This window comes from Bacillus rossius, chromosome 1 (assembly GCF_032445375.1).
Source record: "Bacillus rossius redtenbacheri isolate Brsri chromosome 1, Brsri_v3, whole genome shotgun sequence".
Lineage (NCBI taxonomy): Eukaryota > Metazoa > Arthropoda > Insecta > Phasmatodea > Bacillidae > Bacillus > Bacillus rossius.
This window is the reverse complement of record NC_086330.1, coordinates 214,037,491-214,109,579: the sequence shown is the minus strand read 5'-3', so window position 1 is coordinate 214,109,579 and position 72,089 is coordinate 214,037,491. Positions and strand designations below refer to the sequence as shown.

The window sequence follows — 72,089 nt, the reverse complement described above, 5'->3', positions numbered from 1 at the left end:
CAACGAAAAGGCAGCACATTTGGAAGCACCGACAACGAAAAGGCAGCACCATCATCGAAAATGCAGCACATTTGTCATGGCTCCAATATTCATTGGCTCCAATATTCATTGGCTTCAATATTCATTGGCTCCAATATTCATTGGTTCCATCGGTCTTTTGATTCCATCAGTCTAGTGACTCCATCAGTCATTGGCTCCTACAGTCATTGGCTCCAACTGTCTTTTGTCTCATCAACCCCAAATATATTTGGCTAGAATTATTCGAGTCTAAGAGACTATGAGGCCCCAAGACTACGAGTCTTAAAGGATCGAGATGGTTACGAGTTAGACACGGCTACGAGACTGCATGGCTAAAAGACCGCGTGGCTACGAAACTACATGTCTTTGAAGCTACAAGAATACAAGTTTACTCGGCTCCAACTACTCCAGCAGCATTATGTTATTATATTGCATGACTACTTGTTTATGTAGGTACAAGTCTACGAGGCTACTTGGCTAGATAGCTACAATTCTACAAGGTCCCAAGACATCATGACTACGCGACTACGAGCCATGAGGTTACGAGACTACACGACTACGAAACTTCAAGTTTACGAGACTGCAAGGTTACACTGCTACGAAGCTTCTAGAACACAAGTTTACGTGACTGCGAGGATACTGGACTTCAAGTCTGCATGAGTTCTTGACTACGAAGCTACTCGTCTACCAGGCTCCATTTACCGTATCTTTCTTCGACGGAATTTTCTCTTTTACTCCAACTGCACAATCAGCTTTATGTTATAAGATTACAAGGCTACTTGCTTACGTAGCTTCAAGTCTACGAGGCCCCAATGCATCATGACTACGAGACTACGAGACTATGCGATTGCAAATCTTCAAGGTTACGTGATCGCGAGGCTATAGGACTATGAAGCTTACAGAACGCATGGTTACGAGACTGCTTGAATAATTGGCCGCGTGGCTACGAAACTTCTAGTCTCTAACTGATTAAAATAGCACCATTCAGTGGTGGGAGTTAATTTATCTCATGAAAAGGTACTTGTTGCAAGTAGTTCCGCTTTTCAACAACAAATGGCGCCACGTGTTTCTTGCAGGAAAATAATGTTTATTTATTTTATGCCGGATGCGGGATGCTCACTATCGATCGCAAAAGAAGGATGGCTTCGCTAGTCTACAAGGAGAAGGTAGTTCGTCCTTCCTGTTAGTGCTTCTCAGATTTCTCATGGTCCGCCATCTTGGATTGTGACGTCACGGCGGCCATATTGGATGGGTTGACCTTGAACTTTGACCGAAACCACAGGAATGATCGCAAGCACACGGAAAAAACCATCAAAATATTCATAAGAATAATCAGGAGCACTCGGAGAAAACCATCAAAATATTAACAAGAATAATCGGGAGCACACGGAGAAAACCACCATAATATTGACCAGGTTAATCAGAAGCACTCGGAGAAAACCGCCACACTTTTTCTTGAGTAATACAATATTGAAACACGTATTATTTTCAGATTAAGTCATTGAAAACAAACTTTACCTATTAACTTAATGGTATTCTAAAATTAATCAATGAAAAGAAAAACATTTAAATAAAAATCCTTAAATTTTAAGTAAATTACAATTAATTAATTAATTGTATCCAAACCTGGTTACTGGTAGATACTTAAATAATATGAAAATCCACAAGAAAATAACTTATATTTGCAAAACAGTTATTCGCCTCAATAAAAAAATTATTTTACCTTTATCAAACTAGCTCCTTTTAAATAGAACAAAGAATCTCTTAAAATTTCTCAAGACTAATGAGGGAAAATTCTAAGCTTATCTGGAATAGTCAAGAAGTATATGAAATTAATCAAAGTTAACTTTTATTATTAATTACCCAAACTTTAACAGAAATAAATGAAAATAAGTAAAATTTTGGATACAACAAAATATTTCACAATATGACTCTATTACAAACTAAAACATGCATATACCTGTAGCAACACTATATCATTACCAACATACATTTGAAGAAATATCTCGTCAATACAATATTTCAAAAAATAATATATGTAGTCTTTCAGAGTAGTTAAACGAAACTGGTGTAGTAGAAGAATGATGATACTGCTACTGAAAAAATCTATCTCAGTCCAGATAGTACGCAGCGAAGTATCAGATGCAGTCTCGTAGTAGTATGTGTTAGAATTAGTTTAAAATCAGCGACTCTTCATTTAACTAATATCTTATTAATGTCTTTATTTGTGTCAACTTCACATTCACTAATCTTGCTGGAACACAAGTATTTACACTCAAAGAAAGTTGTTTCAAATTTCAGTAGTATATTATGAATTTATGAGGTATTATTAAAATCATTTTAGTTCATGGAGATACCTCTAAATTGTTATAATTTAAATAGTTCATACGAAGATTCAACAGAGAAACAACATACATCAGTCCATTATCACTGAAAGTGATCAATAATCTTGATGTTACAATATTAAAAAAAACCTGAATATTTTTAAAAATAAGACTTTTCCTTCATAGAAAGTCTTTAAAACTTCAGGATAGGACTAAAATTAATAAATATATTACATACAAATACATTACATACAAATTGACAGTCTTTTACAGTCTTGTTAATCCAAAGTTTTCCAAAGCTAATATTCTTAATAAAACCTTCACTTTTTTGTTCCCCTGCTCTTGTTTTAAAATTAAAAAAATTGATTACAATGAGTATTTAGTCTATAGAACAAAACAAAAGTTTCCACAGAGATTTTATGAAAAGGCATAGAGTAATGCTGTAATTGGATATAACTCGTGTTAAAAAAAAATACACTTATTAAATTGTTTATTAACACAATTTAGTACAATTTAGTTACAGCTTAAATGTGCCAATGCTCCAAGAGCTCTAATGCTTTAAAGCTCCAAGTGATCCAATGCTCCAAAGCTCCATTCTCATACATACAAATTACAAGATGGCAGGTTTCAAGTACCTAATAATGATTGAATACTACATTCTATCAGATGAAATTTAAACTCAAATGGTGCCAGTGCACTTCGGCAAACGAAAATAAGTTGGAGGCCTCTAGCAAACGTAAACAAGGTTGTGGACAAGATGTAATACTAACTGGTGATATATATACCTTATCATTAGTAGTGGAAGATCTGTTTGCCAGCGGCTTCTGTGGAGAAAGAATTGGTCACATTTTTTTAATATTTTGCTCTTACCGGGTTCGAACCAAAGACTCCATGTCGTAAGTGCGTGTTTTAAATAATATTTTATTAAAATTATATCAATTGATTTTATTATTATTTTATTCCAAATTTTTCTTATAATAATTACCTACTGATTTTCAAGACGGCGACCGTAACAAAAATTGCAACATTAGGGAGTGGGCCATTCAATTCCAAGATGGCGAAACGTTCGCGAAAACAAATTGGTGGTTCAAAAATGGCCCCCGGGCTTAATGTCAATGTCAAGGTCATCTAGGGTGACCACCGTGACGTCACAATCCAAGATGACGGACTCCGGTATCGGCACCTCAAGCCGAAGCCAGGCACCGGAAATACTATTCTACACTACTAGTGTGCCTACTCTGAAACTACCCGCACACATTTAGACTCCTGGGTTTAAGCTGGAGTCTAGTTGCGTACAGGCACACAATCAGATGTCCAGAAGCGGATCGTGATGATGTCTGGACATGAGTCAAAACCTAACACAGTGTTCGGTCTATTACAGGTAAATAATAATAATTTTAAATATTTATTTCGTGGGATTTTGAAAGAATTCTATTATCATAAAACATTCAGTGAGTAAAAACACATTTGTACTTATCTAGACGATATCAAGCTAAACATAACATATCAGCTCACTCATGAAGTAGCAACACAAGGAATTTTAAAATATAATTTGTGCTTGTACTGTGTATATGGTAAACCACATCCGTTCGAGGACTAAGTGAAGAAGTACGTATATTAAGTCAGGGAATACTCCCACCTACAATCCCAACCATGTGAAGCAGTCCGTAAAACACAGTATCGAGAAATTCTGTTGGGAAGAGGAAGTCCATGTCAGCAAAGAATCTGGCTGGTCTCTTGACTTCAGTAAGCAGTTTGAGGCTGAGAATAAGTCAGCTCAAGCCAAAGAAGATCTAAATTTTATTAAAATGTTTATTTATGAAAGTGTTCCTGCAATAGAATAGAATCTACGTAATGAAATTGTATCTGTAATAATATTGTAATGTCATTTCTTGAACCTGACATTTTATGTTCAATAGATATGATATATAATTATATTAATAGTTTTTGTACGGACGAAGGGTTTAACCAAGGACAGTAATCGATCAATCAATTATTATTTTAAAAAATGATTTTGTAGATGATTGTTGTGATTCTTTTCCGAATTTAGAGCTTATTATAAAGAGTTTTTCAAGATTGAGGCCATGATGGCCAACAAGATGGCGAATGCTATGGTGATAAATACTACTGCACTCTAGCGGGTAAAAATTAACCTTTTATGGTGGCTAGTCCAACTATTAGACTAAAAAAAGAATGCAGATCCATGATGGCTGCTACGGCTTCATACTGGTTTACATAATATCTGCCATGACATTAGTGGTGGGAGTTCAGTTGCATGGTTAGGCCTGCCTTCGTGGAAGTAAAAGCTTTTGCCATTTATTTTTTGCTTTCGCCATATTTGAAGCGATAATTCAATTATGTAATTTCGTTTATTAAAACTTGAACAAAATTGTAAATCATTAAATTTTTATAATATTTAAATATTTTCTATTTTTTACATTAGTATTTACGGATTTTAAGTTCGTGGACGTTATATCATCAAAAATGGCGGCCTAGTTCTAGTTCAAGTTCTAAGCTTTTCAGATGCTTATTGGAAGCTTCTAATGGGAAATTTAAGCATTTTTGGGATCATTCCTAGCATCTGAATTTTGTTTGGGAGTATAGCAGGAAATTTTTCAAGTTTTGGAAAATATTGAAGTTCAAGGTCAACAGTCAAGGTCAACAACTCTTCTCGCAAACGGCCGCCAATCACAATGAGGAAACCGCTGGTGCGGGTGTAACTTGTTGCATTCTAATACATGTTCAGATTTTTTTTTCTGAACAATGCCTGCACCTACTAACTAATCATCTTTTAGATTTAGGATGTATTACCAAATATATTTATTAACTGTTCAAAATCTTCTTAATTTGTAATATTTTTTTTTTCTTTTTCATTCATCCCCAGGCTTAGTTTAAATATTCAAAAGGATAATAAATGACAACTTGTCTATGTACTATCATATATGTTTGGTAATGATTGGTGGACATATTAGTTCACAACCTCTACAAGCACAATTTTCTGTACAATTGCATCTGATCCTTCAGTGTGTGCAGTTCCCAGTGACTGGAACCGCACTTACAGTCTCCACTCAGCTTGAATAGTAATGAGATGAGCCGGGGGACAATACTGCCAGACAGACAATGGAAGCAGACTTAAGGAGGTGCAGTTAGAGCAGAGGAGTCAAGCGGATGTGAGGATGAACTCGGAGAGACGCCCGTAGCACCATTTCACCCGACGGACGCCCCCCGTAACAGACATCATGGCAATCGGACAAAAAAACACTCAACAACAACACGTTTCACTCACAGCCGCAACCGAAAATCTTTCACGTTTCAAGAGGGACAAGTCATTTCCTTCCCTGAAGTGCATGTGTTGGATACATCTTTCCCTGCCCATACACCACAACGGTATAAAGCAGCGATTGGAGTTTTCCCAGCCAGGACTTGCTTTGAAGGTGCGAGGGCTTTGCCTCGGACCGCACGACACGAAGCGGTCTGGCGCTGACAGCAGTCTCCTCCATACACGCGAGGAGAGCTTTGTGCGTGTCCGCCTGGCAGCGCCGCTGTCGGACCTCCCCCAGCCTCTCAGCCCGTGTTAGCGCTCGATTGTCGGCGGGGGGCGGCGCGACCTCTTCACACGAGCTGCTGCTGTTGTGTCCGGACCCCATATTTACTCTGCTGTCGGGGATGATGAAGGGAACGCGCGAAAAATTTTCTTCTTTAAAAGAACACTTGATAATCCATAAAGTGCATACGGATATAGTAAAGCATACATTTCCCCTTCAGATTCTTATTTACAGCAGGCATTTGCTGGCTAAAATGTTCAAATACATGTTTGGAATATTGATATGTATCGAAAAAATATATCTTACTTCAATACACAAAGATAAGTTCTTAAAAGTATATTTCGCTGCGATTCATGTATTCATCTTGCGCAAAATATATTTATATTTATTTTTTATTACCTATCATACATATTTTGGTGTACTACATTAAAATGTGTCCTATATATTATAAGTCGTTTGGAGATTTTGAAGTTTTTAAGTATGAGATAATTTAAAAAAAGTATTTAAACATATATATTCTCTGCGCATGATTCAAACACACGTAACATAATAAAGAACAACCAATGGCAAAAAGCGTGTTTGGTGGAGCTAGTTTGCGTATGTTAATGTAGTAATGTTTTTAATTTGTGATATTCTGCGTCATTATGCGGAACTGTGTGACACTCTGCGATATTTTGCAACATTCTGCGTGAAAGTGTGGCGTTCAGAAGCATTCTGTGCAATTCGGCGATGTTATGCAGGATCATGCGTCACTGTCATCTGGCAATCTCCGACAGTCTGCGATATTTTGCGAGCTTCTGCTAAATTCCGTGAATTTCTGCAAAATCCTGCAACAAACTAAGAGATAATGAAAAAAATCTGAGAAGTAGTATATAAATGGCAGGCTTTAGCACTCTGTGCCGACCCACCATCTTGGGTTCTGACGTCACAGTAGCAATCTTGTTGTCAAAAATTCCTCAAAAATAACTGAAAAAATCTCAAAATGACCAAAAATGTTTATTTATTTCAAGAGACATATTCACATTTTAAGTTAAAATATCCCCATGTTTTCCTAAATAAAAAAAAAAAAAAAAAAAACGGAGGCTAAATTTTCTTCAGAGAGGCTTAATTTTTGTCATTCAGAATTAAATTCCTTAAAATGACATAAAATCTGGCCTCTGGGTCATTATATAAAATTATATATAACATATTATATAAAATATTTAACTTTGTACAAAAATATTCCAAAAAAATTCTAAAATTGAAAAACAAATATGTATTTATTTCCAGTATTCAATTAGTTAATTGATAGTTCGATCAGCGGTTTGACAGGTCTTTCCTCATTGATGTCACCAAACAGACCTCCCGCCACTACTACCAAGGCAGGTATTACACCAACCAGTATAAAATCATGGCGACCATCTTGAATAGATTATGTGGTTTCGTCTGTCTGTGTGCGCTGCTGCCATATTGGTTAAATTTTTGCTGTGATAGAGTGCAGTAGTATTAATAACCCTTGATATCCGTTGCCATCTTGTCGAATATCTCACAAACATCTGGTAAATTCGTAATTATTAACCAGGAAATTCAGAAAAATTCATAAAATTAAAAAAAATAGCCTATGTTCCATTGCACGAATTTGGTAGTGCGTATACTCACTTTATCTATTTTATAGTTATTGATATTACTTTATTTTGTACAGCAATCTGGGAGCCATAATTTCTTTATTATTCTTGAATTTTTATATTATTTTGTATCCAACATGTTCAGCATTATATATATATATATATATATATATATATATATATATATATAAACGGACAAGTTTGTGTGTTAAAATTCCTATATTAGTTTTACAGCAAAATGATTTTACTTATGTCCATAATGAATGTTGATTTGAGAAACTGCACTATAGTGTAACTCTATTTGTTTTACATGTGCAGTCTTTCATGTCTCTACTCTATGGTATTCTTCAGTTGCACCAAATAATCATGTCGGCCATGATGAAACTGTTCCTAGCTTCGGCCGTTTCTTAATCTGTTTACATCAATGACTTAATAACTTCTACGTACACCGCAAGTGGAGAGTAAAATTGCATATTCCTTCGAGAATATGTGGAAATTATATTTTGTTCAGTTATCTTATTTTGTAAAATATTTATGTACAGTGTGTGTGCGGAAGACGTGGGTGGCCATGGGCGCGATTACTTCGTGACACACAACTCCTTCGTCACCTGAGTCAGGGTGCTCCTCAGTGCCTTATGCAGCTCGTCTAATTAGGAATGATTTTCTTATTTGTTACTTTCTGCATGCAGAAGAGCAACCATGAGCCACCACATATCTAAAGAGAAAATTTTAACCTAGCATTTTCGGCATTGTTTTGGATTAATTAATTCAATTTTTTACTCAACCTATGTAATTCATAACATCAAAATCAATGTGTTTAACTTAAGTATCTAAAGGGGCCCCTTACCTTAACATTTATATTTACTATCAGTATGACTGTATACTCATAATTTGATATTAACCTTGTTATTGTTATTATTTAAATTAAAAGAAAATATAAGGAACAGAGAAACGATATCGTTGTATTTATTTAACTAAAACCACTGTCTATTAATTTCATGACTAGGTAATATTTAACTATTTTATCCTGTGTAATATGGCCTCCCCAGTCTGCTTAAGGTTCTCACGATTTTACTACATGTCTAACAAGGCACCATTGAGCCCGTTCCCATGCTTTCACTGTTGACCTCTGTGCCTCCTTGGTGTCTTGGCCAGGTTGAAGTAACAGAGGGCGGCAGACTTTTTAATTAAATTGTGGAACTCAGACTTATTTAATCTATAGGAATTCAATTTCATTAACACTGTGTTACCATGTATCAAACCACGGACATGAATATGAAGTGAAATCAACATCGTCAGTTTTGAACTTGCCGGACTTTGGGACTTTTCTCTTCCTCTGCCTTCACCACCTTACCCATTTTGTTTGTGGTGTATTTTCTGTTACCTCCCCTCATGGGCAATCCGCCTGCACATGAGGAGAGACGAAATGTATACAAGGTCTTAAGCCCCTCTATAATAGTTGTATTAATTTGTAATATGATTTTTAACATGACAGAGATCGGGTATCTTGTAAAAATTGCGATGTAGACGGACGAAATAGTATGACCTTGTAAGTAATTTGAGCTTTGTTGTCTGGCAATTGGTGGTTTTGCTCTTTCTTTGTGATTTAAATCTTACCTATTAGGATATTTTGTATATTTTTTAAATACTTATTTTGAAGAATCACCACAGTAAAACTGCTCTCGCTTTCTTGTTTAAATATTCGGATGGATAATGGAGGTATCTTTAAGTTATTTGGTAAAAAAAAAATGCTACTAATTGTATGACGCGTGGCCGGGGTTAAATATTGCTAGGACATCTGTTTTTGTAAATATAATTTTATTGTAATTGTAATTCCAGTATCAAGAAATGTGTTTTTGATAAATGGTGGTACATGCTCTTAATTTTGTCGCGGAGCTGTATAGGCCTACTTAGATTGCGTATGTATGAAGAACGCCTATTTTTTCAGGATTGATATCATTGGGTTCCTCTTTTTTGCTGGTCGAGAGTAAAATTGTCAATTCAACTTCGTGTTAATCATGTTTGTGGGAATATTGTTACTCGCATTTGGATATCATTGTTAAGTTTATACATAGTGTTTAGAGGTTGAGTTGTATTCGTTTGATTATACGTGTAACTTTGTTCATACTTTAATGAGACTATAGAAAACGTGTTACGTTTATTCATTTCACTGCTCTTTCCTAACATATTAATGAAATTGTGTGTATTTATATAGAGAGAAATTATTACCTAGCAGTATTAATACTGTGCTAAAAAAAACTAGTCAAACTTCATTTGAATGAGTAGGGAAGCTTGGTATATTACTTGAAATTTATTATTGTAGCATGGATTCACAGCTTAATTCAAAGTAAATAGGACACTTGCATTGAATATCATGTTTAAATTATGTCATAGCTGCGCTCTCCATGATATGAGCTAGTTCATGTATATTAAATACCTATATATATATATATATATATATATATATATATATATAATGACATAATATTTCAGGAATAGATCTCCTGAGAGCCACACACTGGGTTGAGTGTGTAGTGTCGGTGATGGCAGTTCTATCTTGAGTTTCTTCTCGTACTACTACCAACGTGTCGTCTATACGGCATAAGAGAGTTCGTCAAAAAGCTTAACGACCGCCACTCTTTAGAGTCGCTCCATTGGATGGCCTCGTCTCTTCGTAATATCCTCCTGCCTGCCGTACCTCGCCCAGCAGGTTTACATCTGATTAAGGTCGGGAAACCTCCGGCAGCAACCGCGGAAGCCCTGGCTAGACATGATTCTTAGGTCATGTGTGGGCTGGAGGGTCTCGGGGTTGCTTCGGTGTTTACTTTTATACAATTTCACCATTACAATGCAAGTCGTCAAATAAGAAGTGTGTTTGCCCATACGCATTACGCAATATATTACGAAGCCAGTGCATGCGAATCGCGGCATGGTTCGTTATTGCTGGAAGCATGGCCCCCACAAGGGTGGGGTTGGGTGGACCCCTGTTTCCAGGGCCCAGCCCTGTTTATTTTTTAATGGTTAAATATTATAATTGTATACAAACTAGAAAAACGTATTAGTAGTAGGCTATATAAATGTTCCTCCTGGAACAGGCTTCAGGGTGAGGAGCAGAGAAGTCAAACACCATCTTGGATGGTGATGTAACGGCAGGCATCTTGGATAACCTTTGACCTTGACCTTGACCTCGACCTCCAAAATTTGCAAAGATTTGCCCAAAATTTGCCAAAATATTTCCATTTGTTGGGGGGGGGGGGGGGAGGGAATTCCGCCGAACTATTTTAAATATTTGAAAAATAATTCTCGATGACGCGTGAAAAAATTCCCGTTTTTTAAGAAAATTCCCGTTTTAGTCCTTAAAAATTCCAATGGCTTCAAAATGCCTAAAAACTGCTTAAATTCCATATCTACTGCCTCCGATAAGCTATCTATAGGAATTAGGATACCATGACCGCCATCTTGGATTATGATGTCAATGTTGCATTGTCTGTTACGCCCGCCATCTTGAAAATCTTTATTTATTATCCGATTATAATAAAAAAATTGTAATAAATATAAAAAAATCAATAATAAAAATTTAACTAAATATAATTTAAACATGAAAATATGCCATGGAGCTCGGAGTCCTCGGTTCAAACCCCATGAGAGCAAAAAAAAAAATGACGGCAGGTCCTTCCTCCACAGAAACCGCCGTCAGACTGACCTCCCACCACTAATTCCAAGGTATATACATACATAACCAGCTAACATGATTTAATGTCCACCATCTGGTTTTATTCTGATAGAGTGCGCTACCATCATGTTAGGTTTTTTTGTCCAATAGAGTGTAGTATTTATTTATTATTACTGAGGCACCTGCCATCTTGAAATTTGGGCACCATATTGGAATTGTGTAATTATTGACCTAGAAATTCGAGAAAATTCCCAAAAATAATTAAATAAATCACTCGTTAATTAACTGATTTGATTCGATTGATTCCTTTCCTTGGTTAGATTCCTAAGTGATTCAAACAATTATTTTTATGTAAAAAATAACAATAACCATAAATCATGTTTACAGTCCTAAAAGTAGCCTATGTTTCACAAAAACCAGCCCTTAGCAAATCCTTTTGTTTGCCATCCTGGAAATCTATAGTTATGTAGTTAGAAATTTGGGAAAAATTTCAAAATTCATTAAAAACTTCAGTTCTTAATATCATGATTGAACCGATCGATTCCTGTTCTAGGTTCGATCCTTGGTCATTGCAAAAAAGGTAAGTTTATGTAAAAATACCACAAAAGTGACAAGATCGATAAATTAAACACCATAAGTTATTTTATAAACATAAAATTGATTACATAAATTCTACAAATACAAATAAGTACATTACTAGCGTTTCTCGATTTCTACAGTCTTCTTAGAAGGAGAAGCGAGTCATTTGCATGCTTTACATATGTTTTCTAGTCAGTTATGTATAACAGTTGATTAGCCAGTCATGTCTATTCAGTAGCCAGGCACGCAATCGACAACCATGTGCATTCAGTTTGTGACTGTCATGAGCAGTTATCAGCTAGACACACCCAGTTGATGGTTAGGCACATGCATTCCATGGTCAGGCACGTATTTTACGTTCAGGCACGTCCATTATATGTCAATTTGCGTCCAGTCTGTAGCCAGGAATGTCTATTCAGGTTCAGGTACCAACAACCATTAGGTGGCAAGTCATATCTATTTCGTAGCCAAACGAATCCAGTAGGTGGTCAAACACACATCCAAACAGCAGCCAAGAGGTTTTTTTTTGCCGATACTCGCCGAACATTTTTAACAATTCATGTACAAAATCATACACATAGGCCAAGTGTCTGAACCAAGAGGTTTTATTCACCGATATACGATCAACATTTTAAACAGGTCATGTTCAATGTCACGTTAATATATTAGTCGTCTCCGAACCATGAAGCCAATCATGTCCAGAGTTCAGAACTAACGATCTACAATAAAAAAGGAAGCATAATTGGAAGTATAATCAAAGAAAAGGTAGCTTAATCGGAAGCACCTTTGGAAGCACAATCAACGAAAAGAAGGAACAATTGGAAGCACAATCAAACAAAAAAAAATTACATTTGGAAGCACAATCAAAGAAAATAAAGCACATTTAGAAGCACAGTAATCGAAAAGGAAGCATAATCGGAAACACAATAAACACAAAGGAAGCACATTTAGTAGTACAATCAACGAAAAGGAAGCACAATCGGAAGAACATTTGACAAATAGGAAGCACAATCGGAAGCTCAATCAACAAAAAGGAAGCACATTTGCACGCAAATTTTACAAATGAAATGCTCACACAATACACACTTACTGGACACGCAGTACACACACAGTACGCACAGTAAACACAGTACACACAGTCAACACACTAGACTCACAGTCCACACACTAGACATACAGTACACACACTAGACACATAGTACACACATAGTGCACACACTGAACACACAGTATACACAATAGTACACACAGTACACACAGTACACACACAGTGCACACACTAAATACACAGTACACCCTGGACTCACAGTGCACATAACGGAAAATTTTCCCACGAAAATAGGAAATTTTTAGGAATTTTGAGTTCCTTTGAATCATTTTTTAGGAATATTGAAGCATTTTACATCTAAATGGCCACCGTGACGTCACAATCTAAGATGGCGGTCTGCACCTCAGGCACCTCAGCCAGAAGCAAGGCTCAGTAGCCACATTTATATACTACTTGTGAATGTTTATTGCTCATGCTACATATTATAGTCAAGTTACATGTGCATATTAAGCATTATTGAAAGTTAATTTTCGTGACCCCGATTATTTTAAGGCTAAACATGAACACATACATAAAACATGCCAGTTATGTTCTATGTTCATTTAGAATTATTTTCTAACCACTTACAAGTAATTTTTTATTAAGTAGTCGATTCGATCATTTTGCTCCTGGACCTATGTACCTGATTATTCACACAGTATTTAAATTGTCACATATTGTTACGCATTTAATGTGACAAATTATATTTGGTCCTCATGCGACTATTGTGTGAAGTAATACATAATATTCCTTTCGAAAGATCTTGGTGTACATTTTTTAAGGAAATAAATTGTGAAAGTATCAGATTCACATATTTACATAGACTTGAACATCATTCAAGCAAGGTATTTTAAATCTACCTACACACTTAACATAACATATATACATATACATAACAGATTTGATTTTATACTTAATTGCCAGTGTTAAGTTGTGTTTCTGCTTCTAGCAGACTTGAAGGTTTTTCGGATTCTCGATTCCAACAGATAACTTTTTTTTTTAAGAAATCATTGTCAGAATGTGTTAATTGTGTATTGGATGAAATTATTAGAAAACAAATTGTCTACAAAATTTTTGATTGTATAATACAATGTGCGATCCCATACTCATAATTCTGATATAAAACTGTTTTAATTACTTGAATAAAATATCGTGGTTTATTAGTTTCTTACACTTGTATTTGTTTTTTTTTATGTTTCAAGGAAGCTTAATGCCATGAAATACCAGGATTATGAATGGCATCGAACCATTTGGACACATTTTCAGTTCTCACGAACCTGAGACATGCCGGATTGTTGTGATCGTACCCACACCGTCTCCTCATGAGTGGAACGTTGATGATTTCGGCTCTTAAATAAATTCTTTCTTAATTTGCAAGGTTCAATTTCGATGACTCTCATTTGGCAACGCTGCACTGGAGCCACAACGCTGGGAAGACACGCGGCCTATACACCGCGAGTGAATCAGGCGGAAAGACACTTACACACATCCTGTATTTGCCCACGAGAGGTTGCCGCCCCGCTGACAAACACGTCTCTATCGTCAACAACACTTTTATGGCTCATGCGGCAAGTGATGCGAGACAGTCGCTCAATGATAGCTGTGCTGGAGTGATGTCACAAGTCTTCTCAGGTATGTGCTTTTGCAATCGGCTATGGACTTGGATTAAAGATTATTCATAAAAATTGGCTTTATATGTGCTTTACTATGCAGTTTATTAAATATTAATATTTAATTGTTGAATTGCTGTCATTTTAAAAGTTTTTTTTAATCGACTACTTATAACGCATATTGGAGAGTACATTAAAAAATATAAAATTAACTTGGGGAAACAGTGAAAGTACTATATATAAAAAAACACAATATAATGTAACGTTTTAAAAATAATACTACCGAATTTAATAGTTTTTTTTGCAGAAATGGTTCAACCAACTAAAAATATTATTTTATTTTGATATTTAAATATAATTTATGATTGTAGAGTTAATAAATTGAATGTACAAATTAAGTTTCAATCAAAATTATTTCACATGAAAGATATTTCTAAAACATTATTTGAGTAGTAAATTAAGAACAAAGTAGGGTGCGTGTGTCTTCAATTAAATATTTATCGAAACAAACTAATTTTAATATTTGACAACAAAATTATTTATTCATTGTTAGGGAAACAATTAGAAAAAAACTTTAGTTTTAAAAAACCGCTAGAAATTGCTATTATAAAGCTATAAAATTCTTCGTATAAGGAAACAAAAAAAAAAACGAATTTTAATATTTTTCATTCTATGAACAACAATTTAGTTACTAGGTAATCATCCTAGACTTCGCCATTTCAGGATACTGCTTATTTTGCAACATTGTAGTATATGCGTGTGAGTAATTCCAAAAGATTTTACTAAGCAAGGAAAAAAGTGAAAGCAATACGAGTTTAATAAAGTATTTATATTTTTTTAAAAATCATTTTCAGGTAATATAAATAAGGTTTGCCGATTTTATAACTACTTGTGTAATAATTTCGAAGAAATTTTACATTGAAACAAATCATATTCAGACTTATCACCTAATCATTCATAAGGAATCCTCTTTAAAATATTTTTAATATTTCATTTAAAAATTTTAATCATGCCATCTTTTATAATGTTGATTTTTATTAATTTTGGTTATATGCACAGATTAAAAAAAACTAACTCCCTTCCTGTTTCATTTTATTACAGATACATAATTTTAAAATTGTTTACTCTCGCATCTTAATTTGAAATGTAGAATTTAGGAATAAAATATATTGTGTAACGTATTAGAGGGTATTGTCATGCTGAGTAATAATACAAAAGATTTACAATGTGGTAATCCCCACCTTATCCAGCTTAGATAAAAGAAAAAACTGTATATGTTAGTTTCGAATATAATTCATAACTATAGATATAGTTGATACGGTGATACATTTGCAGCCTCTTCTGCTACACGTTTGCACACGCTCTTTTTCGGCGCTTGGAAACCTGGCAGCCTGGTCCACTGTGGTGACAACTTATTGTCATTACTCCAAAACACCCACGCACTCACTGTCGTAATGACAAACCTCACAAGTGGCAATGCTTCTCGTGGCCTGAGAGTCCACGATCGTGCCTGTCTGTCTGTATAAGAAACACCATTGGGGGGAGTTGGTATTTGCAACTGGGAAATAATATTCGCTAGAAAAATGCCCACAAATAATATCATCGTTTGTAGGGAAGGCAAAAAAAAATCAATAATTATGCAATGATTTCAAAATACGATAATAAATTAATTTTTATATTAATATTCTTTCCTACAAAGACATTTGCAAAAAAAAATTATTTATAGGTTTCTACCCTACTACAACAAAATTAATTTACCAAAAAAAAAAAAAAAACTCTTAAAATTAGTTACGAACGCTAGAGACCAGAGAGCGATGCCAGGTTCGGAGCTGGTAGGCGGCCCCGCACGGTCACTGACGTCATGTGCCATCCATTGACGAAAGCCATGCCGCGCGTGCCTGCAGGTCGAGCATGGTTCTTTTCCTCGCCACCGTCATAGCGACGACGCGTCACCGGTATGACGGCGGAGTTATGACGGCCGCGTGAAAATGCGAGCACGGATCCCATCGTCATATCTCTCCCGTCATCGCTAAGGCGCCTTACCTACGACGGCTTGGCAATCGATAATATGCAGAGGTTAGCAGTAAATTTACAGAAAGGATGTGTTTTATTTGGCAGTTGGTGTAGCTGCTAGCAATTTACAGCCAATAGAAAACTACCTACACGAAAACAAGATTGTGGACATTCGTAAAACTTAGGCATGATGTGACTATCGAATTATATATTTTCTACAACTATATTCAATATTTATATCATTTTTCACTGTACGCCTGTTGGCGTTCCGTAAATATAAGTTTCACAGACTATTTTTTGCTCAGTAAAACACCCGTCACGTCTCAGTCTTAAAATATAATAAAATCATTTTACATAGCAAAGTCGGTTATAATTATTAAATAGTATATAAGAAGGTCAAGGAGTGCATAAGAAACTGTGAAAGTTTGTAGTTTTAATATGAAAATATTATTTAGCGATCTTGTGAAATGTGTTGCCCGTTATTATTAATTTTGTTTTCAATGGTCAGTTATTATTACTTTAAATCATATGATGAAAAAAGAATTTTAAAACACTTTTGTGATTCGACGTGAAACATTACAATACTAGACCTGATTTAATCATTATTTGGTAATTTTCGTCACCGTTAAAGTTAATTTGCCGATTTGAAGGTACCGAAACAACTCGGTGTGCTATACGTCCCACTGTTCAAAAAATACTACTGTTATATTTAATTACATTATCCTTAGACTTGTTTATAGCATATTTTCTAGTGCACTACAAGTTTTATTCACACTTTTTTGTACCGTAGCATATGTATTGGGTGAATACGCTGATAATATTTATTTAGCATCTTGCAAGCTTGAAACAATATAACACGAAGTCGGTGTTGTTAATTAAATGCCTGAATATAATTTATTACGTAAACTGTAGTTGACAATATTGTGTCTGCATTTTATAACTACCAGAAGAGTATAGGAACTAAAAATACCCTTTAACGGAATTAATTACTTTATTTTCACATAAGCCGCTCCTCTCACAAATTACAATTTTCGTATGAACTATAAACACGAAACCTCTCAACTCTACGTGAAACACTATTATTCCTACATTGTTACCATTTTATCATACTGAAAGTATTTGAGCGAATCTTAGGTGAATAAAATACGTTTCAATATGCGATACAGCAGGAGCAAATGTAGCCACCAACGAGGGTGGGGAGTAAGCCTAACCTAAAAGTCACTAAATGTTTGGAGGAAATGCTTTGTGTTTAAAATGCGATAAAACGAAGGTTTAAAATAACCATCAGACTACTATGTATTTATCAGCGGCATTCTTGTGTATTCTCAACCTTATCAATGCATGTATTTTATTTTTACAAGTGATTTTTTTTTATTACACGTTTGGAAGCTGAAGGGTGACGTCGTCCGACCGACGACCATCCCTAAGCCCGACCTGCAACCGCCAGTATACTCTCCCGCTAACGGAACGCACCCCTGGCCGTGGCCCACCCGAGTCGAGCGAGCCACCGAGCCGAACGGCCAAACCAGACATTATTATTATAAAGCACACTAAATCCGAGTGGACTAGAGACGAACCACACCCATTCCCCCTCAAACAATTAATTACGAATTTTGCGACCTTAAAGTCTCTTCCAGACGCAGTCATTTAGTTTTTAACGTAATGAGGTCAAGCTTGGCGCGGCAGGGGCCGACGCGCCACCGGACGCCATGCCAGTTCCGCAGTTCTACTCGACTCGCGGACCGGGACGGACCTACGTCCCACGGAGAGACCACAACCATTGTCTTCATCGCAAGTAACGTCCGGTAAATATAGTCATTTAGCATAAACCAAACCTTTTTCTATTCACCTCTCCGTGCGTGCCCGGTCCGTTTTTTACGGTTCAGGACCTAATCCGACCGCGTAAACGTAAAGACGTCCCGCACCACACCTGGTGCGCAGGGTCGCTCTTCAGCATACGGCACGGGCCGTCTCCCGCAAACCACAGAACTTTTCTTAAGGCCACGCGCCTTCGCGCTGACCACAAACCCGCAAGGAAAACTTCGCCAAGTTTAGTGGCGGTGCGTGTACCACCCCAGTGGGCACGGCACCAGCGTAGAAACAATCGCTTACGGGACTGGCCGACTCCAGTCACCCACAAACTCTGTGTGCCACGTCAATTGTGCGCGCCTAATTTTCATTAAGTGTACTTTGTCAACGTAACTTTGCGCCACGTCATCTGTGCGCGCCTGATTTTCATTAAGTGTACTTTGTCAACGTAACTTTGCGCCACGTCATCTGTGCGCGCCTAACTTTCATTAAGTGTACTTTGTCAACGTAACTTTGCGCCACGTCATCTGTGCGCGCCTAATTTTCATTAAGTGTACTTTGTTAATGTAACTTTGCGCCACGTCATCTGTGCGCGCCTCTCTTGCATCAAGTGTACTTGGCCTGCATACTGTTACCCGAGAAACCAGTGCCACGAAACATTGAACATGTACCGGCCTGCACCCCGCAACGGACAAGTAGCCCTCAGGGGCATGTCTGTGCTCAGTAATTGTATGGTGTGACGTCAATCCCTTGAATAAAGGCACGTCGCTACTACGGCAATCCCACGCATTCTTCTTTAACGTAAATTCCCAGGCAAGACCGCCGACGGTTCTAGCGGACCACGCTGGGGCAACGAACCACGAACCCTCATTGGTTAGACACCGAGCTAGCCTGGCGCCCTCCCGGAACATAAAACGTTAGTCAGACCAGCCACCCCGCTAGAACTCGCGCCCGGACTCGAACACGAGACCGCGGACGACGGCAAGGGGAAATGAGTTGTTTTTAGAAGTTTAATAAGCCACACGCGTATAGGTGTTTTACACTTAACTTTTATACAGAATAATTAACTAATGTGATGTTATCTTCTATCTAGTTGAAATATTACGTTATTTTGTCCTGACCTTTATTTTTTTATTAAGTGATATGACAAAAGTAGGCAGATTGGCAGTTTTCTTAGTATGATATATTTTGGTTAACTAAGTATTGTGCAGTTAAAAATAACGAGAAAAAAGAATCAATGTGTCTTATTCACACGAAACATAGAAACTAAGTATTTATTTATGCGGCGTGATTATTATCGGAAACAAGTTGTTTCGAAGTTTGTTCAGACAGAGAAAAACATACCTAACCCTTGTTTAGATACATCGTTTAACTCACATACGTAATTTCTGAGTAAATATAATTAAGGCAAAACCTTAAATTTCACGAAAATATAATTATTATTTAACTCATTTGAAAGAATTATTTCCCAGTATTAAATGAAAGTTACACACGTAGTCGGCTGTATGACGGGGTTATGACTGACAAGCCATTGCGCCTTACGTATGACGGGCATGTCGTAGCTAAGGCGTCTTCCAGAAGGCGAAAAATGATCCATGCTCGCTTTTAGAAGCGAAGCGTCATACCGATGACGCGTCATCCCTATGACGGGCGAAAAAGAGAACCATGCTCGCCCAGCTGGCCGGATTACAAGGGTCGTCGCTACACCCCTCCCCCACTCCACCTTACACATCGTACTGCCTCGGCGTCGTTATCTTTCTCTGAGCGGCCTTGGGAATTCTGCTGGCTGTAGCGTGAGCAGCGACTCTATTCTCGACACTTCGAGCGTCAGGTCGGCTTGGAATTACGCGAACGGCTCCAGCTGCACTCATCAGTTCTAGAAGGGTGGCAGAGACTACATAAGCTGGGACGCCAGCCTCCGCAGGAGTTCTTGGGGCAGCGAGATTCCCGCGACAGTTTTGGGGGCGAGAGTGACGCGGGTACGGCGAGAGTTCGGCGACGGAGTTCGGCGAGAGTTCGGCGACGGAGTTCGGCGAGAAGTGCGGTGAGAGTTCCGCGGTGAGTTCGGCGACAGAGTTCCGCGGGGTTTGCGGCGAGAGTTCCACGAGAAGTGCGGACTGTGTAACTTGATATACACTGAGTGACTTGGGGTGCGAGTAATTGGTGATTAGACACATTTAATTAAGTTATATTATTTCTAAGTGATGTAAATATTGGTAATTTATAAAAATGTAAGAAACATAATTGGGCTATCCGTTACGAACCCAGTCTTCCCCACCACGTTATATATATATATATATATATATATATATATATATATATATATATATATATAGTAACAATATGTATGTTAACTAAAGATAACCCAAATTACAGTGAATGTAATCGACCAGTAATAGTATAAATTGTATTTCATTTAAAATTAACATCTACTTTCAAACATAGAGAGATAACCACTGATAATTTTCACTAAAAATCCTGTATTTCGAGTCCTTTAAAAATATAATAAACCAATTTTCTTCTGCGCATGAGTCTATGCTAAGTGGGACTCGTCCCAGTACCGTTTATTTTTCACAATTTTTTACCACATTATACCAGCTGTACTCTTCTGTAAAAGGTAAAACAACTGAGTTCTCTACCGTCGAACAAAAAGGCTCTAATATTTTGGCAATTGCAGTAAAAGGTCCGTTCCTTTTTCGTTTATGTTCAATAAATAAAAACTTTATAAATAATGAAGGTACTTTTTGTAGTAAATTTGCGGCAGTAAAATGAACAACATTAACATCTCTCTCCTGCAAGCAATGTTCAGGTTCGACAGGAAAAAACAGGTGGGCCAATCAGCGCCCACTTCACACCACCCCGCCGCGCCAGGTGGTCTTAAACAATCAGCGCACTCGCGGAAGGTGTGGTAACCTCGGCACTTACAGCTTGGCATAGAACCGACTATGTATTCGCCTAGTACGACCCGCACACAAAACCACTGAGTGGTTTATAGTCCTCACTTACCCTTCACCTACTTACATTCCGATTGCTCTATGGCATTAGTTGATGTCATTATTTATACAATTATAGTTTATTTTAGACCAAAAATATTGCATTTATTTAAATTATTTCGTATAGGGAAAAGTAAATATGTTTAATGCCCATCACATAACTGTGCGTAAGCCATGGTGTGGCCATGTCGACATATCTACATTATCACGGGGTTGATGTCGTTTTCTCTACTCCGTCGAGTGGACTGGGGGACAATGGTCTAAAAAATATTGACTGTGGATCTCTGCAAATGTTTCCTACAGTGATGCATACATAAATCTGGATCATTTGCCAATATGATCTCATTGATGATGATTCCTTGATACTTGTGACCGAACACAATTACCCCAGGTTAGAGTCTATATCGCGGTCAGAAGTCGCGGTGTACCATGGATTTTCAAGAAGGTGGAACGTGACATTGTTTACCATTTCTTTCCGTGAAAATAACTCGCAACACCCAATATTAGACCCAGAAGGGATATTTCTCTAAAGTCAAATATGCCCGACTTGAATGAGAATCAAAATTGTTCTTTTAAATCTCCGACTAGGAGCTCGACATAGAGTAAGATGGGGCAAAGCTCCGCACTTAAGGTTTAAATTGATATTCTGACTGTCCAAATAGCAGGAGGATGTTTTTCTCTTCATTTCCGGAATACACACACATTAATGTTATTCAGTTATATTCACAACTGTAGGAAAACAAGTGCATTATTTCATAAGTTACAAGTATCGATAGATGTGCAAATCCGGATCTTTGCCCCACTAGTGGGGCAAAGATCCGAATTGAGTGGGGCAAATACCCGCACCTTTCAACATCTTAACCCACAGCGATCAACACTTATTATCTACAGGAAAACATTACATTTATTATAATATGCTTATTGTAAATTATCACCACATTGGAAGTTGTAAACAGGAAATTACAAAATCACACAAAGAGTCCAAAAATCTAAATAGACAAAATAATTCATAAATTTGAAAATATTGCTTAAATATATATAAACCAATGTCAAATTTAAAAATTAAATTCTAACTTTCTTAAAATATATATTTAATAGAAAATTAAAAATATTCTAGCTCTACAAATTTGAAATTAAAAAAAAAACCAATGAAAAGTTAAAGAAACCCAAAGGCAATAGACTAACGATAGTAGACATAGTAGAAATTAGATAACTTAAACTTACACAATGTATGCAAAATATCATTTTTTTCCCATTTATGTCTTGGCATAAAATAAAATAAAAAATTGAACAGATGCAGTTACAGCATTGGCATAGTGAAGGGACACATACAACATTTATCTAGTAGTTTACAGACAGATTCAATTCTGGAGCTTCATTGACACAAATCACACACCAAGTTTAGTGTGTCCTCATATGCACTACAGTTTTCGTGCCACCATGCCTCACATGAAGTACACTGGATCCAGTCCTCGTTAGGTGGGTCTTCATACAATGCCTCACAGCCTGGGCACTGTATTTTGTCTGACTGAATGGCTGATTTTACTTGTTTAACACCTCCTTTCTTCACTCCAAAACGTTTTTTTTCCTTCGCTCGTCTTTACCAGCCATTTTTTTCTCATTTTCTTTCAGATGTTCAAGCATATTATTCTTGTATGGTGAACTGGATATTATTTCAGAATGTTTGCTTCTTTTATTCCGTTTTGTTTGCTCAGACCTCTTTGGCATTGGAAGGATTTCTTTTGGTGAAACTGGAGTTCTAGCTTTAGTGCCTGAGCAACCTGGCTTGTTTATGTCTAAGACTATTGATGGTTCACACGTGTAGGGAGGAGTCACAGGACTAGGATCGTCCACATTAGGAACTGACCTACGAATACCTTGAGTTTGACACGTTGACTGTTCTGAGTCAACTTCTTTGTCCACTTGAGAAGATTCTGCTCTGTTATCTCCACGTTCTTCACTACAACGTTCACTATTTTGTGCAAAATCAGTGACACTAGAAGGAAGAAAGTCTTTGTCCGTGAATACATCAGAATTGATAGGCCAGATCCCACATGCTCTAAAAGCATTTCCTGCTTTCTCTAATGTTGCACACATTTCATAAGCTTTACCGAACAATTCAAAAAACTGGTATGGAGTTATGTTTCTTCCAGGATGTGTCACTAACCATTTGTTGCATTCATCAGCATAGAAAGCTTTCAGTGGTCCGAAAAAGCTTCTGTAAATTGGTTGCATTTTTTGGCTACTGTGGGGTGGAAGTGTCAGCAAATGTATGCTATGGTCACGGCAGTAGTTAATTGCTTCTAGCGACGTCACGAATGATTATCCAGCAGAAGCAATACAGAATGATCAATGTCAGATCGCACCTTTTCCTGAAAGTGACGAAGCCATTGCATAAAAAGGCTACAATTTACATAACCCGAGTCAGAACGCATTGCAATAGTTAGTAAAGTTAAATATGTGGATATTGCAATGAAAAAGAAAGGAATGCAATGCCAATTTACATTGCCAAAACATTTTCATCTAAGAGCCTAAACCCACAGCAAAATATTGAGCATTAGAGAGGCTGAGACTTCAAATTAAAACATTATTTTTAACAATTTAATTTATGTAGGCCTATGTTAAGCATACACGGGCGAGGGGCAAAGATCCGCATGAAACACGTAGTGCGGATCTTTACCCCGTCATTAGTTGCGGATGTTTGCCCCCGAGCGCAGTCTGGCCTGTGCGCGACTCCTGCTGCTACCTGTATTGGACAATCTCTACTAATGCCAATGCACAGTAACCACAAAGAAGCACACTTTCTTACTGTGGTTTCATAAATCCTTCCCGAGCGTTGTTCCCGGCGACATACATTGTTTTGTATTGCTGCAAAATTACATCAGATTATAGTAAATTAGTTATTACCTCATTATGTTCGCTAGGTGTTATACACTGGCACGACACACATGGCAATAAACGACCACAATGGCGACACTTTTCTTGACTGTGTCAATGTTGCCAACAGTTTTCATTTATACGAAATATTCCAAGATAGGACCTTTGCCCCACGCGGATCTTTGCCCCATCTTACTCTACTGAGTTATACAAGTCAAAAATAATTACATTAGAAATATAATGACATATTAGCGATGGTCGGCTCAATAACATCAATATTCATCCAAGTTCCACAGCTGATAACTATTTGAACACTATAATTTTGTCTAAAATAAAAATTAATGTAAATAAAATTATTTACTCATTTTATTTTTCTTTAAACGATATTTATTTGTCATTTAATGAACATATAAGAAAAAAATAAAATTCTTGTTTTCCGACCACTCTAGAAAGCCATTACAAGCAATGCTAAGTAATTAACCTAAATATGGTAAGTGTAGTGCACATTTTTTTTCATTCACCGTAATTTTTAGTTCAAATGGTTTGTTAGTTTTTTTATTCCCAATGTTTGTGTAGGAGAAAGGCCTACAAAATAACAAAGGTTGGTAAAATTGCACACTCACTTTTATCTGAAACCAAAGACAAATTAGTTCCTAAAACGACGTGTAGATGGCCGTTTAGTTATTTGTCGTAACCTGTCGGCGGGAGTGAACCTGACCCTGCTGGGAAGGTGATTGTCCTTTGAGGTGTCGGAGCTGTTGCCGGCTCTAGTATCCGAGACATGATCCAACAGGTTGACGGAATGGGTTCTTGGATGCCAATACATAGCCTCTCCGAACCAAGTGGCAATCCTTTGCCTCCATGTGGGCACCGCTGTTTGGGGCGAGTCGTGGTGACTATGTTGGGCTGGGTAGCCTCAACCTCTAGTCAAAGTATCGCCTTAACTAAAGAGGACAATGCCGGGCGTAACCCTGCCGCAGTGCATCCTCAATTGCATGTATGGGACCAGAAATGGCGAATTGACTGAATATATGGGCAACAGCAGATGCTTTTGAAACCTTTCTGGGGGTTTCGACTTCCGAGCCTCGGTGTTTGGTCCCAAAGGCCTCATAGTGAATGGATTAGGTCTATGGTAATGGAAACGACCGAAAATGATACGGGCATGTTCGGGGGCACTCGGTCTTAAAAAGAGCTGTAAACTGCTCTACTAGGTGCGATACGTTCCCCTAGTCAAGTGGTCGGAGGAGGTACCGAGGTAACCCCAAAGCCCTCCAGCCCACGCACGACCGGATTGTCATGTCTAGCCAGGGCGCTCTGTGATCGCCGCAGGATGAGTCCAGGCACGACCGGGCCTCAAGCTGCTTTAAATCTGTCGGGCCGAGGTACGGCAAGTCGGAGGTTAGTCAGAGGAGTTTAGACATCCAGTAGAAAGATTCTGAAGAGTGGCGGTTGGTCAGCCAGTTGGCGAACGGTCTTGTGCCGCATAGACACCAAGTTGGTAGTAGTACGGAAATAATCCATGAAGGACTAAATGGTGTCCCGCTGAGGTTTTCTCCAAGGCCCTGGATTATGATTGGGTAGAACTCGTACTTGGTAGTGGTGCTCCGATCGCTTGGAGCAGGCTCCAAGGGTTCCCTATCCCGACGCTGATTCGATGTGGTGAGCGACGACACAGCTCCGGTACTAGCCTGGAGAGCTAATAGTGACTGGATAGGCCTCCACCGGACCACGGATTCACTGGGTGTTTTGAGGGGTCCCAGCATGATGTGGGAGATCGGGGAAGGCACCAGCAGTGCTGATAAAGTCTTAGAGCTAAGGACACAGCCAACTGTCTGGTTAGCTGAGGCGGTGACTCTACTGGGTGGATGGCCCTAGCCGCTGGTCATTGTCAAAGCACTAATACCCTCCCGATAAAACAAGAGAGTGTGATCTCTAACAGTTCAGTTTTAATTAAGCTCTGAAATGTAAATAAAACTAACTGGAAATTTCTCCCACCCTACCCTGATAGGGCGCATATGTGGGAGGGGAATGTGAGAATGACTGCCGTAGTTCGGAGTAATCTGTCGCAACCTGTCGCGTCACCAGTGTCGTCCGTTGGCTGCATGAGTTGAACATTTGTTTGTTTGATGTTGGCAGGCACGAGTTTTGCTCAGCTAAATTTTGTTTCTCTGTAAATGTATTTTCCACTTTCATTTGCTTTTATTGACTTGAGTTCATTATTAACTCACTAAATAACTCCGAAATAGTGTTGAAATCTAAACATTTATATAATATTTTAGTTATTGTTTTCTAATGTTTGAAGTTATAAGGCGGACAAAACGGCATACCTCTTGTTCAGATTGAATGGCATAATATGTCGTTTGACCCACATTTTTTTTTCCAGATAATAAAACAACATGCCTCGCAACTATTCTAGAAAGACAGGCCGACAGGTTTGGGAAAATCCTTCATGGAAAGAGCTTTTGAAGTTGTGAAAAAAATAATTATATGGGCTGGTTGATGGATAGCAAAGTTTTTATGTCCTACAATCGACTTTTAGAAGACATGCACTGGAACAAATTAAATTCTTAGCTCCAACAACAAAAGGGATGGGTATCTACCTACTTAATATTTTCTAGACTTTCGTGGCTTCTTAGCATAATAAAAGAGCTAAAAATCGTGTACCTTATTATTTTAGGCATGGTTGGATACAAGAATGTTTTCGTATATGAGATGAAACGAGAGCTGGTTGAACATATTAATCTACTTGAAACGAGTTTGTTTGGATCTGCATGGATGGAAGTTCTGGAATTACCCTACCAATTTGCAGACGTGAATAATATTCATAATATTTTTAATGAAGAAAATAAAACGCAGGCAATGAACGGTTGGCTGTATTTCGACGCAGACACCCGGACATATCATTAAGAAAACCAGAAGCTACTTCAGCTGCGAGAGCCCAAGCCTTAAACAAGTCAAAATTAGCACTGATTTTTACACTTATTAAGACATAATTCAGAGTAATAACATTTCTCCTCATAGGCTCTACAAATTCGATGAGTCTGCTTAATAAACAGTTCAGAGACCCCAAAAAGTGTTTGCTACTACAGGGTGTAAGCAGGTTGGGGCTTTAACTAGAGCTGAAAAGGGATCTCATGTGACAATTGTTTGTCGCTTGAATGCAAATGGCCATTTTATACCACCGTGCTTCTCTTATTCAAGAAAAACCATGAAACAGGATTTGATAGATGCAGCTCCAACCGGTAGTTTGAGCATTGCACAGGAATCAATTTGGATGACAATTACTGTATTTAAAAAATGGTTGGTGCACTTTCAGTTGCATGTGCGGATTTGCCAAAACCGAATAAGGGATTAATTTGTGAACTCTGCATATCGAAATAATTCCAGACTGATATCCAGTACAAATTCAGTATGCTATTTTGTCCGCACCACATATGTTATTTTACCCGCTTAGGATCGAAAAAATAGTTTTTATCTAAAATTTTAAATATTATCTATAATTATTTTTCTATTGATATAAGCTGATTGATCTATATAATTTTAATTAAGCATGAACCAAAGAATATAAAGCTGCACACAGTGTTCAAAATTAATACTAAATAATCATTTAATGGCTGATTTTACAACTAGTATGTCATTTTGTACGCCCTTCCCCTATTTGTTTGTGAAAAAGAAATTCTAAACTACTATTTAACATTTGACATAGCATGGTGTAGATATTTTCATGTTGTCCTATTTTATTTTATCAAGTTTCGTTTGCTTGTGTGTATACGCTCACGCAGCGATTACTCATTACTCTGACTCCCAACTCCATGATAAATTTCACGAAAGAATCAGGCTGGCCGTGTGGCTGGATCCCGTCTCGTTCTCTCTGCGTTTTACGTTCTTCCTACTCGTGTTCAGCTTTCAAGGAATTGTCTCACAAAGAATTGAATCATATGATTTCGTTCCCTCAAAGGATTTGTTCGTTACGAAAGACACATCACTAGTAGCGAGTGACTCGGTGTCAGTGTCTGTGCACCTGAGTGCGTGACAGCTTCGGAGTGGCCCGTTCGAGAAAGGGCGCTAGCGGTTCATGTAGAGCGCTGTAAAACAAACCTTTATGCATAGTATACAGGCATAGGTATATTTCGAAGTACCTATTTTCCTTCTGTAAATATTTTGGGAACTGTTATAATCTCCTGAATTATTTTAAAAAATCCATTCTATATTAACATATTATATGAGCGCCAAATTCATGCAGCTAAAATATTTTGAATGTTTTTAACTCAATGCATCCAGTATTGAACGTCTTAATGAATTTTATATTATTCCTACTAAGGTAATTATGTTATTTTTTTTACCTACAAACACTGTTTTTCATCCCTTGCACTAATACACGTTCGTATATAATTTTTGGTTGGACAAAGGTTAGACGTAATATAAAGACGGTTAAAAATAAATTTGAAAGTAGTATAGAAAAGGGCATACTGCGCCAGGGTTCAGGGTGTGGTGCTTGGTGTCAGGGTCCGCCATCTTGGATTGTGACGTCACGGCGGCCATCTTGGATGGTTGTGACCTTGACCTTTGACCTTGACCCCGACGGCCATTTTGGAACCGCCATCTTGGATCCGCCATTTTGGAGGACGTAATTCCTACATTGTGTTTTCCGCCAGTTTGAATTATGATGTCACCGTTGCAATTATCGTTACGGCCACCATCTTTAACTTTTTATTTACTATCCGATTTTAATAAAAGAAATTTTAAAAATTATTAAAAAAATAATAATAAAATTATATATAAAAATATTTAAAAAAAACATACATTTACGACACCGAGCTCGATGACCTCGGTTCGAACCCGGTGAGGGCAAAAAAAATTAAAAATGGTGACCGATCCTTCCCCCGTGGTGGGTGCTGGCATACTGACCCCCACCACTTATGTCATAGCATATATATCGTCAGTTAGCATGACGTCATGTCCGCCATCTTGTCCTCGTCTGCTGGTAGCCATCATCATTGTAATGTCTGCTAGAGTGCACTGACACCATGTTAGTTTAATTCGTACCCGCTAGAGTGCAGTAATCATTTATTATTATTGCTGTGACACCCGCCATCTTGTCATTGGGCCGCCATCTTGGAATTGTGTAATTATTTAGCTAGAAATTCGGGAAAAGTTCCAAAATTCATTATATAAATCACTCATTAATTTACATATCGATTCGATCGATTCCTGTCCTCGGTTCGATACCCGATCGATGCAATAATGTTTAATTTTATGTAAAAAAAATAATAATTTCAATAAACCATGTTCAACATTCTTAAAGAGTCTTTTAATCCTCTACTACCATCATCCTTTCAGACATCAAGACCACCATTTTGGAAATTCGTAATTTTAATGCTAGAGATTCGGGAAAAAGTTCAAAATTCATTAAATAAATTTGTTATTTATATAATGATTGATTAGATCGACTAAGGTCCTTGGTTCAATCCCGGGCCAATGAAAACAACTTTAATATTTTAAAAAAGTACCACGTAAGTGGCAGGTTTGAGAAAATAGAAACACCGCAAGTTCTTATAAATAACTTTTATTACATAAATACTACACTACTACAAGTACAAAAAAATACACAGACAAATTACTAAAGTTTTGTGGATTTCTCTATTTCTGCATCTGCCACCCACGAATTAAAGCGAGGTGGAAAGCCCCACCACTTGACGTAGGACAGTCCATTTCTTCGTTTTATAATCTTCTCCACCAAGTACGTATCGGGATACAACGTAGGCTGAATCTCTTCGGCATATAAGCTGCCATGGATAGGCTTGTGGTCCAAATCTTCGAGGTAGTAGGTCCTAGGCTCTGATTCACGAACAGGACTCCAGTTCGCAGTGAAACCTTTCTCGAAGATACCTTTCTGCTTGGAGATTCGCACAATGTCACCGACGTTAGCTTTACGCTTTAGTGGATCTTTCTTCTTCGTGTTGGAAAACACTGTTTGAAGCAGGCGATTGTCCGTTACATTCTTTAGCTTCATTTTTGTGGTAGAATGCACCGCGGAATTATACTCGCTTATTAGTTTCGGCAAGATGTCATGCCACTTGTAATTTCCTTTAGCCGTGAACTGCCGCCACATCGTTGAATGCCAAGTTCTGTTAAACCTTTCGACAACGGAGGCTTTGATGTTACTAAATGTAGAGTAGTGTCTGATGCCATACTTCTTCATCAAAGCCTTGAAGGTTAAATTGTAGAATTCTTTCCCGAGGTCCGTTTGCAGGTGCGACGGTACATGTCCATCCTGCAAAATATTGTTCATGGCCTTGGTTATGTCAGTTGCAGTCTTTGATTAACAGGTCTTGCCCAAGCGAACTTGCTATAAACATCGATGACTGTCAAAATGTACTTGAAACCTTTATTTAATCGGGAATACGGTATCATCTCAACAAGGTCCGCCTGGAATAAATCATCAATTCCACGAACTATGACTTTGCGAAGATGGTATTTCCGTCTAGCAGGAGCATGAAGTTCGCGAGCGATTCCGGTTCGACTCATTGTATGTAGCTGGCTTCCCTCAGTTTTTCAAGTATGGAGACTATTCCGTTGTTGTGCGAATAGTTTCCTACACTAAGCGAAGCATGAAGAATTCTAAGACCATCAACTAATTCATTGTGGTCGTCCCAATATACATAGTCAAATATCTGACAACATTCTAGCCATTTTAAACCTTCTCCATGTATTGTTAATTCACTGAAGAGATTAGCAAGAATGTCGATTTTTTCATGATCTTCGTCTTTATATACACCACTATCTGGATCGTTATCGCGAAAATGTGCATTGGTTAGCTCTAGCAGTTTTTTGTACTCTTGTAAGTCTTTGTGAGAATATCCATTAGGTTCCTTTCGAAACAGCAATTCTTACAGACCCAGAGTCCCGCGTGTTTTGAACGCTTCTACGCGCACGATATTTCCTGGTAGAAAGTCTATTTCTTTAGCACCGAGGAACCACTTATTATGTGTTCTGTACACTCCGTAGGTCGTGTCATTATTCCGGTTCGTAAACGATATCAGGTATGGACGGACCATTGCATTAACTTGGTGCCCCTTTTTCGGTATTTTTTTCTTGTGCATGGACTCTGTACTCGTTAAGTCCTCTTCTTCTCGATCTGGTTCATACTTTCTCTTCCTTACAGTTGGCATTTCATCTTCAACTTCTGTCTTCACAATGATGGCTGGTTCTTACTTATTTTTAAGTTCGTCGAGGCGACTAGTGATTGGTTTAAATATCTCCTCATTTTCCATCTCACGTGCAAGTCTGGTTCGTCTAGCAAGTAAATATTTTTCACGAACAGACTGTATAGCTTGGCCAGGTCCGACATTGTACTGGCTGAAAACTTATTGCAAGACCACCTTTTATACTTTTTTATTCGTTCGCAGAAACTTCTTTCTTGCGTTTGGCTAAATCTGAATTTGATGACAAATGAGGTAGTGATGCTTTCTGACTACTTTGAAAAGTTCTCAAATCGTCGCGTCTTTGTGCATTCGATACTTCGATCATGTCGCGAATGCAAGAATCCGAGGCTTCCAGGCGCTGGTCGATGGCAAAGAGATACTCTAGTAATTCTTTTTTTACACTTTCTACTTTTTGAGCCAGTAGCGAAATGTATTTGCAGATATCGGAGTCATGAGACTTGAGAGCAGTATGTAAGTCTCGACTGCTACGTCCAAATTTGGAAATGCTATGACTCATGTTTGACGATAAACTGATCGAAACCTCGTCTGTACCTGCCCTTATATAGAGGCCAGTCTTTGACTATAACTAGGAATCCGTGTTCTTCTTTCCAACACAAGAAGCACATGTCTTTGAATTCCTGGAATGGCATGTCGGTGTTCACGTGATCGTCATAGACGTGACGCAAATTAAGTTCGTCCATGCTAAAAGCACTATGACATTCGCGATGTCTCGTAGGAGATGTTTTGGAATACGACTGTACGTCTGACACAGGTAAACACAGTCTTACTTGACGTGTCTGACTATGGAAAAGTACTCTTGTATTATGCCTTGTTTCTCACACATTACATCGTCGAAAACAAACACGGAATTGGCTTTTGTTTAGCTTGGAGGTACCACATCCACATTATAATTAAATGGAAAATACTCCAGACCATCCACCGATTGTAGAACAGTAGCTAGGCGCTGGTACTTTGGCTGTTGCAACGATTTGGAATAGAGGTAAACATTTTCGAACCGAAGACCGTTTGGTTCCTCTAATAAACTCAGCAGAACGCTCGTTTTGCCGCAGTTGGACGGACCCGCCATTATGCATCGTACGGCAGAAGGCAACAGTAAGCCATGTCGTGTTCACGCGCACTAAATACATCGTTTTGCGTAATGCGCACGGGCAAACACACTTCTTGCCTGATGACTTGCATTGTACTGACAAAAAATTGTATAAAAGAAGCGTATTTATACTTTCTGGTCAGTTGTGCATAATGACACATCGGTGCAGGACTCGTGAACTCACTGATAAACAATCTGCCATTCGAACTACATATTCCCGGCTACAGATTCTGTGGCCCGGCACTAAACTAGCGAAAAGGTTAGCTCGCGGTGACGTGGGCATTAATTCTCTCGACGAAAAGTGCAAACAACACGATATTGCATATTCATTAAGCAAGGATCTGGAATTCAGGCACCGGGCCGACGAGATATTGGCACAGGAAGCCGAAGATATAAGTAAATCGTCGAACGCGGGACTAGGAGAGAAAATCGCGGCCTGGGGCGTTTCCAAAATCATGAATGCAAAGACCAAATTAGGACTGGGTGTCCGTCGAGCCAGCTCCATCAAGTCAAAGACTAACTCACGCAACACCAAACGCAAGACTGGTGCAGGCGTGCAAAAAGCCAAGCAAAAATTACAGACTCTCGATAAAAAGATTAAAGGAGGATTTCTTCCTTTGCTTTTGCCTCATTGGGTGTTCTCGGAGGTCTCATCGGTGCAACGAGCGGTATAGTGCGGGCAGTCAACACTTCGAAGAATGAACGCAAGCAATTGGAGGAAGCACGTAGACATAATGCAAGCATGGAAGCCATTGCCATCGGTAAAAAAAATCGGCGCAGGACTGTACTTGCAACCTCACAAATCAGGCCGAGGCATGAAAAAGAAACGAATGAAAAAATTCTAAATTCTTTGCCGAAACATCTGCTCACCAATAAAGTACGCACGCAAACTGAAATTACCAAATTTCCGAGGCGTGTTTATGCGAGACACTTTGCCCAGTAAGCCAAAGACACGTAAGTGCGCAATCATTAATTTAGATACGTCGTCGGGTCGTGGCACGCAGTGGGTGGCTTATGTAAAGACTGGAAAAATGACCGAGTATTGCGATAGTTTTGAAAATTTACGGCCTCCGCCAGAACTTAGGCGGTACCTGAGCCGACCCGATACATTGTTTTACAATTACGAAACCGAGCAGAAGCCTAATCAAACAAACTGCGGACACTTGTGTCTTCGCTTTTTAACAAACAAAAATTAGCAGACAAATGAAAATTGCTACTTAAAGGCTGTGCAGTGATGATAATTTATTAGTCATGTCGATAACACTTACCTTGACAGGTCACGCATCTGAGCTACGGGCGGTTCATTTCCTGCCTCAGGATTTAGACGGAGAATGGTGTATCGGACCCGTAAATTTTCAAACGTATAATGCCATACCGAATATCGACGAAGAAAACTGCAAGATCTACTTCCTGAAAAGCGATGGGACCGCTCATGAAATACGGTTACCTGGTGGCTCTTACGAAATTGACGACATTGCAAAGTACATCAGGGATATGTTACCACAGGATGTAGACTTTCAACTTCGTGGAAATCCAAACACTCAAAAGAGCATTCTAACATGTAGTGAAAATGTCGACTTTACGAAACCTCGCACCATTGGTACGATGCTCGGATTCGAATCAAAGGTGTATGATACGGGAAGAACGTACGAATCTACGCGCGCAGTAAACATTTTGCCTGTAAATGTCATAAGAATAAACTGTAATTTGGCAAGTGGAACGTATCTCAACGGAAGACTAAGCAACATACTGCACGATTTTTCGCCGATTATCCCGCCAGGATATAAACTGGTCGAAGTACCGCAAAGTATCATTTACGTTCCAGTCGTCGTGAAGTGCGCACACGAAGTCGTCGTCAGAATCGTTAACCAGCGAGGACGATTGGTGAATTTTCAAGACGAAGAAATTACATTACGTCTGCACTTGAAGCGATGGGCATAAAGTTCGTAACACCGAACAGTTATAAAAGAAATCGTATTGTCGTGAATAAGAACAGTTCTCTACCAGGCATCGGTGCATTAACACCTGACAACATAAAGTATCTTCTTAGTTTTGGACAAGGGCCGAATAAATATGGAAGACGAAATCCTTAACGTGGAAGATACGGTCATTTTTGATTACAACATTACAAAAATGGAATTGCAGGAGTACCAGCCTTTCCTGCTCGGACCGTACGTACTACCATCGGAAGTACGCATTGCTGTACAGCACCAAGATATTTGTACTTTACCTTCGCAGTCATTTCTACGTATAAGAGGCACGCTTACAAAAGCGGATGGTACGCATCCGACAACGACGTCAATATCCTGCAATGGTATTCTTCACCTAATCGAGCGCATTACATATGCACTCAATGACGTCGAGGTAGACCAGACGAGAGATGTAGGCATAACATCTGCTATTAAAAATTACCTTTCACTCACGCCAAATGAACTGTCTGCTGCACAGATGGCCTGTTGGGCTCTCGAGGATAAATATAAGCTTCCGGTTTTTGCCGAAGGAAAGTTCGAAGTTTGTGTTCCTATGTCCATGCTTCTTGGATTCGCTGAGGACTACAAGCATAAAATCATTAATTCGAAACAAGAGCTCGTACTGCTTCTAGCCAACACGCACTTTAATGCAATTGTCGCCACTGCAGAAAACCCTCAAGATGTCTCGCTAACACTACAGTCTATCGAGTGGATGCTGCCCCACATCCAAGTGAGCACCGTTGAACGAGTCAAAATGTTGAAGAACATAGAAAATGGCAAGAACTTCGATTTGCCATTCCGATCCTGGAGCCTGGAAACTTATCCTGGTTTGCCTCATAATTAGCGTATCAATTGGATAGTAAAGTCCAGCTTCGCTACGGAAAAACCAAGATACATCATCGTCGAGCTTCAGACCGGAAGACAGCGCAATGCAGGAGTGAGTCGCTCCGTATTCGATAACTGTCAAATACGTAATGTAAAAATATTTTTAAACAGCGAATGTTATCCGTACGTTGACATGAACATGGATTTTGAAAGTGGAAGATTTCGTCTTGCATATCAAATGTATGCCAAGTTTCAGCAAGCTTACTATGGGCGGAGACAGTCACCAATACTGAGTCCCGACAGTTTCAAGAACAAGGCTCCGTTAATGTTGTTTGGTGTTTCCAAACAGGATGATTGAATAAATTCCAACATCATCGATTGTAGGATCGAGATAACGACTAGCGGAAATATTACACCAAACACCTATGCTTTTTGTCTGATACTTCACGATCGGCTTGCTTCGTACAATTGTCGAGACAAACTTGTGAAAATTCTGACATAAATAGTGTTTAGTTTTCTATGATAATTTAGTTACGACCGAGCATTGCTAGCGACAATATGTACTGCAACCTGCAAGGTTTCCAGTGTCAAAATGGATTCATGCTCAAGGAAATTAGTGTCATCTCCGGAGACAAGACTCGAACTCGTACTATCCGACCTCCGTATCCTTGGAAACTACTAGACGAAAAAAGCAAACGGTCGAACGAATGTTTATGTAAATATTATCACGGACTGGAGTGGGACGAAGGAAAAATTCCGTACCACCAAGTGAAAAACACTATTGAAGATTTACTAGTTCAATACGAAATAATCTACGTTGCTGGACCTCAACAGAAGAAATGGCTGAGCAAGTTTTGTGATGCGTCAGTTGTAATTGTAGACCTACAGACCGACTACGGCTGTCCTTCCCTGCGCAAGCTTAGTACAATATACGAAGCTAAGCAGCCAAACGACAAGTTTGAACGTGTCTGTGCCTGTACAAACTCGCAGTTAATGCAGAAATGGCACACACAGTGTTAGTAGGAGCCTGCATATATATAAATGACGTACATCCGTACGTGCCTTCAGTTGACGTTCGACCTGCAAGACGATGTTTACGTTTCATCCTGCTAACGTGTACGTGAGCGTAAGACCTAGCTTCAGCAGTGTCGAGTACAGCTACTAGGATTCTGGGTATCTACGTACATATACAGAAACCTGTGATGAAGGTGCTCAGCATTGGCGGTTTGCGCACTTTCCTGTGTCCTATGAACCGACTCAGTAGCTGGTAGATTGTTGCGAACCTGGAAACTGTGCCGTCTATCACATGAGACCACACACAACCCTTCCTGCTAGCATCGCTGAGGTAGTCGCCTTGTCTGCACATGCAACACCAAACATGAGCGTGTTGCAACCTTTTGCGACCTGTGATAATTCTATGCAGACGTCCAAACGACGTGTGTCTCGTCGTCGAAGTTCAGGCAGTGAATCTGTCCCAACTAGCACTGAGACAAAGCCCAGGCGCAGACGTGGTCACAGACGTCATCGGCCATGTCTTGCCGGAGTTGTCGACGTCGCAGAAGATGACCAGCTGGAAACCTGTGTTCCTGATCCCGTGACCTACGAACCAGTTGGAACCGGAGTCGACGAGGCAGTGCGTGCGGCATTAAAGACTTTGCTTGTGAAAATGCTTGATTATTTAACCTAATGTGTATTTGTGTAATTTTTTTTTATAAATAAATGTGTAAAACTTGAACATGTGTGTTTTTTAATTCTACAATTTTTAGGTACCTAATAAAAAAAACATTTTAAATATAGACAATATTTTGACTCATGTAGTATATCAGTAGACAGTGGGTATATAAGCGAGGTTCAGACGACTGGACCCTAGTTCACCTCTGGCCGCGGTGCAGTACGGACTTACTCTCTTCAGTAAGTTTCGTGAGATTTAGTTACTGCTCCAATGTCGACTGGGATAGACTGTTTACCATCAGCAGCGGGGACCTCGATGGTAGCAACGATGATGGAGTCGGAGATCCCGATACCGGCTGCAGAGGAGACCACGACAGCGGAGAGCTCAATGGCTGCGGTGTCGACAGCTGTAGAGATCCCGATACCGACTGCAGAGGAGACAACGATACATGTTGTTCCATCATCAGCTGAAGTTTCACCATCTGTATTCCAGACTTCAATTAATGAAGAGTGTACATCGCATCAGTGCAAATACTGTGGCGCATATTTTACTAAACCTACAAATGCGCGCAGACATGAAAGAAGCAGTTTTCCGAATAATTTACTGAAAAGAACAGAGTTTCAATGTGACAAGTGCGGAAAATTAATTTCACGTCTCGATAGCTTACATCGCCATTATAAAATTGCTCCGAGAAAGTTAAGTGCGAGTATAATGAACATGGTTATTGTTTTGACTCATGCGTTGTACCAGCTAATGAGAATATATAAGTGAGACCTTGGTGATATGAACTTCAGTCCGTCTCCGGCTGCAGTGATGAACGGCTCGGATAGTTAGGCTTGTGTAACATAGACCAGTATCTAGCTATTCTTGAGAACTCGATGGCATCATTACCATTAAATACACCAACCTGGATCGAAGGTCTACCATCAACAGTGCAAATCTCGATGACAACGTCGCCTACAGCTACACCTACTCTCTCAGCACAACAGGGGATATAGACGCGTGCTACATCTTCCGCAGAGCAGAGCTCAAAGGCTTCAGAAGTTAACATTTCAGCAGTGTTACAATGGTTGTCAACAGTGCCCGTGTTATTGCTGAAGGAGGGAGCATCCAACGGTGTTCCAAAACCCAACTGCACGTACTGTGAGAAGATCAAAACCTTTAAATTACGGGATTATGTAATACACAATTGTAGTAATAACTCCGAACGCATTAAATATCAGTGCAACAGATGTTTCAGCAAGTTTATACTCTATGGAAGTTTAAAACGGCACCTCAGGAATTGTGATAGTCTGGCTGTACATTCATCGGAATCAAGCTGTATATTTTGTAACAAAACATTAGCAAATATTCGAAGTGCAAAACAACATGAAATATATCACTGTCCTTTTAATAAAGTCGATAATTCGTCTTTGTGTGAAAATTGTGGTGTACCAATATGTCGACCTGATAAACTGAATAGACATTTAAAGTCATGTAAAGAACTTAGTCCATACAATACGAAAACTGTATGAATAGAGAAATCCACAAAACTTTAGTAATTTGTCTGTGTATTTTTTTTGTACTTGTAGTAGTGTAGTATTTATGTAATAAAAGTTTTTTAAAAGAACTTGAGGTGTTTTTATTTTCTCAAACCTGCCACTTTAGTGGTACTTTTTTAAAATATTAAAGTTATTTTCATCGGCCAGGGATCGAACCAAGGACCTTAGTCGATCTAATAAATCATTATATAGATTACAAATTTATTTAATAAATGTTGAACTTTTTTCCGAATCTCTAGGATTAAAATTACCAATTTCCAATGTGGTGTTTTTGATGTCTGATAGGATGATGGTAGTAGAGGATTTAAAGACTCTTTAAGAATGTTGAACATGGTTTTTTTAACTTAATATTTTTTTACTTAAAATTAAACATAATTGCATCGATCAGGTATCGAACCGAGGACAGGAATCGATCGAATCGATATGTAAATTAATGAGTGATTTATTTAATGAATTTTGGAACTTTTCCCGAATTTCTAGCTAAATAATTACACAATTCCATGATGGCGGCCAAATGACAAAATAGGGTGTCACAGCAATAATAATAAATGATTACTGCACTCTAGCGGGAACGAATTAAACTAACATGATGTCAGTGCACTCCAGCAGACGTTACAATGATGATGGCTTCCAGCAAACAAGGACAATATGGCGGACATGACGTCATGCTAACTGACGATATATATGCTATGACATAAGTGGTGGGGGTCAGTCTGCCAGCATCCACCACGGGAGATGGATCGGTCGCCATTTTTAATTTTTTTTGCCCTCACCGGGTTCGAACCGAGGACTCCGAGCTCCATGTCGTAAATGTATGTTTTTTTTAAAAATATTTTGTATTAAAATTTAATTATTTAATTATTTTTAAATTTAAAAATTGTTTCATTAAAATAGGATAATACATAAAAAGTTAAAGATGGTGGCCGTAACGATAATTGCAACGGTGACGTCATAATTCAAATTGCGGAAAACACAACGTCGGAATGTTCGAGAAAACAAAATGACATCATCCAAAATAGCGGATACAAGATGGCGGATCCAAAATGGCCGTCGCGGTCAAGGTCAAGGTCAAAGGTCAAGGTCAGTCCTTCCAAGATGGCCGCCGTGACGTCACAAACCAAGATGGCGGACCCCGGCACCAAGGACCACACCCTGAACCCTGGCGCAGTATGCCCTTTTCTATACTACTTTTGAACATAGTTTATACTTAGAAAGTGATATTCTTTTCAAATTAAAATTTGTTTATATGGTTATACTTCTTTTCATACCGCCACGTTGTGGAGGTGTGTAATAAACCTCCCTAGGGAAATTTTTAATCATGCATTCTTCAAAAACATTCAACCCTATCTGTATTTTTTATTTACGTTAAGAAATTATGATCATATTTACCTTAAAAATTTTACTACAGTTGATTTTAAAAATTCAAACATTTAAATTCCAGTGAAATCGCATCATTATGAGCCAATACAAATTCGGAAAGTTTTCTAAAATAAATTATATTAACTCAATAGTAATCATATAAGTTTTGATTAGCACTTGAAATTAAATACCAACCAAATATATTTCTTCCTTTTCCCCTAAATATCCATATTTTTCACAAAAATTAGGCAAGAAAAGAGAAGTGGCACACCGGCCTCCACTCGCAATGCCGACTGGCCTATCATCGCTGGAAATGCTAGTCCTGTACAAAGAACACAGTAGAACCCAATATTTATTTTCATATTTACACCTTAGTGATTTATAATTATTTTAGAGGTAGTAAAAGACCGGTTCTTATTGTTGTGGCAACCCAACTGTTGAGATTTAGGATTAATGTGTAAAATTATAACTTTAGTCTGTGTCAGTTGGACATATTATGTCCATATGACAGTTAACCCATTGTTACACATAGATAAATATAGCTTTATTGTTATGTTTTCTTCTGGAAAATGTTTGTGTTGCCTACTTATAAAATTCATTTTTTAAGGTTTTTTTTTTCTGGCAGATCGCGGGTTTTCATTGGGTCTAACAACTCTGGCAGTAAACAATGAATGTAGAAATGAAATCGTTTTTCTTCCATCAAACTGCTTACAGGAGTAGTAATTTCTCGCAAATTTTTGGGCAACCATTCCTTTAGAAGTCTAGTTGACAAACAGGCCGTATTGGCGACATTTAAGAATGATCGATCTTGAGATGAGCTTTTTCCATCAGGTAGTTTGCAAATAGGAATTGTATTCCCCCACGGTTTTATGAATCATGGTCTTGGTGGACGCAGGGTATTTGTTTTTAACCATGGCACCACTGTGAAATATTTCACTGTTTTATAACATCATGATAATATAATTTGGCTTTTTTTTTTCTCCTAAAATAATGTAATTTCTGCCAGTAGTATTAATGACTGGATGTCGTTTATTTTTTTATTATTTTTTGTGTTCTCGCTTCAGTTATTTTAAAATTATTGTCTTGTTATGGGTTTATAAAATTACAATTCACTCTTCACTCACATGATCACTTGAATCGTGAACAAGTATATGGCCATGATTTGATTCACTCTTACTATTGATGTCCTCTACTTTTCATCGATTACGATTTATTGCCATTTCTAGGTCTGATATCAAATTATTAGTTAGTGTATTTCTTAATTATTTTATATACGTGATGTGCATGGATCACAAAAATCCAAGGCTACCATTTTATAAAGCAGTTTGAATAATATCTATTTCATGTGGTATACATTTTACCTTGAAAATAAGATTCAGCTATGTGAATTTCAACATTGCAAATTGCAAATCAAAAGTGAAATCGCATGCTGCAGCCTTAAATCTCATTCTGCAGACTTGAACTCACATTAATAAATGTTAAACACAATAAATGCGCATGTCATCAGTAGTTCCTGAATTAATTGCTGCAAATCACAAGAAAATGTTTGGTGTTTTACAAAGTAATGTATCTGCTTTATGATACATATATGTTTTTAGTCTAAAATTGTGGGCAAGCCCAGAATTCACAAATTTCACTTTGTGAGTTATTTTTTGAGAATATTATCACCGAACTACGACCTGCGGAAAATTTTTTTCTACAATGAAGATCTAAACAATTTTATTTTCAATAGAAGAGAACACACAAGCCTTTACACCACAGATGGACCAATGCTTCACTTAATATTTTAATAAATTTATATCTGAGTCGACCATTTCCAAAAACCACTTTGTCCAAAAAGTGAAAAAATTGAGATAATGCCACAAGAATATTCTCTGTAGTCATATCTATGGGAATCCGCAAAAAAGAATTGCCAAACACGACATTGTCCTTTAGAAAATTGATGTGTAAAACTGTAAACATTTCCAGAACCCACTATGTCCAGTTCTGTTTTATTTCCACATCACACTTTGTCCACGTCTGTTTTTCATTCCAGAACACACTTTGTCCAGACATTGTGTAATGGCTGCCATTTTGGTGTACCGAATAATATTCCAAAACCAGCTTTGTCTAGTTCCTCCAAATGAATGTCTGTATTTCATGTTTAGACTATAAAAGTCTTGTTTATTATTTTGTTTGGTCTCGTTTTCACTGTGTTTTGTGTTATCTATGAGGACTTATAGCGACAGCTGTTGTGTTTTATGTTTTGTATTCTATTATCAAGTGATGAGGGCATCTGTTTGCTTTTAGCAGAAGAAAAACCGGGTGAACTGACATTTTCGTTAGATTGTCAGAAAAATCTGATCCTGCCAAAACATCCTGATCAAGCTAGCTACTATAGTCGTAAATTAAATATTTATAATTTCACAGTATGCCAAGGAACATCTAAATCCCCACAAAATCAAAGAAACACATTCATTTATTCATGGTCTGAAAATGAATTCCCAAAAGCTACCAACCAGATCACCTCTGCTGTGTTTTATAGATTAACAAATACAGATCTTACGGGTATTACTACAGTTCGTCTTTTCGCTGATGGCTGTAGTGGTCAAAATAAAAACTGAACCCTTATTGGAATGGCAAGTAAATGGCTCAGTCAAGCTCCACAACACGTTCAGCAAGTTCTGTTGTTTTTCCCTTCACAGGTCACTCCTAAATTCCACCTGATAGAATATTTGGCAGAATAGAGAGAGAATTGAACAAACTTGACACAATTGTGCTTCCTGATGAATTTTACACAATTTTGAGTAATCATGGTACTTTGCTTCGTCCAAAAGAACATTTTCAATTTTTTGACTGGAAGGAAGCTGTAACTCGTGTAATAAAACCAACACAGTCATGGCATTTTAGATTTTCCCGGTGTAAGAGATTTATCTTAACGAGATCGTGCAAGAACTCAGCATTGATTCTCGTTTGAGGGGAGTGTTTTTATACAACAGACCTAGGACAAGGGCGAAGTGTTTTCAAGCGTGGTGTTACACTCTCAGATTTAACACCCGAGGTTCTGGAATCTGGTGTTCAGATTAAAGGCAGTAAGCTGCAGGACATTAACAATCATTTGTGTAAACACTTTGGGAGCAAGTGGAAAGAATCTGAAAACCACCTGAACTTCTACTTGCAATTATATCAGTCAGTAAGTGTTGACAGTGTTCATACAATCATTGAACATGAAAGTGATGCAGAAGACAAACCAATGGAAGAATCTGAAGAACTGCGTGTGTAGCATTCAATTAAACATTGTTGATTTGGTGAAATTGATTATTTGCATACACTGTCATTAATATTCATTGTTATTCTAGTTTCTTGAATAGCGGCTAAGGTTTAAATGTTTTCTTTTAATTTAATTATGAATGTATTGTTTTAATGTTGTTGTTTTACGACCTTGTCATAATAGCTTCAAATATATTGTGGCAAGATTTTTCAACATTTCTTTTTAATTTACAACTGTTACTTTGTTTTTCATTGTTTGTGTGTTTAAAACTGTGCAATAAAATATCATTACTATATCGAGAAGAAAATACGTGTTTCCATTAGCCACTTTCTCCAACATGTACTGTTCCAAAATACCACTTTGTCTCTTTGATATTTCCAAACTCCACTTTGTCCAACATTTAAATCGGAATTTCTCAAAAACTAGCTGTTTAATTTTTATTTCCTTTATGGGTACATGCCAACTATTAAATCTAAACAGCTAAGTAAACATTCCATTAGTCGTAACATCTCCAGAGAACAAATACAGGTTTTTCCTATTTTCTGGGAAATCACTTATGAAGGACAAAGTGGTGATTGGAATTGGTCGACTCATCTGTTGCTTTGTATATTTGCTGCACTGTCCAGGTTTTTGTTGTCTGCCTGCATTTACTGTTTTCATTGAAACTGTCTCGTTGTTTGTCCACTGTTTTCGTATGTGCTGTTATTAATTTTTTATGACTTAATTCCTTCCACGGAATTCTTGTGCTGTCTGTCTGATATTTAAGTTTGAATATGTTCGTATACGCCGTCGTCGTTGTGTTGTCCAAAATACCTGTTTGGGTTTATCTGCTTGACATCAGCTGATTTTGGCTGATTCTCTGTGGGTTTATAGTTACATTTTTATTTCTTAGTTTGCGTTCTTGAATTTTTCTATGAAAATAGTTAAAAAGTGTATTGGCTTATGTACAAGAAATTGTATTAATTCAAAATTCTACGTTGCATGAATCATTTAAAGAACGTATTATTAATATGTACTATAATTACTTTTAAGAATACATACCACGTAGTACTGATTGAAATCCTGTAACAATACACACTGGACAGGAAAGTATTAAAGGCAAAGAAATATTGCTCATACTGATGGTCTGTAAGATGTTTGCTCATATTAAATTTAAGTGACTTGGGGGGAGGAAATAGGGACCCGCAGAATGTAATACTACGTGGATTTTGGGTTTGAAAATGTACAGTACCTTGATATAAATAAAGGCCTCAAGAAATTGTAATGTTTATATTATTTTTAGTCCGCCTATTTGGTTTAGTGGCTAGGGTGTTTGGCTGGTGGGCCAAGGGGCCAGGGTTCTATCCCTGGCCGGGGAGGGGGTCTTACAAGGCTGCTTCCTGCGTTCAAGACTGGGTGTTTGTGATGTCCCTTTCACCTTCATCCCGCAGAAGTCAATAGCAAACCATAGCAGAATCATCTTGCCTTGGCAAGCATAGTGACGTCACGGCTGTCACTATCGTGTTGTTGCCTGTGTTCACGTCACGCATTAATGGACTAAAGCAGTTCATTATCAATTAACATTATTCCCAGCTGATTGAATATTTGTGGAAAAAGCCATGCACCGTTACATAACAAATCATGTGAAAATAAATAATATTAATTTTCAAAGAATAAATATGTCTACTTGCAGAAACCCAAAATTCTAATGAAAAATATTTAATGAAATAAATACATATATTCTTGAAGATAACTTAATATAACTTAAGTTATCCTTCAACAGAAAACTACTTCATTAAGAATTTTTAGTCATGTGCTGGTAGTGATGTGAATCTACAGCCGTGCCAATGTGGTCTGCATGTAGAACTGTTCTTCTAGGAAGCATGTGCATCTTGTAACACAACCATCTTTCACTGAAATCAGACGTATATTTATAATTCTTATCTCATTGCCACATGTCTCTATTAACATAAAGCAAATATTTAGAGTGTGATAAGATGTTCATTATGAACATTTTATAAGCATGTACACACGTTCATTTTTTTTCCTAGTGGACAGCTTTAGTGTCGTAGTGTTCTGTGTCTATTTTTCGTGGTGTTATTTCACTTTGCAATGATAGATGCGTTCATTAAAACTCCCACATTTTTCTTACGACTAATAAAAGGAATCAAATAATTAAAGCAATGTGTGAGGTAATCATAAAGTGTACAGAAGTAGTTTTCATCTCATGTGGCTACTGGCTGCATGTCCCCAATGCATTAGCATGCTGCTCTGCTTCACAAGCTTTGTTCTGCCTTGAAATGAATTTACATAAGAATGATTTTGTTTTACAAGTACCTTATTGTAATGTTTGTCGCAAGTTCCGTAAAGCCAAAACTCACAAAATTTTGCAATGCCCCTCCTTTAACTTTTACGTGTGCACACTTGTCCTTCTGTAGTGGTTGTGTCATGTTGTTTGTGGTGGCAAAGCCACGGTGTTGAGTAATAACGCTATTTGCCTCACATCAAGCTTAACAATACATTCCACGATTGGTAAAGGTGGCTTATATTGTCGAGATTAGCTAAGTTTTCTAGGAGCATCCTCATTTCCGCCACAAATTCATATCTTCTAAGCATCATTTCACTGCTTCTTACTTAGTCCATAGCAAAGGCTCAGTCTCACACACCCTGTTGGTAATAACCTACCTGGACAAAACTTTTCTTCTCATTTTATTCTGATGTCTTTCTTGCTTCTTTTTTTTTGGATGACAGTATTATTAAGTTGCATTTACCAATTTGTTTTAGGTGTTTTTAGGCAAGTTTTCATAAAAAAGAACACTTGCGTGACTATTAACCATTGTTATAGCGATAATATTTAGAAAATATCTAATAAAATTGTTTAAATAAACAAAAATATCTAAAGGAAAATATGGTAATAAATTTACAGGGAAAGCATAAATAAAAGTAATGACAAGAAAACAAGGTAGCTAACATGGAGTGTGATATATAAATATATTTGAGATGTGACACTTGCAGGTTTAGAAGCGCTGGTGGTGCTGGTGGTGCTAGCATCGTGTGGCGTCTCATGCCCCACCTCCTGCGACTGCCCCTCAATCAGCGAGGCGGTGTGCTACTCCAACCCGGCCCCAGGCAGGCTGCCCAGCGGGCTGCCAACAGGTATCACGTCCCTTGTGCTGGGACACGCCAACCTCAGCTACCTCGCCAACGACACCATGAGCGCCGTGCGCACACTACAACGACTCGAGCTGCGGGACGTTAGGCTGAAGTGGGTGCAGGCAGGGGCCTTCCACGCCCTCGCTAGCCTTCAGACCTTAGGCCTCCAGGTAAAATTTCTTCCTTGCTGGGCGCATGCTTACAGGGCATGTGCAGGCGGGAGCATGCCTGCCAAGATCTCTCGAGACATGATTTACTGGAAATCCAGGTACCATCTTATTCAAGTTAAGAAAATGCTTACTCAGCTATTTGGGCGCCTTAGCCTTCAAAACTCTCTTAAACCTAAACTCACTGGGCCTCAGTTACCAACTCATTCTTTGTTAGACCATGCTTAATTAGCTCATTGGATGCTTGCGCCTTTTAAAATCTCTCAATAGTTGATTCGCTGGACCTCCAAGTACCTTATTATTCTTAATGAATGCAAGCTTACTTAGCTACTTGGAGACTTGACCTTTATTAATTTTCTCAAAAATAGATTCACTGGGTCTGCAGGTAAAAGCTTCTTCCACCTGGGCGCATACTTAAAAGATATTTTGCAGGCAGGATCCTGCCAATCTCTCTCGGGACATGATTTACAGAGTCCATAGGTACCAGCTCTATTCTGTGCACGGACACTTCCTGGCAGGGGCGCAACAACTAAATTTCCAAAGGGGGGGCAATATACCTTTTTATAAAGAATCACCGATCCACCCTATTGAAGCGGGGGGTCCGGGGATCCTCCCTCGGGAAAATTTGTATTTCAAGGTGGAAAATGGTGCTATTTAAGCAGTTTTATTATCTAAAAATTGATTACACAGCACTTTCTTTGCCCCCGTTTGCCCCCACTTTAAGGTTTCAGAGGGGGGGGGGGGAAATACCCTTGCACCCCCCCCCCCCCTGTTTGCGCCCCTGCTTCCTGGGGTCTTTGATGGCGGATAACTTCCAAGCTCTCTAGAGGCTTGATCCACTGGGCCTCCAGGTACCACTTTTTTCTTGCTAAGCATATGCTTACTGGGCTATGTTCAGGCAAAGGCTTTTCAAATTCATGTGAGATTGAGAGACTGGATTCCAGGGACATTTTCGTCCTGCTGAATGCACGGCCACTAAGCACTTTGGAGGTCTGAGCAATCCAAACACTCTTAAAACTACATTCACTGCACCTCTAGACACCACTTAATGGGCTCTTCACTTGAGGTAGACTTCCAAGCTCTCTATAGAGACTTCATTCTCGAGGCTACCAAGTACAAGAACGTTTATGCTAAGTGCACGCCTAATGACTTGTGTACATGTGGGAGTTTTTCAATATCTCTCAAAACATGATTCACTTAGTATACAGGTATCAGGTACTTTCTTCTTAGCAAACAATTACTGTCTTCTTTGGACGTGGGAGCCTTCCAAGCTCTCTCAGGACTTTATTCACAGGTATTCATATACTAGCTTCTTCCTGCTAAGAGTAGACTTACTTGCATCTTTGGTGGTGTAGTATTTTAAGTCTTCGCGAGCCTTGATACGATGGGCCTCAATATTTCGGTTATTTATTGCCGAGCGCACGACTAACTCAATCTCTTTGCAAGCTGGAACATTTTAAGATCTCGCGAACCTAGAATCTCTCAAACTTTAAATACCAGCTTTTTCTTACTGAGCGAATGCTTATTAGGATCTTTTGAGGCCAGAACCTCCCAAGCTCTCTCGAGTCTTGAATTACTGGGCCCCTAGCTAACAGCTCATTTCTGCTGAGTGCAAGTTTACTGGGTTCTTTGTAGGCAGGACAGTTTCAAGCTCTCCAAAGCCTCGAGTCACTGTGCCTCCAGGTACCAACTTATTCCTTCTGAGCGTATACCCTTCTGGGCTCTTTGAAGGTGGGAGCATTACCATTTCTCTCAAGATTTGGTTAGCAGTTCATCCAGATACCTGCTTGTTACTGCTATGAGCAGGCTTACTGGGCTCTTTGGTTACAGTAGCAATTTAAGCTCTCACAAGCCTCGAGACACTGAGATTCCAGGTAACAGATCCTTCCTTCTGAAGGCATCATTACTGGACCTTTTTCGATGCCAGAGCCTTCCAAACACTCTCGAGCCTTGATTCATGGGGCCTCGAGGTACCTGTTCCTTCGTGCCAAGTACATGCTAACTGGGTCTTTGCAGGGGCGAGCCTTTCAATATCTCGTGAGCTTCGAAACACTAGACTTCAAATTACCAGCTTTTTTTTGGTGAGTGCATGCTTACTGAGATCATTATTGAAGAGAGAATTCAAATCACATATATCATATACAGTTATATTAAATCATTCATTAGAATGGCTACACTGTAGGATGATTTAACCCTTATTTACTGGTTATTTCTTTGATTTAATTATAAGAAAAGAAATATTTATTCGTTTAAGGGCATCTAAAATATTTTATTTTATTTAATCAAAAGCATAAAATATGTTTCCAACATGTAAACTCTTAAGGAATCAACTACAATTCGTTGTCATTTTTTATTGGAAATATCTGTATATTAGGACTCAAGTATTTGCTGTTCTTGGATGCACAGGACAACTTCTTGGATTATTTGGAGCCCAACATGTTCCTTGACAACCCTCGACTGTGGTTCCTGGATCTGAGTGGAAATGACCTTCATGTGGCCAACAACTCAGTCTTTCTCATCTCGCTGTCTCTGCGAGAGCTAAACGCCAGTCGCTGTCGCTTGGACTACCTACCCGATCAGGCCTTCCAGGGACTACTTGAGCTGCGTGTGCTACACCTTGAGGGCAACTACCTCCACTTCCTGCACATGCGCATGCTGTCGCCACTGCTGCAGCTTACACATATTTACCTGCAGGTAGGTACCTTCCATTAGGGCCGCAATGCTGGCACTTCATAGATTCTTGTACATGGACGGCCTGCTGTGTTACACCTCGAGGACAACTACCTAATCTTCATGCATATGATGTTACCACTGTTGCAGTTCACACAAATCTACCTGCAGTAGGTACCTGCCATTAGGGTAGCATTAGGGCAGCAAATCTTTCTATACTTCTTGTAGCCTGGACTATCTGCCCGACCAGGCATTCCAGGGACGCCCGAGCTAAGTGTGCTGCACCTTTAAGGGTGACTACATCATCTTCCTACGCATGTCTCCACTGCTGAAACTCACACACTTCTACCTGCAGCTAGATAATAACTTACGTATAGACAAGATTTTTGGATAGTATCCAAAAGGTAGCGCTGAGATACGTTACTTTCGTTAGTACCTATAACTTAAGATAAAATACCATTCAACTATTCTACAAAGAATTTTATTTAATAAAAGTTAAGAACATTTGGATTATTTGCATGTATTAAAAATAGTTCCTTATTATACTGTAATGATATATTTTTTGACGTAACAACGTCTAATAAATCGATGAACGCCGGTTGCACGCACGAAAAAGTGTACCACTACGGATGTCCCACTACGGATGTGTCCTGTTTGCTCATTGTACGCATGCGTGGCATCTATCTTCCACTCGATTGGAACAACCATCGATTTGACTTTTCAATTATATTTTCGTCGTTTGAATTATTAATATTATGTAAATTTAACGTTCGTCCACCGATTTTCAGCACAGTCGGTACGGTTATTTAAAAGTAATGTTGAATATTCAAATACTTTTTTTAACCAACAATGGTGTTTTACAGTTACAAACAATAATTCAAATTACACCCGGGATCTTTTGCACAATGTTTTAAAAACTATTGTTACACATTATAAATAAGTTTGGTGTATTTGAAATGCGGATTTGTTATCAAATCGTGTTATAAAATGGAAATAATATTATTCCCCTACCCTGAAAAAAGTTTATATAATGTATATATTATTTGAAACTACTAAAATACATGTATGGCCTCGTGGCCGCGCGGTCAGCGTCGCAGACTTTCAAACTAATAGATGTCGGTTTGAATCATGGCAGGAGCCAAAATAATTTTTTTGTACTTGTAAAAATAAATACGGCGCACGCAACATTTCAATAGTAATAAATTGAATTAATGAATGCAAATAAAAGTAAATTTATTAATTAAATTGTACATTTCATTTCACTCCTTTGTATCCATACAAAATAGTGATAATTCAATAAAAATGATTCAAATTAAAAAAAAGAATTCTTCCTCTTAGAATATAATATTTTTAATGCCTAAATGGTTTGGTTGCAAAAGCCTATTACGTCTCAGTCTCAGGCCGAATATGATATTTCCTTTTCTTCTGGATCAATCATTTCATCAATATTTTGTTATGACGTTATCACGTTAAACTATCGTCCGTGAACCAACTTTACAGACAACAAATTTTTTATTATTATTGTTATTCAGTTAACCATATAATTCAATCATTAAACTATCCAAAATGATGTTAGTTTTTTTTTGTAACAGTTCACAATGTTGTATCATTTTCTCTTTTACCTATGAAAAAAAAAATCAATGCATGTATATCAACTAAGCTGCATTTTTTATAATTTATTTAAATTTACAGATCCACAGTCTCCTCAGTGTTTTCAAGGAGGCATTCTCTCTTTTTTTTGTTTGGCCTTTAGTGTCACCTCTGAGGTTCAATGTTTTATTAGCCTGTTTCATGTTTAAATACCAGATACTTACAAGGTAAATTATTATTTCCTTATTTATATATGTAATAGACTCTAAATGCCATAACACTACTCACATTCTCCTCCGACACCTCAAAGCATTCAAGTAGCTATTCTACTACCACAAAAGTCTTGAACAAAATTAGTCCACTTCCTGAGATCATAACTGCACAAAAAATTTAAGAAATGCAATTGGCATTGGTGCTCATATTATTGGAATATATACATTTTATTCCTTGATATTGAGAGAAAATTCAAGGAAAGTAAATAGAGATCATCATAGTGAGAAAAAGTGAAGAATAAGTTAAAATATGTAGTTTAGACACATTTTAATAGCATTGATGTTCCAATTAAAGCTGGTGGTCCGCTTTTAGTTGACACAAATCATTGTGCATAATGCTGGAAAACTACGTATTTTGTTTCTCCGGTGAATGTAGATTAGATTAAGTTTTGGAAAAGTGGAAAATGGTTGCACGAGATATTTACTGTATGCATGAGTAGCTGCGGTTGTGGTAGCGATGAAGTAAGAATATAATTCTAAATATACTAAATAACATTCATGGTCAAAATGTCCATAAACCGAAACACTTTTAGTATGGTTATTTACATGTGACTCCGTACCCTACATCACAATAAAATAGGCTTAGAACAAACAAAAATATTTTTTTTTTGTATTCAAGCAAATCTTTTTACTTTTCTCAGGTTTTTCATTCAGGTTTATTTTGGAATTTTTTACTAAAGGCTATTTTTTTAAGTGTATTAATTATTACACGATGTTTTTTTAATAATGTGATTGTTTCCTAAATTATTTTTGCTCGAAAGTAGGCCTATTTATACAAAATTGAATTTTTTTAAAATGAAATATATAAATTTTTTGTAAATTGCATAATTATTATTATTTCTTGAGGAATATGGAACTTAAAAATATGTTGTTTATACATAATATATAATTTTAAGTTAATTGTAATTAGAAAAGCTGGCCAATAATTCCTGGAGACAATTTTGTCAATAATGAGTAAGTAAACTCATTATCTACTAAATAATATAATCCACATGACCTAAGGATTATCTACTGAGCAATGCTGGTACTCAGACCTTGCATTTCTTAATAATCTTAATAGGCTATATATAACTCAAAGGTGACTGACTGACATAGTGATCTATCAACGCACAGCCCAAACCATTTGACGGATCAGGATGAAATTTGGCATGCAGGTAGATGTTATGACGTAGGCATCCGCTAAGAAAGGATTTTGATTAATTCTACCCCCAAGGGGATTAAATAGGGGATGAAAGTTTGTATGAAACTTTGTCAATTTTAAACCGATCGGACTGAGACTTTGCATGCATAAAGCTACTATGACGTAGGCATCCCCTAAGAAAGGATTTTGAGATGCAGGCTATATAATATTAGTAACTTTTCAGTTTAAAATGTACGCATTTCTATATGCTAGCGCCATCTACATTGAGTTATTTTGGAGAGAACTTTGAATTAACCATTTTTGTGCATAGTGCATAGATAATATATCGTTATAGACTCTGCTTTGTATTTGGCATTTGTTTTGTTTTCGTTTGGTATAAGTATAGGTTTTGTCGGTTAGACTTTTTTTAAATGGCTAAAGAAAATCTGAACGTTAATGGAGAAGTTGAAGAATGTACTGTCGTCCCTATTGTTGGTGATGGTGCATGTTTGTTTCGTGCTCTCTCTTATTTAATGTACGGAACACAAGATAGAGCGATGGAGGTACGTTCAGAAATTGACAGATATGTGGTTAATGACTGGAGCAATTTTTCAATTATGACCCACGACAGAAATGGTGATAACTACGTAACATTTGACGAATATTTTGCTGATATGATAAAAAATGCTACTTATGTAGGATTTTGTGAGTTAATAGCAGCAGGATTAATATTCCCATTTAAGTTTTAAGTTTATAGAAACGGTCTCATATATACGGAATCTGGATCTAACGAATATCCAGTAAGGCAATTACGATTCAGTCAAGATTTGTCCAGTGGGCATTTTGATGCCTATCTTCCCATAGCAGCACAGAAAATTACTTGGCGTCGTATGGAGGTAGCTGTAGAAGAACATGATTTTGGAATTGATACACCTTCGCAACTTAAAGTTGATAAGGGTTGTCAGGAGGTGCCTGTTTTAGAACGTGAACATTCACCTATGGTATCATCAATAAATTATGATTAAAATTTAATAAAAAGTTTATTGTCCCAATTTGAGTCTGTGACATTAATAGAAAAAAAGAAAAACAAACGTAGGGCAAGGTTTACTGATTACACACGAAAAAATAAAAAAAATAAAAAAGGCACAAAAAACATGGACAGACTCTACCTGAATCCCACCGTAAAGCTGTGTCTGAATATAAGAAAAAAAATCTGATGTACAGAGGCAAGCTGTCGCCACCTACCAGGCTGCACACCTTGAAAAACACAGGCAATCTGTCGCCACCTACCAGGCTACAAACCCTGAAAAACATAGGCAATCTGCTGCAATATATCAGGCCAGGAATACCGATCTGCATAGAGTGATTCAGTCACAGTATAGAGAAATACAATCCAGCGTGTATGGAGAAGCAAGTTGCTTTCGGGTTTGGCGTATGACCCAGATATTGCTTATGGAACTGACATCAGCGTAGTCTTAGGTTCTATGACGTACAAGTGTCAGTGGTGTAACGCCTTGAAGTGGAAAGATGAGACACCTGGCATGTGTTGTAGCGCCGGTAAAGTACAACATGAGCCGTTTAAACAACTGCCTGAACCACTTTACAGTCTAGTTAATGATTTACACCCAAATCATGTACACTTCATGGATAATATCAGAAAATATAATGCCTGTTTTCAAATGACTTCCTTTGGTGGAAAACAAATAAAAGAAGGCGGTTTTTCACCAACGTTTAAAGTTCAAGGACAAGTATATCATTTAATTGGAAGTATATTACCGGAACTTGGGCAGGATGCACAGTTTCTGCAAATTTATTTTTTCGGTGAAGATGATAGAGAAGCTAAAATTCGATGTTCTAAATTTTCTGATTTGAGACCAAATTTAATCAAACAATTGCAGTTTATGTTACATGAGGTGAACCCATACATACAAGATCTAAAAACAGCCATTGATAAAATATCGCCTTCAGAGTCATTAAAGGTCGTAATACATGCAGATAAAAAACCACAAAGAGAACACAGAGGCAGATTTAATGCACCAACGGCAAATGAAGTGGCTGTTGTATTGGTAGATCAGCATTTTGACCGAAGAGACATTATCCTCGAAAGCCGAAGTAACTCACTTCAGCGTATCAGTGAGATACATCGAGCTTATGACGCGCTGCAGTACCCGTTGATGTTTTTCTGGGGGGATGATGGCTATTCAATCAACATACCACAATGCGATCCCACAACTAAGTTGCCCTTGAAAAAACAGTCTCTGCTGTAAGTTTTTATTCATACAGAATAATGATCAGAGAAGGAGAAGATAACTATTTGGTTAAATATCGCGCTCTTTTTAGTCAATATTTGGTAGATGAATACGCAAAAATAGAAACTGAAAGACTAAACTACATAAAAAACAATCAAGCCAAATTGCGCGCAGATAATTATATTCATTTAAAAGATGAAATTGGACGGCAAGATACTGAAGCAAATCAGCTGGGACAAATGCTAGTACTTCCATCATATTTTACTGGTGGACCAAGATACATGCATGATAAAACGCAAGACGCCATGACCTATGTTAGACATTACGGTCGTCCCGACCTTTTTATTACTTTTACATGTAACCCACGCTGGAGTGACATAAATGAGCACTTACTTTCAGGACAAAATCTCATGATCGATAAGATATTATTTCGCGTGTTTTTCGATTAAAGGTAAAAAAGGTCATGGATTTGTTGATAAAAGGGAAAATATTCTGTGAAGTGAGATGCTATATGTATTCGACGGAATGGCAAAAGCGAGGTCTTCTGCATATTCATATACTTTTATGGCTTCAACATCGCATCACTCCGGATCAAATTGACAATATTATTTGTGCTAAAATACCTAACCCCGATCGTGATCCTGAGCTTTACGAAATTGTTAAAAGTAATATGATACATGGCCCCTGTGGGAGTTTAAACCGAAATTATCCATGCATGAAAGATAATTCGTGCAGCAAACGTTATCCTAAAGCTCTTATTAAGGAAACTCAAACCGGTGATGATGGTTATCTGCAGTACAGGAGACGTTCTCTGGATGATGGTGGATTCTCTGTCAATATCAAGGGTGTTACAATAGATAATCGTTGGGTGGTTCCTTATAATCCAGTGCTATTAAGAACATGTAACGCTCACCAGTGGGGGATCCAGGATTTTGGTTTGGGAGGGGCTTGACCCAGCTGAGGCTAGGCTTTATCAAGGCAAACACTAAAACAATAGTGGACCCAGATGCTTTTGGAGGGGGCTTGAACCCCTTAGCCCCCCCTCTGGATCCGCTACTGACGCTCACGTGAACATAGAGTATTGCCATTCTGTGAAGTCAATCAAATACGTTTGCAAATATGTTAATAAAGGGTCAGATCAGGCTACGTTTACTTTAAAGAATGGGAAGGATGGGAAGGATGAAGTTACAACCTACGCAAGTGGTCGATATGTAAGTTCAGCTGAAGCAGTTTGGCGAATCCTTGAATTCCCAATTTATGAGCGTTTTCCTCCTGTAGTGCACCTTGCTGTCCATTTAGAAAATGGACAGAGAGTTTATTTTAATGAGCAGAACATGTACTACAAATTAAGTAGTCCTCCTACAACTACACTCCTCTCCTTTTTCTACCTGTGTAACGTGGATGACTTTGCAAAAACATTGCTATACTCAGAAGTCCCTGCGTATTACGTTTGGAACAAGCGATCGTTCCAGAGAAGGAAGAGAGGAGTGAATGATGACGGATGGTCAGGGGTCAAAAAAGAACACGTTCTAGGTAGGGTTTATACTGTTCATCTAAACAAAACAGAATGCTACCACCTTCGAATGCTTCTACATGAGATCAGAGGCCCAATTTCATTTGAAGCGTTGAAAATTGTAGATGGTCACTTACATCCTACTTTCCAATCCGCGTTCAAGGCTCTAGGTCTACTCGAAGATGATCGGCATTTGGATTCAGCTCTTGATAAGGCATCACTTTGTCAAACACCGCATATGATTCAAGAGCTTTTTGCTATCATTTTATTGTTCTGCCTTATGTCTTTGGAGAAAATACAAAGAATACCTTTCTGAAGACTTTAAAAAACAACTGGAAATGCAAGGTGACGTGGATGTAGAGCACTCATCGTACCTGATATTTAACAAATGCCTCTCGATATTAGAGGATGCTGTATTATCATTAGGCGGCCGTCCTCTTAAAGAGTATGGATTACCTCAGTCAATAACATCAATACATTTTTAAAATAGAGAGTACGTGAAGGAGACCAGTTACGATACAGTGGCCTTAGAAGACGCAGTTAGAAAAAATGAAGCATCCTTGAATGACGAGAAACACGAAGTATACAATAAAATTATCACAAGTGTAGATGCAAATGACGGTCGAATATTCTTCTTAGTTGCTCCAGGTGGAACTGGTAAAACCTTCCTTATTAATTTACTTTTGGCGAAAGTAAGAAGTACTCACGGTATTGCCCTGGCTGTGGCGTCGTCCGGCATAGCTACTACATTACTCGAAGGTGGTCGAACTGCTCATGCTACTTTTAAGTTACCACTCAATTTAATCACTGCCGAGACTCCCATTTGCAACATCTCCAAACAAAATAATTTTGCTGAAGTTTTAAAGAGTACAAAAATAATCTTGTGGGACGAAATAACGATGGCTCATAAAGGTGGCATTGAAGCCTTAAACAGATCACTAAGGGATATAAGGGGTAATACAAAATTAATGGGTGGCGTAACAGTTTTGCTGGCCGGAGACTTTCTGCAGACTCTACCAGTGGTGCCAAAAGGAACCAGAGCTGACGAAGTAAAGTCGTGCATTAAGAAATCTAATTTGTGGCCCCAGGTTAATATTCTTAAGCTCTCTAAAAATATGAGAGCACATTTCGGCGGGGATGAGTCTGCTGGTAGATTTTCATATCTCCTTCTTAAAATCGGTAATGGTGATTTTCCATCGTTTGATGGAAAGATAACCATCCCGGAAGAATTGTGCACAGTTGTTACTACGGTTCAAGAATTGCTATCTAAAGTTTATCCAGACATTATTCATATACATGACAAGCCTATTGAATGGTTATGTGAGCGTGCCATACTTACTCCAAAGAACGATCAAGCAGCAGCTATCAACGATATCCTGCTCATGTTGTTTGAGGGCGAAGAAAAGGTCCATACTTCGATTGATACTGTGGTTAATACAGATGACGCTACTAATTTCCCTGTAGAATTTTTAAATTCATTGAAACCGCCAGGTTTGCCTTATCATAAGCTTATTCTGCGTGTGGGTGTTCCAATTATGTTGTTGCGAAATTTAAAACCACCAAAACTTTGTAACGGTACGAGACTGCAAGTGAAAGCGTTACATTGCAATATAGTGGAAGCCACTATTTTAAATGGGTGTGGGAAATGGGAAACTGTATTTATACCACGAATCCCATTAATACCTAATGATATCCCGTTCGAATTTAAGCTATTACAGTTTCCCCTAAAAGTCTGCTTTGCCATGACAATAAACAAGTCTCAGGGGCAAACTCTCAAATTTGCGGTTATTGACTTGAGAGAACATTGCTTCTCTCATGGACAGTTTTATGTTGCTTGCTCACGAGTAAGTTCACCCAATAGCTTGATAGTTTTAGCGCCTAATGACAGATTAGTTAAGAATATTGTGTACAAAGAAGTTTTGTAGGCCCTAAATTTTTACACACGCTAAACAAAAGTAAAGCCGCAAAAGCTAAACCTAATTAATAATAATACTTCTTAACGCGAGCGAAGCCGCGGGCAAAAGCTAGTATTATATATAGGGTAAATTATTATCAGAGTCCTTAATGCATTTATGTTTGAGTGGCGGTATTTTGTTCAGGACAACAGGATAAACAGCCTGCGGAACACCCCAGCAGCATCGCCAGCTCCATTATTGTCGCACATGGACCTGAGCGGGAATCTGCTGACCACGGTGAACACAGATGCTGTTGGAGTGGCTGGTGCCCTCAGGCAGCTACTAATGCTAAGGAACCCCCTGGTTTGCGACTGTCGCCTGGCACCGGCCCGCTCCTGGCTGGAGGCACGCGGTATCGAGGCGCCCGGTCACTGTGCCGCCCCGCTACACCTGGTGGGGGTCGACTGGCGTGGCGTCCACGAGCCGGCCTGCAGCACTGGCGCCCTGACTCCCGGGCACAGCCGGCCACCTGCAGCGCTCGCATCTGCCGAGCAGGGGCTGGCTCAGTCCGCAGCTGTGCTCGCATGCTTCAGTGTTCTACTGCTTGTATAGATGTCTTAGCTTACATGTTGCTACAATGTTGCCAAAACAATTCATTTAAACCAAGGTGAACTTGCGCATGTCACTCGTATTTATGAATAAATATTTGTCAATTATATGTGCCTTTGTGAAAGATATTCGTGCTACAAATGATTTGATAAAAAAACACCCATTAAAGTTTTATTTTTCTGGGATTTTACATAATATGAATTTTAAGTCAAAGTAATAATTAAGATTCTACTACACCTATCGACTGGGTACACTAGAGACAGTTCACAGCTATTCCTTTTCTTCTCTCATAATTACACACTTTTGCAAGAGCAGGCGTAATAATTTTTCATGCCATATGTGTTCTATGAGTGATCAAGCTATTTCGTGAAGTGCGGCTAAGTTTTTTATGAGCAATGTTTATCCCAAACGCTTTACTGTCTATTAACGAAAGTCAATTTACTAATTTAATTGTGTTAAACTTAAAAAAAATCGCTGCCTATTACTTTTTTCAGTGAAAATAATCATCAAATAGAAAAACTACAATACAGACACAATGTCAAAAAAAAACCTGTTTCAAAGAAAAATGGCCGCAATACCAAATAAGTTGGAAAACGAACGGTGCATTACAGTGAAGGGAAAAAAGTGCATACTTGATCAATGTGCAAGGAACTTCCGATTATAATATAAAGTTTAGAAACATATATCTTAAACTTCGAGATAGCTTCTATTACAGACACTGTGAGACAATTTTAATATTTTTAAAGTTAACGTTAGTTAGTTTTACAAATTCAAAACTTTTTCAAAGCTGTTTTACATTTAAAAGGTTTTTCTTAATATATTAATACAGTTTATTTATAATATGACTATGGTTTTGTCCATAACATTAGGTTTTTTTGCAAATCAATAGTGTAATATTTACTTTTTTTTAAAACAAAAACATAATAATTATTTTTATAAGATTTACAAATTATTTGTGAGTTTTTACTATGAAATATCACATTTCCGTTCACTTTGTAAACAACATATCAGTGAAATAATGTTCGTTTGGTATCGAATTTTTGATGTCTCTTGGATTTTCCTTATGTTTTTCCATAGAATTTATAAACCTCATCTAGCAGTAAACTACAATCTTTGAATTATTCCATTGGTATTTGTATCTCCTCTCCATTTCTCGAACATTCTGGTGGAACTACTCACCTTGTTCCTTTCAGACTGCCCTCGCGTTGTTAAGATATACTTCCAAGTTTGAAACAGAAAGTAAGTATCCCAAAGTTTTTAATTTCTGTAGCAATTTTTCCACAATTTTGTCATAATCAGGATGTTTACTTACTTCATTGAAAATTGTCCATTACTACTTTAATGCATGCCAAGAATTTTTTTCTTTAGAAGGCGTAGTGGCTTGGAATTGCTTGTTTTTAGAAAGAGCTCTGATTTAAGGACCCACAATGATTATTTTCTGAATTTTTTTTCTGCACAAATAGCAATAATTGTTTTGCTGAGATATTTAAAACAATCCTTTCTTGGCCAAAAGATATCACATGCTGTTTTATTACACCAATTTTTTTATGTGAAGAAGTGACAAAAGAATTTTCTTATGATTCATGAAGGTACCTCTAATTATATTCTTAAACATCTGGTGTTAAACTTTAAATTTTGGGCCATTGTCTTCGTTCTCATAGTTTGTCTCTTGTCCTATTATCCAACTCGCACAAATAAAATGAATATTTTTGAATCCCTGTTGTTGGCCTGATAACATAGAGATAACTTAAAAATCTCCACACATCATCCACTGATGTTCAACATATATATATATTTTTTTTTTTTCAAAACTTGAAACTAGAATAATTCTTCTTCAGCTACACTGAGTGTTCTACTGGAGCTGAAGAAAGAAAATTACAATTTTGTAGCAGGACAACCTTAAAACTTATTTTACTAGAATTGATAAATAGCCTCCAGACATTTGAATCATATTTAACAGAACCCAGTTTGTGTATTAAGTTTGGAATGTTATTACTGTAAACTATAATTTCTTCATCACTGAAATATTGCAAGAGATATTTTATTTTGTTTCTGTCAAAAGTTACTTCCATATCCAATGCAAATAAAAAGTTTTTCGTAGTTTGGAACCTAAAAGCTCAGCTAAATCCTTACGAAGTTTACATCCCTTACTATATCATTCAGCTTGGCTTTTGGAAATGGTTATGGCGCATTTTATGTTTCAGAAACGAAATCGTTGATCACAGGAGATGATGGTGAATCACTGTTACTGGCTGTATCTGAAATAAATTCTCTGCTATCTTTAGGTGGCTTAGGTATGGAAATACCAGGGCCATTGACCACTGGTCTCATAGCAGATACCAAGTTTGGGAATAAAATTCATTTTCTGTTCTTTGAATTAAAACCCTCCACATTGGATTTACAAAAGTAATATAGTCAGTACTGTGATTTTGAGGTTCACACCACACCATTGGTATTTAAAGACGTTGTGATTGTTTATTCACCTTTGTTCATTTACGTAAATCTCAACCCAAACATTTAAACAAAATATTAGGTGTCAAAGACCTGGATTGATGTCCTAGTTCAATTCCGAAGTAAGCCTTGCAATCTGTTTTTACAATTGAGGTTATGTTTATCCTCTGCTTCTTCACAATAAAACCACCCCAAATATAGCGGGAAAAAAATCGATTTTTACACAACACATTATTTCCATTAATCTGTACTCAGTTACATATAGAGAATAAAAATAACAAAATGGTGGTATTTACATGTAAATTTTTTGCCTGTAACGAATAATTCACAATACAAAATAGTGTAAGTATATTTGTGTGTGTGGCCATTTGTCTTTAAAAAAGTCAACTAATTACTTTAAGTAGATTTAATCCAATAGGTGACATTGTTGTAATGTTTTATTGATTAATGCTCACACAAAATATTTAAAATAAATGAAAAAGGAAGATATAGATTTTGAAATAAATGGTAAAGGATACAACTACCTATATTAGTCTATTTTTAAAATCAGGACATAGAAATTACTATGAAAAGACCTCAAAATCTAAAACCGGAAAATCGTATTGATTTGTGTTATTAAGTAATACTTTTGAAATTAATTTCAACTCTGTTAACATTTTAACAAATCAAGCACAAACACCAATCCTGGAATGGTTTGAGCACTAAAAGTGCTGGCTTAGGACTGCCACATTTTAGTGGTGATTAATTCAGAGGCAAGAATTTTATAATTTGTTTTTAAATCTTACGCAAAACATCAGGGTACATTCCACATAGCATATAAGCTTGCTTCTATATTTTTGCTGATTTTATCTAGGCGGGTTATGGGAAGCCTACAAACTTGCAAATGCCTGGCATTGCAATTATGTTAATTGCAGAAAGCTTGATTCAAACTATCTAGTTCATAATTGACAAACATAGTAATCTTGTCACTACAAGCTTGCAGAAAGCTTGGCATGACGTGTATATTAGTTGCAGTAACCTTGAATTAAGTTTTATAATTCACACTTAGCCAGCTGGCAGCAACCTTCTAATGATAAATATGTTAGTCTGCAGCAAGCTTGAATTAAGCTATCAATAATTAATGGGTCAAGGCCACAGTAAGTAACTTGCAGTAGGCATGCCATATTATTTACGTGTGATGCTATCCTTTGCATGGTGACTCATATATTTGTCCAAATGTATTTTTTTATATTCAAATACACTATATGTAGGATATGGCACAAAGTATAACTAAGTTTTACATGTAATGACTTCTGCAAACCGACACATGAGACTTAAAAACAACTTTTATTAAGTGATGCACACAAGCTAAAAATATTAAATCCTCCGTTATTGCTAATTGCATGTACCTTCTAAAATATAACACATAACTACATTTACGAGGTTAATAAGTGTTACTACCATCGATCGGCAGGTGTGATAATAGTTTGCAGACTTGTACAAACTAGCTTTTCTGGGACTTGCCTTTGGCAGGCTTGCTGCTAGCTCGTCACAAGAAAATATTTGGCTGTCACAACTCTCGTTGAATTGCCACCAAAGCTATTAACTTCACCAAGGTAATTACTAAAAATACAATTTTTATATTAATGTAATAAAAATACCATGGATTTAAGACTTGAAGTGTGTGTACCTATCATTTGATAATATTAATATTTAAGTGTCATATGTATTAATGAAGAATTTATTACAAATACTTTGTGGTATATCATACACATACTGTGACTGTTTGAACTGGAAAAACTTAAATATCAATACAACATTGAATCCCTACATAGGTCATATATAATTATCATGTCCCCTATCTAAATCGTAACTAATTGGTTTTTGCCAAACTCAAGGATGGTGTCACACTGCGAGCTAAAACCACGAATCAAATTGCAATCTTGCAGTGGGCTTGCAGTGGTATACATGTTGCCAACTTGAAAAATGGAGCCTAGGGAGCTAGAATAAACTTGGCATCAAGGAAAAAATTTTGACAGAAGAATCATGCTGGAAGCATTTCATGGCAAGCTGGTTGTGACAGTCTTGCTGCAAACTATCATACTTGACATTACAAGCATCTTTACTGCCCTTGTGTGGTAAAAGAAAACTTTATATTAATTTTGTAATAAAAGCCCTGGAAGTTGCTTTAAGTGTACGAAACATACAACACTATACTCAGAGGTAAACAAGGGAGAAACATTAAAAAACAGGACTTCCTTCTCACAATAGAAAGTAGAAAGTGGATCGTAATTGAAGTCATAAATAAAAATAAAGTTTGCTTAAAGCTTACCCTTTTAATTATTATCTATGATTTTATTTATTCTCTTTGGATAATCTCAGAAATTACAAAATTACATTTGTCCGAATTAACAGTGGGGCCCTGGCCGTGAGAAGTTATCAATTACGAATATATTTTAATTTTTCATAATTATCAATCATGTTTTTTTTAAATATTTGAAAGTTGAAACATGTTTGCCCAACCAGTTCTGGATTATATATTATTTGATTTCACAATATTGGATAGTTGACTGTTCACTAGCAGTGACTAGAAGCTGGGAGACTCATATGGTTCATTCCAGAAGGAAAGGCGTAAATTTAGTAGACTTCAGGGATGGGCTTGAGCAGGAGAAAACACTGCGCTTTTGCACCATATCTTGGACTAATTCTTGTACATATTTCCAATAAATCTTGCATTTAATCTTGCACACTACTGAAACGAAAAAAAAAAAAAAAATGATTCAGTGGTCATAAATAGAAAATAAATTACAAAGCAACAAGAATAGAGAAGTTAGGGCAAAAAGTTAAATGGAGAGGCAACTATAGCCATAATAGTTTGATTTGTCCACTTACCAGTCTGGGGATGGAATGAAGAGTACAAATCCCTCGGAAGAGGCTGCCTGAGTGCTCCCGGTAGCCCGGCGCAAGACATGTTACGAAATAAACTAGTAGTCTGAACTAAGAGTTACTAGCAAAATATAAAATAAAAAAAATTAAAAAACTTAAGGAACACTCACGAACATTAGGTTATCACATCCCTTAATTTTATCGCGGTGAGATAGCTTGTGAATAACGTCGCGGGTGATAAACTCCGAAGAGAAGCGACCAGGTGATGGCAGAAGGACAAATCTATCAATCTATAGGGCTGCATGTAGTTAAAACTTGGGCCAGAGGCCCAGTGGCTTCGGGAATGAGGGAAAAGGCCTCTGATTGGCTGGCAAAAGCGCGTGGAGGGCTCGCTCCGCCGACTGAAAAAGTTAACGTACGAGGCTGCTAACCTAAGTTAAGGGGCATCGGTGGTTAATCATGCTCTGAAAGCGGAAAACTCTGTCGTTGAACAGGTGGAACCGACTCGGGGTTAGTATGCAGAAGTTCCACGAGGGGGACTAGTGTAAGCCTGGCCATTATAGGTCCAACTGCTTCATGCTCTGCTGCTATAAAAAGGAACTGGAGAGAGGTGTGGTAGCGGCCGGTAGAGGACTCGCACCAACTCCGAACTAAGGTAAGTTAGTTCGCCTCGTCGCCCGGAGATGGTGCAAGTAGGTTTTTGGATGGATCACGATATATCCTCGCAGCCTAGGGAGGTTAATGGCCCCAGTCGTTTCTCTGGGCAGGATTTCGAAAAAGAGAGAAGAGGGGATCTGCTAGCTCGTAAGAATTGTCTCCGGGCCAGTGCCGATACGTGCCCGGCAGCCCCGGAACATTAAAATGGTGTATGACAGTAGCTGCCAACCTAAGCTGAGCAGTAGTATGTAAATGACGGTCCTGAAACAGGATGCAGGATGTGGATTGTGATTGTCGATCCATCATCTTGAATTGTAACGTCACGGTGGCCATCTTGGACTCTAAAATTCCTCAAAATTCCTCACTAATGAAACTCAAAAATGACTAAAAAATTCCCGTTTTGAGGAAAAATTTCTCGTTTTCTTCCACAAAAATTCAAAAATTAGGATTTCGAAAATCCAAAAAGTCGTTTTGCTTAGAAACCACGAAAAATCCTAAAAGAGGCTTAAGCATCCATGTCTACAGTCTCCGATAAGCCTCTGACGTTATCTAGGATTATGACATCACCGTTGCAATTTCCGTTACGGTCGCCATATTTAACGTTTTTAAATTATTATCCGATTTTAATTAACAAAATTTTAAAATTTATAAAAAAATTCAATGAATAAAATTAAAATAATTTTTTTAAAAAAACATACATTTACGGCATGGAGCTTGGAGTCCTCGGTTCGAACCCGATGAGGGGAAAAAATTAAAATGGTGGCCAATCCTTCCCTCACTGTGGCTGCTGGCAGACCAACACCCCGCCACTTGTTTCATAGCATATATAACATCAGGTAGTATGACGTCATGTCCGCCATATTGTCTTCGTCCGCTGGAGATCGTCATCTTGTTTTCGTCTGCTAGAGTGTGCTGGCGTCGTGTTAGAATAATTTTCTGTTTACTATACCTGTAACCTCGACTGTTGGCATTGAAGTTTGATATTGACCTTGAACTTTAACCTTGACCTTGAAATATGACCATAACCTTGAAATTTGACCTTGACCTTGATCTTTGACTTTGACCTTGACGATAATCATGGATCCGACATTTAATGTTCAGTACATGCTACCAGGAGCTATCGCCTGCTAGTGGTAATTGCAACCATCCTGTTTTCATCTGCTGGAAGCGACCATCTTGTGTGTGTAATCATTTTACTATCATTACCATCATGCTAGTTTTATTCAAACACGCTACAGTGCAGTAATAATTTATTTTTACTGTGACACCAGCCATCTTCAAATTTGGGCGCCATTTTGAAAGTCCGTAATTTAAATGCTAGAAATACAGGAAAAATTCCAAAATTCATCAAAATATTCACTCATTAAGGAAATGATTGATTTGATTCCTAGTCAATACAAAAATAATTAACGAAAAAAACCAGAATAATGAAAGGTTCGAAAATATAAAACCTCCAGTTCTTTCACAAACATCATATTATTTACATATCTTCTATTTTACTACTGAATCACTTGCGAAAGCCAGCAATCTTATAAATATTTAGCCCTGCATAGGCTAGAAATGACTAATTCTTAACTCCAATCGTTTTATACTAGACAGAGACCAGCCAGAAACTTTACTGACATAGTCCTCCTCTTCCTGAGATATTTACTGGATACGGTGTTTAACAGTTTGCTTCACATCTTCAAAACTGTAAATTACTGCAGCCGATGTCTTGAATGCACACTTTTTCACTTTGTCATCGCACATATATGCCTTTCTATTTATACCGTCCAACCACAAGTTATACTTCAAAGGTCCGTTTGTTGCTACGTCATCAGTAAGCTGATTGATTATGTTCTGACTGATATCGTCAAGAAAATTACAAATGTCTTTCGTCTCACTAAACGTATTTAGATAATAGTAGTCTTTCGACATTTCACGAAATGCAGACTGCGCCAAGTTGAAGCCATTATCGTTCACTTGTAATGCTCTGAACTCAGTCTTTGATTTATTTCCATGTTCAGACGTCATAGCAATCGGTTGCTGCACATCTGTTGTTTTTTTTTGGTTGTACGCTTCCGTGTCTCCAATCTTAAGCGAAGAGCCGAAATGTCGGCAGGAAGTTCAACAGTAGGCGCACGGACTTCACCTTTACATTTTTTCACATGTCGGTGCAAATTATCAATTCGAGTAAACCATTTAAGGCACTCATCACAGCGAAACTTCATGCGAGAAGGATTCTTCATGCATTTGCTCCGCTCATGTCTTCGTGCATCATGGGTAAATGCGAACGACGTATTACATTAGCTGCAAGGATACTGTGGGGATGAAGACGAGCCTTTCAGACCTGATCCAGATACTGGCGTTGCAACAGTAGTACCATTTCCAGGCATACTCTTATGCACATCGATGCATCGTTGTTGCACCGAAACCTTTACTTTCTGCCGCACAGCAGGACCTTTGCATGTCTTCTTGTGCGTTTTCAAATTATCTTATCTGGCAAACTGCTTATGACATTTCTCACAAACAAACATTACGATATAGGTTCTTGGCACATTCGCTCCTCTTGTGTCGTCGAGCATTGCTGTTTGAGAAAATTTTGTCGCAGTAACAGCACCGATGTTCGTTAGTCGTTGTCAAATCAGCATCTATTGAAATCTCCATCGAGGTCGAATCGACGTTTATCGAGTTTTCCTACACAGCCAGCTTTGTAATCATTAAGCTCTCTTCTGCTGGTGGTACCACGACTGATGAAGTCTCCTCCAATGTTGACGTCGTCGTTGCCAACGAGATCTGCATCACAATCGTCGTCGCTGACGTCAAGATTCCCGTAGACGATGGTACAACGTCCATCGAGTTCTTCGTTAAAGTCGGTAAAGATGCCATCGAGTTCGCAAGTACAGGTAATTGACACGAATTATGCACCAGATGAAACAAACTAGGTGATCCTAACACCATCGACGACATTAACAATCTGAGCGACCTGATGTCTAGGACTCGCTTATATACATGAACCGAATGGAATAAAACGCTAGTCATATCAAGAACAATTTATTATAATGCTAGAGTCAAAACATCATTAAAAATAGAAGCCCCATCAGAAAGGCAGCACATTTTGTATGCACCGTCAATAAAAAGGAAGCACATTCTACAAAACGTAAGGTCATTTAACGAAAATGAGGTATATTCTCACTTACATTCAACTCGGTAGGATGTGATCGTCAGTGTTAAGTTTGGATATAATGTCTCCATCTGTCTAGAATTCATCGGTTTGTAGTTCCATAAGTCATTGGTTACAAAATTCATTGGCTCCAATACTCATTGACACCAATATTGATTGGCTCCAATATTCATTCGCTCCAATATTCATTGTCTCCAATAGTCATAGGATCCAATATTCATTGGCTCTTATATTCATTGGTTTCCAATATTTATTGGCTCCAATAATCATTGGCTCTACTATTCATTGGCTCCAATATTCATTGGCTCCAATATTCATTGGCTCTAATAGTCATTGACGCCAATATTTATTGGCTCCAATAGTAATTGTCTCCAATATGCATTGGCTCCAATAGTCATTGGCTACAATATTCATTGGCTCCAATAGTCATTGACTCCAACAGTCTTTTGGCTCCAAAAGTCATTGACTCCAATATTCATTGGCTACAATAGTCATTGGCTACAATAGTATTTGGCTCCAATATTCATTGGCTCCAATAATCATTGGCTCCAATATTCATTGGCACCAATAGTCATTGGCTGCAATATTCATTGGCTCCAATATTTATTGGCTCCAACAGTCATTGGCTCCTACAGTCATTGGTTTCAACTGCCTTTTGTCTCATCAGCTCCAAATATATTTGGCTAGAATTCTACGAGTCTAAGAGGCTATGAGGCCAAAAGTTTGCGATTCTAAAATGATCTAGCTGGTTACGACTTATACATGGCTGCGAGACTGTATAGCTAAAAGACCGCGTGCCTACGAAACTACATGTCTTTGAAACTACAAGGATACATGTCTACTAAGCTCCAAATGACTGCAAGGTGACATGGCTACAAGACCACTTGGATACAAAGTTTCAATTTTAGGTGTCTACAAGACTCCGTCAACTACCTTCGAGTGTATAAAGCTCCAACTACTCCAGCAGCATTATGATATAAGATTACATGACTACTTGTTTACGTAGCTACCAGTCCACGTGGATACTTGGCTACATAGCTACATTTCTAGGAGGTCCCAAGACATCATGACTACGCGACTACGAGCCATGAGGTTACGAGACTACGTGACTACGAATCTTCACGTTTACGAGACTGCGAGGCTACAGAGCTACGAAGCTTCTAGAACACAAAATTTACGTGACTGCGAGGATACAGGACTATAAGTCTGCATGAGTACTTGACTTCAAAGCTACTCGTCTACAAGGCTCTAATTGCCGCATCTGTTCTGGCTGAACTGATTCTGGCTTGAACTAGAACTCTATCTTTGCTCATCAATGAGAGGTTCACAAGCTAGCAGAATCAGTTTTAGTATTTTTTGTAATTTTTTATTTTTTAATTTATTTAAATTTTGTGTTATCAAAGAAAATGTGTGGTTTTTTCTCCGTGTGCTCCCGATTATCCATGTCAATATTATGATGGTTTTCTCCGTGTGCTTATGATTATTCTTGTCAATATTATGATGGTTTTTTCCGTGTGCCCCTGAATATTCTAATAAATATTTTGATGGTTTTTTCCGTGTGCTTGCGATCATTCCTGTGGTTTTATCATGTGCTTCTCTCTATTCGGAGAAACCGCTCTCTGCATGAAGGATTTTTTTTTTGTCTATTGAGTTAACACATTTTATTTGGAGTTACATTTTATTCGATAATTTCTGCTACTAAATCAACACTTGCAATATTTTATCAGGTGGAATTTAAAAAAAAAATATCATTACTCAGTCAAATAATATGCTCTGAGAAATCTGTGAAACACTGACTGGTAGAACAAACTTCCTTCTCCTTGGAGTCTAGCGAAGCCATCCTTCTATTGCGATTGTTAGTGAGCATCCAGCATCCCGCATAAAAGAAATAAATAATATTTACCTGTAAGCAACATGTGGTGTCATCCGTTGACAATAATCGACACTACTTTAAACAGGTTACTTTGCATGAGATAAATTAATTCTCACCACTGAATGGTGCTATTGTAGTCAGTTAGAGTCATGAAGATTCGTAGCCACACGGCCTTTTAGCCATGCAGTCTCGTAACCATGAGTTCTGGAAGCTTCGTAGTCCTATAGCCTCGCGATCACATAACCTTGAAGACTCGCAATCGCATAGTCTCGTAACCTGATGGCTCGTAGTCTCGTAGTCATTATGTATTGGAGCCTCATAGACTTGAGGTTACGTAAGCAATTAGCCTTGTAATCTTATAACATAATGCTGTTGGTGCAGTTGAAGCGAAAGAGAAAATTCCGTCAAAGACAGATGCGGCAATTGGAGCCTTGTAGACGAGTAGCTTCGTAGTGAAGTACTCATGCAGACTCGTAGTCCTGTATCCTCGCAGTCATGTAAACTTGTGTTCTAGAATCTTCGTAGCTCTGTAGCCTCACAGTCAAGTAAACTTGAAGTTTCGTAGTCATGTAGTCTCGTAACCTCATGGCTCGTAGTCGCGTAATCATGATGTCTTAGGACCTCGTAGAATTGTAGCTACGTAGCCAAGTAGCCTCGTAGACTTGTAGCTACGTAAACAAGAAGTCATGTAACCTTATAACATAATGCTGCTGGAGTAGTTGGAGCTTTATACACACGAAGGTAGTTGGTGGATTCTTGTAGACACGTAAAGTTAAAGCTTTGTATCCAAGTTGTCTTGTATCCATGTCGGCTTGCAGTCGTTTGGAACCGAGTAGAATTGTATACTTGTAGCTTCTAAGACATGTAGTTTCGTAGCCACACGTTCTTTAGCTATGCAGTCTCGCAGCCATGTATAAGTCGTAACCAGCTAGATCCTTTTAGACTCGTAACCTTGTGGTCCCATAGTCTCTTAGACTCGTAGAATTCTAGCCAAATATATTTGGAGCTGATGAGACAAAAGGCAGTTGGAGCCAATGACTGTAGGAGCCAATGACTGTTGGAGCCAATGAATATTGGAGCCAATAAATATTGCAGCCAATGAATATTGGAGCCAATGCATATTGGAACCAATAAATATTGGAGCCAATGACTATTGAAACCAATGAATATTGGAGTCAATGCATATTGGAGCGAATGACCATTGTAGTTAATGAATATTGGAGTCAATGACTTTTGTAGCTAAAACTGTTGGAGTCAATGACATTTGGAGCCAAAAGACTGTTGGAGTCAATGATTATTGAAGCCAATGAATATTGGAGCCATAGAATATTGGAGCCAATTACTAATGGAGCCAATGAATATTGGAGCCAATGAATATTGGAGCCAATGAATATTGGAGCCAATTAATATTGGAGCTAATGACTATTGAAACCAATGAATATTGGAGTCAATGAATATTGGAGTCAATGAATATTGAAGTGAAGGACTATTGTAGCCAATGAATAATGGAGTCAATAAATATTGTAGCAAATGACTATTGTAGCTAATGAATATTGGAGTCAATGTCTTTTGTAGCTAAAGACTGTTGGAAACACTGACTTTTGGAGCCAAAATACTGTTGGAGTCAATGACTATTGGAGCCAATGAATATTGGAGCCATTGAATATTGGTACCAATGACTGTAGGAGCCAATGAATATTAAAGCGACTGAATATGGGTGCCAATGACAATTGGAGCCAATGAGTATTGGAGCCATGGATTATTGGAGCCAATGATTATTGGAGCCAATGACTTATGTAACAACAAACCTGTGGATTCATAGACTGATGGAGACATTATATCCTAACTTAACACTGTCGATCGCATCCTACCGAGTAGAATGTAAGTGATAATGTACCTCCTTTTCGTTAAATGAGCTTTCGTTTTATAGAATGTGCTTCCTTTTTATTGAAGATGCGTCTAGCTGCCTATTTGATGGCGCTTCTATTTAAAATGATATTTTGACTCTAGTATTACAGTAAATTGATCTTAATTTGGCTAGCGTATTATTCCATCTGGTGCATGTATATAAGCGAGTCCTAGACATCAGGTCGCTCAGTTAGAAACTGTTGTCGACAGGGTAAGGATCACCTAGTTTGTTTCATCTGGTGCATAAGTCGTGTCAATTACCTGTACTTGCGAACTCGATGGCATCTTTACCGACTTTAACGACGAACTGGATGGACGTTGCACCATCATCTACGGGAACCTTGACGTCAGCGACGACGATGGTGATACAGATCCCGTTGGTAACGACGACGTCAACATTGGAGGAGACTTCATCACTCGTGGTACCACCAGTAGAAGAGAGCTTAATGACTACAGAGCTGGCTGTGTAGGAAAACTCGATTAACGTCGATTCGACCTCGATGGAGATTTCAATAGATGCTGATTTGACAACGACTAACGAACATCGGTGGTGTTGCTGCGACAATATTTTCTCAAACAGCAATGCTCGACGACACAAGAAGAGCGAATGTGCCAAGAACCTATATCGTAATGTTTGTTTGTGAGAAATGTCATAAGCAGTTTGCCAGATAAGATAATATAAAAACGCACAAGAAGACATGCAAAGGTCCTGCTGTGCGGCAGAAAGTAAAGGTTTCGGTGCAACAACGATGCATCGATGTGCATAAGAGTATGCCTGGAAATGGTACTACTGTTGCAACGCCAGTATCTGGATCAGGTCTGAAAGGCTCGTCTTCATCCCCACAGTATCCTTGCAGCTAATGTAATACGTCGTTCGCATTTACCCATGATGC

General features: G+C 38.0%; 1 protein-coding gene across 1 annotated transcript; it reads left to right on the top strand.

The window, feature by feature from the left end:
- The first annotated feature begins 14,408 nt into the window (after positions 1-14,408).
- LOC134529799 (platelet glycoprotein V-like) lies at positions 14,409-58,386 on the top strand. The gene is made up of 4 exons (XM_063364255.1): positions 14,409-14,462; positions 46,057-46,364; positions 48,768-49,055; positions 57,875-58,386. Exons 1-4 carry the CDS (start codon positions 14,444-14,446, stop codon positions 58,280-58,282), a joined length of 1,023 nt encoding a protein of 340 aa, XP_063220325.1. The 5' UTR covers positions 14,409-14,443; the 3' UTR covers positions 58,283-58,386.
- Positions 58,387-72,089: the final 13,703 nt, after the last annotated feature.

What these genes read in the sequence shown, in the direction of transcription:
- LOC134529799 (XM_063364255.1), top strand. An exon ending in TTCAGACCTTAGGCCTCCAG is followed by an intron (nt 46,365 to 48,767) that starts GTAAAATTTCTT and finishes TTGGATGCACAG; the next exon opens with GACAACTTCTTGGATTATTT. An exon ending in TTACACATATTTACCTGCAG is followed by an intron (nt 49,056 to 57,874) that starts GTAGGTACCTTC and finishes TATTTTGTTCAG; the next exon opens with GACAACAGGATAAACAGCCT.